This window comes from Athene cunicularia (genome assembly GCF_003259725.1).
Source record: "Athene cunicularia isolate RWA chromosome 3 unlocalized genomic scaffold, athCun1 chr3_part1, whole genome shotgun sequence".
Taxonomy (NCBI): Eukaryota; Metazoa; Chordata; class Aves; order Strigiformes; family Strigidae; genus Athene; species Athene cunicularia.
The window spans coordinates 118731680-118803768 of NW_020799097.1; positions in this window are offsets into that span (position 1 = coordinate 118731680).

Here is a 72089-nt window from a genome sequence, read left to right on the forward strand (position 1 = left end):
TGTACACAAGTTTGTGCATGGCTTGATTTTAAGTTATTTCAACCCATCCACACCAAGTGACAAAATGGAAAGCTGTCAGACCTGAGCTGGCAAAATAGAGCTGGCATTCTCAAAAGAGTATGTCCATACAGTGACTTCTGTTTTTCTACTCAAATGTGGTCTTTATTTTTGTGAATTCAAGTTGCAAAAAAAGTGAGGGGTTTGCTAAAAGAGAATTATCCCCAAGCCCAAGCTAGCTTTGCTAAGGGAAATTTGCTACTGGAGGATTTATGCGAAATTTTTTCCAAGGTGATGCCTTCCAAGTACAGAAGAAATTTACCTTTTTGACCTTCTTTGTTCTTGGTAGATAGATGGCCAGCAGATCTGAAATTCAATTAGCACCCTGCATCCAGTGGCTAACTGGGTGAGCTTGGTTGCCATAGGAGAAGATGCTGGGCTTGCAGAGTTTTGGGAGGAAGTTCACTGATGCCAGAAAGGTTGAAGAGACCACGATGAAAAGTATGGAGTAGACCAGCCCTAAAACAGTCTGGACTGAATAACTTCATACAGAGTATTTCAAAGTTACTAGAAAATCTCCCATTTTGTCCAGGAGTTTTTGTACCATCCCACTGTGTTTAGCTGGTCTCAGATATATGGAAAGTCATATTGGAATTGGATTTTTTTTAAGAACAACAAATCCCTGGGTGAAAGCCTTGTACAGAGATGAAGAGTGAAAGGCTGATTCCTGTGAGACAGCTTCCAGTATGATTATGATGGTTGTGCTTAGCACTGATAACTGGTATCAGAGATCAATTATATTAATCAAGAGACAATCCCTAGTCTATAAAACAGAGTTTAAGTAGTTGAGACAGAAAAGTGAATTAAAGTGCATAAGAAAGCCTGCTTAGGAATAAGCACTTAGCCCAGACCTTACCCAAAAACAACCCAGGAGGGAAATGAAATATATACTTTAACATGAAACTGAAGACGTCAATTGTCTGAGATTCTTTTGCTGAAATACCTTGCTGTGTGCCCCATGGATTGACTGCAGTCTTTCATTCTGATGTTGATAAACATAGCCTGAAAACTGATCTAAAAGGACCTGTGGGATTTTTATTTTACACATTTTTCATCACGACAGAGCTCTCTAAAACATGATTAAATATTTGATAACTTTGACCACAATTAGAACTGATTAGTCTATAATTCAAGGTTTTTAAAAAATAAATAAACAATCACCCGCAAACTTCCAGAAGCTCAAAAGCCTGTAAAGAAGATCCTTAAACATTAGAAACAGCTGGCTTTGCACAATTGTTAATATAGCTATTGCTTTTATTACAGTGTGGTTCCTTCACCCTATCTGTTATGCTTACATACATTAGCACAAGAATTGCATTCTTACTCAATATAGTCATTGACTTTTTGTCAGCAAAAAGCTATAATCAGAATAATTTTCATATAAGCAGCACTTTCACAATGAAAGTCCAGCATTCAAGAGATTTCTAACAACTCTGAGCTTGAAAGGGACTATTTTAAAAAAGGAAAACTCTATTAATATCACTATATTATAGAGAAGTCAGTTACATAAGAAGGAAAGCAATAGAGGAGCACAAACTCTCATACCAGATAAGATATCCAGTGCAATAACATTTGTGGGTGCTGGTCAGTACCAGACATAAAGAAATTAGAAAGCAATTAATTATTTGCCTAAAGGAAAAAAATATCCTGAGCCTTTAGCTAGTAGTTTGGGTGGTTCAGAATCACAGGGCTTTATAACCATGTAGTTGTATCTTGTCATAAATAACACTAATTCATTCTGAAAGGCCACATTTTTGGCTTCCCAGTTGTTCTTTTGGCAGAGTTCCATGGATTAATTATTCATACTGAGCCTTTTCTTGAATCACTTTTAAATATTATCATTCTACTTCATTGGCAGAACCTTTGTCTTTTGTTATGAGAGAAGCTGAAGAGGATATGGCTCTCTTTCTGTATGTTTAATCTGTTATGTAACTCTCAATTCATTTTTATTTCACAATTACAATCTTAGTGTTTTCAGCCTATTTTTTTTCCAGGTGTTTCTTTAAGCTTCTAGGCACTTCACTTGCCAGTCTCTGGACTACTCTTGTTTGTGCTCTCTTCTCTCCTTCCCATGGATTCAGTATTTCAGACAAGAAACTTATGTAGCAACACTATTGTAATAGGAAAATAATAGAATTTATACTAAATGTCCATCTGTTATAAACAACTGTCTAGACAAGATTTAACAACACTTATCTCATCCAAGGCTCTTATTTTTTAGGTTTTAGACTTATCAACAGAGAAGTGTAATGAATTCTGTTGCTAAGAAAACGATGGCTTGGCTGAGCCAGGTAGGCATGCTGTGCTGCCACTACATAATAATTACAGCTGAGTGAAAATAAAGGTATTATTTAAATTACAAGAGAGCTGCAGCACTGAGCATGACTTTTCGGCCTGAGCATGATCTTTCATATTGCTGCTGGAGGTAAATTGGTAGTGATTCATAGCATGGTGGTACTGAAAATCTGTTGGTTCAGGGTCTGTGGTCTTCTAAAGGATTATCATGTTACAATTTTATTGTTTCCTGCACATTTGGGTGTCTTTAATTCTAGAGTACGTGTTTCAGGAAGGCTCGCACTCTCCATATTTCAGAGTGTTTTGCTGCTGACACTAAGCATTAGGCAGTGTGAATGGCTTATTTCAAGTGATCTTGGTCTGTGGTGAAAAGAACAGGAACAAGTCCAGTACACACAGAACAACGGGCTTTTGCTTACTGAGTCAAAGCTGTAAAACCATAAAGGGAGCAAAAGCTGAAATCAAGGGAAATAGAATAATGGAGTGGGAAGGGGAAAGGCGAATCAATCTTTGAGGGTTCTTCTGTATGAGATCTGGGTTCCAGCAATGGGGAAAATGCATGAGTCATTTTTCCAAAACTTTGCTTGATGCAAGAACCCCTTTAATTAAGTTTGGGTTTGAGGTTCTTGGAGGAGAAGAGATTATTTATCAGCAAGAATTCACCAACACCTTCTCTCCCTCTCAACTTTCAGCCTGATTCATCAAAGCCAAAATGTTGCCTTACGTGATGATAAATATACTCATAGACTGTTGGCTGAAGTTAGGGTCCTCCCTCGTAACATGCAGAAAAAGCTTTCGTAGATTTTATTCTTAAAAAAAAACCCTGCTTTCAGTGTTTCTGGTGGAGACTTCCAGCTCACTGAAAGCTACTGCTTCTTTGAAAAATCTTTCGTCTTTTAGTGCATTTTCAGATAGTCTTAGGCAATGCTATTGCTTTGGGGCATCTGGCTTGTAATCAGTCAGTCCTTTCAGAGCCTAACTCTTCTGTCATGACACCAACCCAGAGCATGCCTAGTGTGGTTCTGGGAAGCCATGTGCCTTATATGTCCATTGCAACTTGCAGGAGGTCAAGTAGGGGGAAGCCAAAGGATTTGTGCAAATGGTGGAGCCAAGCAGAAGGTCAGGGATGGCATTTTGTGGCCATGGGAAAGAGACAGCTTTTTCTCCTGGGTTGGGATGAGTCTCCATCAGTGCTGAGTCTCAAAGGATCATGGGGCTTCCATGGCTGGCACCCAGTGTTCTTAATTTTGTGGTGAATAAGAGCCCTGAAAGCACATAATTTAATCCGCCTGAAGATAATTGTTGAAATAAATCATTCTCTTGTTTAAAGAATAAATCTTCAGCAAGTTTCAAGAGACCCTACAGCACTGCTGATTTTAATCATTACTCCACATAGGGAGGTGTCTATACTGCTTAGTGTTTCCAAACCAGTGGTGCTGCTATTAAAAAGTCAGGCCTGGATTTAGAAGCTGTCAGAAATCAAACAAAACTTTCTTGGGGATTCCTGAATTCATAGCTGAAAGAGGAGAGGCCTGGTGAGCAGAGACCTCACTGTCCTCTCCAGGTTTAACCAACTAGGAAGCCGCACTGCTCTTTGGTGCCTTGGTTTCCACCTCTGAACACTGGGTTCTGGGGCCAGTGATCTGTAGCCCGTTGCCATTCTGGAAGGGAGAAATGCTTCAGGAGCAACGGGTATTTTTGTTTCTTGGTGTTGAGGGGCTGTTGCTGGAATATGGGTTGCGTATGACAGGAAATGTGCTGTGGTGTGTCAGACTGTACCACAGAGAGCGATTTCAGTCAATGGTGGGTGATTTTCATCAGACTGCCCTGTGGTCATCCAGTGGACTCCCCAGGGCTCTGCTGGAGGGTTTCTTGTTCAATAGCATGTCCCACTTTGGTTGAAATTTTTCACGGTTTGGCTGCTCCACAAGGGATTTTTTTTGGGGTGTGAAAAGGATCGGTTTGGGTGAGATGCATTCTAGCAAAGTAGAAATTACACTGGTAAGATGAGGTCTGGAGAACCTTCCCTAAACCTCCCTGTCCTTCATCTGGGAGCTGCACTGTGGCAGAGAAGGTTTGTTACTGAGGTAGGATGTGGGCTGTAATGACTAGTTAAGGTGTTCTGTGAGCAGCCACGCGTCACATAGGGTTTGGATAGACTAGAGCTTCTTTTGAAGCTTGATTGTTCAATTAGCACTTGGCAATTCCATTGCTCCTATGACAGCACTCCTGATACCCTGGCTGGTTAGTTAAAAGACATTCTGCTGATTCATAATCCTTATGTTAAATTCAATAGCAGAAGTACTGGGCCCTTTTTACAGAAACTGTGAGTCCATCCATGATGAACTGCAGGCAGGTTCCTGCTACTGACACATTTTCTTCCTGGCCGCTGGTTGAACACTAGAGAAAGTTGGTGATCTTGATATTCTCACATGTTTTTGTTCATTTCTCCCTTTTCTTAGAGAGTACTTGGGGATCTTGTTTCTGGAGCTTTCTGGGAGGAATGGACACTGCTCTGGTCTTTTCCACTGCAAACAATCCCATTTCTCCCCATCCTTCTAACTGGGAAGTACTTACTGTACTACTGAAGCTGATCATAGTGTTAAAAAATAAATTCATACAGTTTTTTGGCACAGCACCATTTGAGTAATTCTAAGTGGTTGGGAACTAATTCACTGTGCCATTTAAGATACTTTGAAGAAGAAGAGATCTAGCTACATTTTATTTTGGTTGTATTTTGAAATGAAATGTGTGGAGTTATTGGAACCAGATATATTAACTTTGTGCTAGGCTGATGTACACCAGTTAAAAATTTGTCCCCTGGCATACGGAATAGAAAGCTGATGGTCTTCCCAGACACAGATGCCACCCAGCTCCCTTAATTCTAGGTGTCCTAGCCCCCTGGAATGTTACTATGACTAATAGATAGTAAAACACTGGGTTCTAGTGCTATTTCCATCAAATCATCCATTTAAAAAGGCTTAGAATTTGCTTTTGTCTGATGCACAATATTTGTCACATGTTATTAGAAAGGACTTTACTGTGGAGTAAATCAGGAGTAACGAGAAGGTTTTAAACCACTGTTAAATATCACAGAATACTAGAATGGTTTGGGTTGAAAGGAACCTTTAAAGATCATCAAGTTCCAACCCTCCTACAGTGAGCAGGGACGTCTTCACCTAGACCAGGTTGCTCGGAGCCCCGTCTAACCTGGTCTTGAATATTTCCAGGGATGGGACATCTACCACCTCTCTGGGTGACCTGTACCAGTGTTTTATCACCCTCATTGTAAAAAATTTCTTCCTTACATCTAGTCTAAATCTACCCTCTTTTAGTTTCTATGCAAGTGTGGGATATGTTTAGCTCCAAAAGTGGCATGGGTGTAAACAATATGTCATGAACAATTTGAGCGTGTCAGAGTTACAATAATATACATAAATCATAGGAGTATCGTATGTCATAAGCACAAGATTTCATAGACAATCATTCTTACAAATTTTCATTTGCAGAAAATCTTGGGAACTGTTGTCTTTGTTCAAAGTTTTTAAAAAAGTAATCTACTTACAATGTTTGTAAATCAGCCTTGAAAGAATAAATTGTGAAAGAAACAGCATCAAAACAGAAGTGTGACATTTCCAGCTATCTTTAGAGGGAGGTCTGCTCTACAATACATTTCAGGTGACAAAACACAAATATGATTCAAAGTGCCAAATGGAAAGAAAGAATAGACCCTATGCTACTGGGAATAAAAGAAGACTATAGTAATGTGATTATGGTAATGGTCAACAAGTCATAGTCTTGTGCTTTTGTTCACTGTAATTAACTTCTTGGAATGGCACAGTCGCTTTCTCTGTGCTCATCAGATGGCCCTGCTTTTGTGTCCGCAGTCTGTTATTTCTCCTGCAGGGACTGCAAGCCTCCAAGTGCATTACTAAATGAATTCATTGCTGGAACAAAGATTCAGTAGTAGAATAGAGATTGATATCTTTTGTTGTCAGACATTCAATACCATATAGCAATCCAATTACTTAAGCTGTTTCTATCAGTCTTATTACAGCTCACTATTGAGGCATGCTTTAAAGCTGGATAATTCTGTCTTGCAAGAATGTAGTGGAACAGATTAGAGCCTTAATGAGAAGGCTTTCTGTGGGCTAGGGCACTTCCATTGTATATGTTGGGATTGAGGAATCATACCTAGGCAGAGGCCCGGAGTCATTGTTGCAAAGACGGATCAAAGGGAAGCCTGAGATCTGTACAATGGCTTGAAAAAATTTTATGGGTTATAAAAATATAAAATAAAAACTGTCAAGGTTTCTGTCTGTCACTGCCTATCTGATCAGATTCTGTGGTACACTAGGAAAAGGAAATTGCTTATTGGAATTCAGATTGTGGAATGAATATCTCATTTTGTGTTTGAACTTTCCCTCTGCTGTGCTATAGGTCAAATTCTGTGCTTTGCTGTAGCATTTTAGGAATGCTGGCAGCATAAGTTCAACCCAAGACTTACTCTGCATACAACTACCCAGGATAGATGTTTGGAGAGGAGAGTTTGGTGCACAAATGCACATCAGGAAAGAAGGCTTTGATAATTGCATGTAGAGGAGGAAAGTTTAGACTAGCAAGTCAGCCTTCCCAGGTTTGCATCCTTGCTCGTGATCTCTGTAGCACAAAGCAGGTGTAGACTGAGTCCAAGCACAGCAGAAGGCTGGCATCAGTATGACCTCAGAACTGAGGCTCAAGTGTAGAAGTGGAAAATTGTTATTTTTCTGTGAGGAAAAAAAATCAATTACATAAATATAAACCAAATTATTCAGTCTGCAAATATTTTGGGGGGAGTTTGTATATGTAAAACACACCTAAGTTTCTTGTGGCAAACACAAGCAGTAGAGTCTTGGGAGATGCCAGATTAATTTCATATGTCCAGCAAGAGAGTTTGACTGCTTCTTGAATGTATGATTTCTGACGGACTTTTAAAACATGATAAAAGTCTCCAGCTCTCTTCTACACCTCAGCAGAAACATCTGTGCTTTAAGTCAAAACAGTGTGAACAGAAGTACTTAAGAACAGCAGCTCGGTTGAAGTAAATTGGAAACACAAATTAGAGTGCTTTTGCACAGAATGCATACAGTTTAGTGTCATTTGTGGAAATAAGTATATCTAAACTTGTCTGAAATTCCGCCTCTCTAGGTCACTATCCTTAAATAACTGAGGCATAGTTTATTTTTTGGTATAATGAATGTGCCAAAGCAAAGAGTCACTTGGCATGAGTGGCAAAGGTATGTAATTTCTGCAGGGCAACACTGATTTCCAACAGTTTGAGGATATAGCCTATTTTTCCTAGATGCAAAGAAACATGTATGATTTATAAATTCATTACAATAAACCTGATTTTCCATTTCTTATGGGTTTTTTTACACTATCAACAGCTAAATATTTCCTCATTAGGGACAAAGTTGCAAACGATTCCAATACACACATACTATCTGACTGCAATATTTTCAAAGCATTTTTTAAAAGGACAGCAATTATAAAGACATTTTCCAAAGGAAATTGTATTAAAATTAGGATAAGGATGTGGAGGTGTGAATTTAAGTCTGCGGAACACCTGAAAATTTATCTATGCATGTAGATTTGTTTTCAGAAAGTGTCTGTGTTCCTGTATGTGGACAACAAACACCGCTTTTCCTCAGCAGTAAAAATATGTCCCAGTTCTGGGAAGAAGCTAAACTTTATTTTGTAGGCTCAATTGCCTGACATGGATTGAAGTTAATGTTTCATGAGGCAAAGGACAGCACCTGTTTATTCCAGGAACAGTTACTGCTAAGATATTTGTTTTGGGTCAGAGTTAAGGTGATTTTGTGCTGAATTATCAGTTTCTTTCTTACTCAGGAGTGGAAGGGGCAGTTAAAGATTTAGGGTGGCCTGACCTTTCTTCTGTTCATTGTTGACTTGGAATGAGTGATGTCTACAGTAACTGCTTTCTTGTAATTTATTTACTCTATTTAGGAATGAGGGGATCTTCCAAGCTTATTATGTGCATTTTCATTTATTTTGTCTAAATACACTGAAACCTCCAGGACAGATACTCAGCTGGTGTAAATCAGCTTAGTTCCATTGACGTCAGTGGAGCGGCACTAGCAACAGATTTGACCCACTTCTTTAATCTGATCCCTTGTCCATCCCATTTATTTCAGATTGCGTCAGAGTGAGCAGAACCTTACCTCATTCACCATGAACTTGATACAGGTACAACCTTGCAAGTTTTTGGCAGAGGACTGTCATCACTGAGAAACAAGTAAAAAGCAAGAGCAGCATCCAGTCCTCTGCCATGCAGAAATTACTTGGAGCCAAGGTGTCTGACAGACTCATCATCGCTGTTGGGCTTCTAGAGGGCTTTCTGCAAGAGAATGGACATGTGAGCAATCCTTCGTGAGAACAAGACTGATAAGAGCCTCAGCCGAGCAAGAATGCGATAAGGATGTGACCCTGAATGAGGGGGGAGAAACTCGACGAGACAAACAGCCCCCGGAAGGGGTTGGGACGGAAGAGGAAGTTACCCAAGGCAGGAAGCCTGGCAAGGCTGATGTGGCACTTTTTATCCAATCATAAGAAGGTTTAAAATGTGTGCTAAGTTAACTGTCCAATCTTGAGGACTTGTACTGCATGTTACTCACGTGTGCGGGAGAACATTATAAAAGGGATTTCTTAGTTGTAATAAACGGGCATTGCTTGATCACATTGGTCGTCTGTGTGCTCAGCTCTCCCGCACTTCACTTAATATGAGACTGTGTGACATATGAAATTCCAACTTGCTCAATGAATTATGCAAATTATTCAATAAAGATAGTTTCCCACAAAGTATTATCCTAATACAGCATTTTGTGTGGCCTAAATATCTATTAATTAATTAATAATATTCATTCAGTGTTCAGGATGCTCCGTGCTACTACAGCAAGCTGTGAGTCTTCAACAACCTCAGCATCCTAGCTGTCAAGGCTGTGCTGGTACCCACCTTATAAATTTCCAAGGGAATTCAGATTCACCTTTGCAGTCACACTTTGGCTCTGACACCTCTAACTTGCTCCTTCAGTTTTTTCCTGGTTTTAACTGTGGTTTGCCCTTGGGTCTCTTCCCTGCCATCATTGTCTCAGATCATTATTGGATATTTAGACTGAGCATTATCTTCATGTCACACACCACTCTCCCCGTGGATCTCTGATCTCTTCCACTGCTTGAGTGAGCACATTTGAAGGTTCAGGGTTGTTTTTTGGTTGGTTTGTTTTTTGGTTGGGGTTTTGGGGTTTGGGGTTTTTTTGGGTTTTTTTTTTGTTTTTTTTGTTGGGGGAGAATGGAGGTGCCAATACACAGCTGAAGAACTCATTTTTTCCCCTTAATCTGAACTGATGATTGAACTGGCTCTTGGCTCTTCTGCTTATTTTCAAACAATAATCTTATTCAAAGTAGCTTCCAGGGACACTTTCCCAGGAGTGTAAAATATCATGTTTGGGCTCTCTGAGTTTTGTGTACTCAGAGAATTTGCTTGTCCCTGAAAGCTGACATCAAAGTCTTCATTTGTTTCTGTCCCATAACCTTGTAGTGAATGTACACTCTTAAGAAGACCCAGGAGCATGATTTTTACCACTGCAGATACTTTCTCTGCTACACAATATCTCTCTCTAGTTTATCTACCTCAATGCTTAGTTTATATTTTCTTAGTAGAGTTTTGAGGTTTTGTTGGCTGTTTTTAACACAGTTCATATTGACAAAGTAGCACAAATATTACTTTTTTCTGGGATCAAACTGTCTTGCACATTTGTGTCGAACTTGAATGAAGCAATCCATTTTCTCAGCAGTCGGTTGATCCTCTGCAGCATTATCTAATGTCCTACAACCTTTTCTTGAGCTAGTCATGCAGTGGCCATTGACTTTGTACTGGACTTTCTCCAGTACCTCCCTTCAAGAGTTTGCAAATGCCAAAATGATGTGAGCCTTTGCTGTTCTGGTATCTTTTTCCAAATACCAGACGTGGTCTTGGCTTCTCTTATTCACATACTGTGTCTTTTTTTTGCAGACTCCGACATTTTTGCCACAGGTCTCTCTTTCTGTATGTTGCCTCTCATATCTGTCAGAACGGTCCCTGCACACTAAGATTCAGTTTGGGTAGAGTGACTTCCTTTTCTTGGCAAGTTCTAGTTGGGTTATTCCTAAATCTTTTAACAATATTTCTCTTGTTTTTTTCCCCCTACACTATAATATCAGCTTGACTCTCATACCAGCTTGTGTTTTCAGCTATCAATTAGTAACAGAATATTTCCATCTTTTTTTCTGTACTGTTTCAGCATAGAACTCTTGCACATTTAACAGTCTGCCTTCTCTGCCTGTGTTAACTAAACTGTATAAATCATCTATGGCTTCAGAATCAACCAGCACCTGAAAGGAGATCATGTTCATGTTGACTAGGAAGGCAAGTTACTGCTGAAACTTCCTTTCTCTACTCTGTCTTTCTGAAGGACTTTGGTGGGATTTAAGTTCTCCTTTCTTCCACACAGAATATTATCTTTCTTCACTTTATCCCTATCATTATGCAGTTCTCAGAAAGTGCTCCAGATAAAGGGAGGTAGTAGTCTGACTAACCAAGAGCCTCCTTCACTCTTAATACCAACATCATTTAATGCTGGAGCCTGATATGACAGATGTCAGACCCTACTGAAGATACAGTTTCTATGAGCCTTAAATGTGCCATTTAGGCATTTAAATGCAGTATGCATACTCCATATGTTGTATGGCCACTGGGCTCCTTTTTGCTGTTTTCCTTAGAAATCAGGGTAGGTGACCCCTGCCTAAACCTGATGGACACAGAGTAGTATCTCAAACATTTTCTTCTGCCCCTCTATATCATTACTCTTTTCATTGCAGAAGAAACATAAATCCCCCTTCATCTCCCTTATTCTCTGTCCAACAAGCCTTTCTTTTCCCTGAATCCATCAGTTCAGTCTCTGCTGTGTCCAGAGAGAAGCCAAGCTGAAGGGCAGGTTTGCTCTTAGAGATAGTCTCATTGCTAGTGTAGAGGCAAAAATCTGTTTTAACAAGAACAACTAAATGCACTGGGAAACTTCAACGAGTGCACAGAAAGCAAGATGAAAAATCACCGTTGTGAAGGTCAGGTTCAAGGTGTTCTGTTCCTACAGAAGGCTGTACAATAGTTTGTGCAGTATATGCTTAGGAGCTTTGCTGTATGAGGACCTTATTAAGTTTGAGTAAACTAAATAAACCAAGCTAGCACAAAAATCAATTAATTTTTACAATATGCTTCAGAGAAAAACAAGCAGGCAGCTTTTCTCTTACTTTTTAGAAAAAAAAAAAAAAAAAGGAGACAAAACCAAAGCAAGTAACTTGGCTCTTGGGAGCAAGTAGCAAAACAGACCCAAAATTCAGAAGATTTTTGTTCTGGGCTTTGTCTACTCCACTGACATTTTACTTTTTAATGTTTTTCATAGGATGTTGTGCTTATTTTATTCATTTTTGTGATTACTTTCATAAACAGAAAGCAGTAAAATCACAGTGTCCAAAGTTGGGACAATATTGAGTTCAAGAGGTACAGCAGAAATTTAGTGAAGATGCAGCTATATCTGCATCTCGTCAAAAGTTACTCCTTCATTTACCAAGGAAACATGACTAAATTAATGTATTTTAGATGAGAAGGAAACTCAAGACTATCTAATATGACCATATGTATTTTGCATGCCATAGAATTCCACCCAGTTATCTCTGCAAAACTATTTCCTGCCAGATAGTGGGCCAAATCACACCTCTTCTCAATTTAACTACTTCAGTTTCAAAGCAATAGCATTCTCCAAAGATGTAGTCTCTCTTGACTGTTGTAGGTTTACTGTATAAAGACCTAATGATTCCGAAGTCCATGAAACCCGAAATGAGTGATATATGTATGTACTCTTTTTGTAATCCCACAATCTGAGAGATTGCTCAAGACAGGAATGAGAGGAGGCAAAGGAAAATCAATGTTTAACTTGGAAATATGTGTCAGTTAACATGCCACAAGGAAGTGAGTACCTTTAACAACAAAGATAGATGAAGTAGGAATTAAATTTATACTTTTTTAAAGTATTATTTATTTCTGGGGGGAGTATTTAAAAAACAAGTGAGCCCAGACAAAAAAAATCCTCCTCAAAAGTCCCTTTGAACTTTGTTACTGTTGCATTTCCTAAATTCAGGAATATTCTCTAAATGTATTTGAACACATTTATTTTATAGAAGGCTGCCAATCCAACTCTGACAACACTTAAACATTAGTGAAATCCATCCTTCTTATGGACAACATGTGACTGTGTGCATAAACACCTCTTCTGAATAAGGATGCTTTCCTGAACTGGAGATACAGCTTGTGTGCTTCAACTATTTTAAGGGAGTTCTGTTTTCTGGCGTCTTCTGCTTTTCTTCTTTTTTTCCCTTCAAAAGCACATCTGCTTTAACATCCTGTTGAATTTAAAAGTATATTCTCACAAGCTCTTAGTTTTCAAGACCTGTAATTTCTTATACAAAGAAATCTGCTGGAATTCTGTAAGAGCTTGGCCTACAATAAATAGGGTATCTATTTCACCCCCTAGTTCTGTACCTCAGGTCTTTGTTATGCTGAAAAAGTGTAAACATCTTAATCCCTCCGAGGGAGGAGTCTCTCAGGTATTTCCTTATTGATCAGTACTGTAAAGGGGTAATCTCTAAGAGGCTCATCGACCTCTCTTGTCTAGAGTAGCTGAAAGGACTTTATGTATTGAATTTTCTCAGTAGTGCTATAAAATAACACATCTTGGCATGTGAAGCCAGCCTGTTAATATATGGATTTTCTGCCTTGAGTGATTTTCTAAAATCAATAACTCATTAAAAAGAAAAAAGCCCAATTCTCACAGTTCCCCATGCAAATAACAGACTGACTTCAGCAACAGTGCGCAACTGAGTTATAACACTGGGTTTGGAGGACGGTGTGTTGTTTGTTCAGATGTCCCGAATGCAGTTTCGGTTTTGCTTGGTCCTTCTTGAAAAACACTATTTTAACAAATTCTAAAGAGTAATGTTCTGTCGGCAGAATGGTTAAACAGTTACTAAAAATAAGGTCTGCTGGTGAATCCTTAAAAAATATGACTACATCCCCTGCAACATGCCCCACTTTCATCAAAGAATGCAAGCATAAACCTTTTTCAAAATCCCAATCTCTAGAAATCCTTTTTGAGTACTCTAATTCCTCAAAAGAAGTGTCAGATAACTTGGAAGGGGAGGAAACGTTCCATCCCAAGTGTGTAAAACACTGCAGTCTTTAATTTATTGACTGAATTGACTGAATTTTAAGAGACTCCCCAACTTGGCATCCAAATTCTGTTTATCTCAAATGCAATGAATCTGTCCTTCTTCCCTGTGTGTGAGTACTTAACAGTTGTTAACCTAGAGGACAGGCCTTGCTGGATCCGTAAGTATTGTACTTCAAGGTACATTTGGATTAAAGCTTTTTTTTTCTTTTGCTCAGTTCTCAAGTTGCTGCACTATCTGCTCTGTTTGACTTTATTAGTGGATTGGAAACCATGTCAGATGTTTTTCAGAGTGTTAGTTCTTTTTTTCAGGGTGATTTTTCTTGCACCCAGATGTACTAATTTAACTTTTTTTTTTTTTTTTTTACAGGTGCAGTGACAGGATTTAGAATGCTCCCCGGGATGCTGAAGTCAGCCACTTTCACAAAACTTTTCCATATGATACATGTCAGCAGTACAGCTTCAAGGAGTGTCTTCTCATTTTGCTTTCCACTTAGCATGAGTTTAACAGGTGTCTCAGAATGCCTCTGAATATGACAGTATTAGTGTGTGTGAAGTGGGAATAAAAAGAGAAGGCGGGGAGCAGGGGAAGGAAGATATTGTGGAAGATGAACTGGTTCCAAAGGACACCCTCGAGCAAAGGGTGATGAAAGTTTAAAATTAGGGAGATTTAACTTCAGTGTGAGAAACAGCAAACCTTGCATGTCAGTAGGGACTCATATGGTTTAATAAATTACTGGAAGGTTAGGAGAATGGGACATGCCCTCTCTAGAAGAGTCACTGAAAGGTCTGAGGGAATCCTGAGCCCAGTAATAAATTTCTCGATCTCAAATGAAAAATGCAGCCAGTAGTATGACCAAGCATTCTTGAATGACCATGCACTGGATTCCTATCCTTTGAGGCCAGTGGAAGAACTGACAGAGCAGAAATAGTCTAACTAAGGGATTAAAATCAGAAACTATCCTGTTTGTTTTGTGAAAAAGAATATAAGGAGCAGTTCCAGGAGCAGCAGGAGCTCGGTTTCCTTTGGAACCACACCCTCTGTCTCCCACACACCTTAGAGACCTTCATGAGACCCCCAGATCCCTCCCAGAACCACTTCGTGACCAGAAGGGCAAAAGGCAGCTTCTGCGGCATCTGCCATGGAGCTACGCATGTACTGATTCAAAGGCTAGAAATAAGCTGATTTGTACTGATTGGACAAGTAACCATTGATCCCACACTGTCCTGGTTACACACACCTTCAAGGAGATTTTCCTCAGCTGGGGGCCCTGATTTAGGTCTCCTCTGTGCAATGACAAGACCTGTAGGAACATAATTATCTCCAACTCTTTTGCTTCTCCCCTGACAACTTGCATTGAAAGTTGTTGGGGGCGACATGAACAGACAGACAGCATGACTGCATAAGCCTCATTTCCTTAGGAAATCAAGTGGAAATGTATAGTTTATATAGAACACAATATGGTTTGTGTCTGTCATATTACCTTGAAGGTTGTTGTGGTAATTCTATGTTCCATTGTTGTGCTTCATCTAACCTAAGTTTCTAAAAATACTGCTTTGGACCTCTGTGATTTGTTTTCATGCATCTCATAGGAACCTGGGACTGGAAGGGGCGTTCTGGGTCATTGTGCCCAGGCTCCTGCTGAGGTATATGAACTGTAAAAGTTGAAAGAGAAAAGTACTGTATAATAAACTGGTTGGGACAGTGGGAAAGTTAATGAGACAAATGAAAGCTTCCGTGTGGCCTTTACAAGGCTGGAAGTCGCAGCATGGGGCAGTCCCCTTGCAAATCTTGGGTCATTAGCTTATCTTCTGCAGGAACAGCAAAGGATGAATGTCAGAGGATGAATGAATTTTCCCTTTACAGCACAGGAATATGAAGTATTCATGTTTTCTTCAGAAAATCCTGGGGAAAAGATTGACAGATTTTTTTTCTTGTGTGAAAGGAGTTTTAAAATGTTAAACATGTATACATGGAGGAAATTGTTTGATCCAGGGAGAGGAGAGACATAGTTTTTAAATGTGCTTGAATGACAGTAATGTGTGTTCAGCATTCTGTAGGATTTTCCTAAACAGAACAAGAACCTAGAAGTCCCTCCTTGGAATAAGACAGTAGGTAAAAGAAGGATAACAGTTTGTTATATACAGGGCACATGGGAACAACAGTATCAAGTAATTTCTGAAGCTGTATTATAATGCTAGAAAGAGAACCTGATGATACAAAATTAAAAATCATAAATGTCTGTGTTTCAGAATTTTTGTTGTTTGCCTTAGGACTTCAGCTGTGCACAGATTGTCAGTATTAAATGCACTTCTTTAGTATATGTAGATACTAGCCAATTGTTAAAGACACTTCTAGAATATTTATATTCCAGAATATCTAAATCGTTTCAAATCTTGGTGATAAAATGCCCTCGATATAGGCCTATAAAAGGTGCAGCCATTCAGAAAAAGTCTGATAGGAGTAGAAGGACAATAGTTTATTTTTTATATAGAATAGCTTATAGTTTATCTAGAAAATAAACAGAAAACAAAATAACACTTCGAAAATCTCAGTTTTGCAATATTTAAAATATGTTCAAATTGAGAAAGATCCTTTTTGAATTACTTTGAATACTTTCCCCTTTTGAAAGTAGAGTCAATACACAATTAAAGCACTGACATTTTGAATGTTTTGTATGGAGTAGCTTTAGCATGAACTGGGAAGACCACTGACATACTTCAGTGCTGCCTTTGACTTGAGTTGGCCGTGTTGCAGTTTTGCACCTCTTTGCCCTTACATCAGAGCTTGATCCAGCAGGATAGGGAGTGCTTCAGGCTCAACTACCGAATGCTTGAGGTTGTGAGTGGTTTTAAGCAGTCGAACAGACTCTTTGACTTTGGTTTCATTGTTTGTATCCTAAAAAATGAAGTGTATGCTTAAATACTCCATTGGGTTGTCCTGTGCTCCAAACCTGTGCTCTGAGCACAGGTAGGACTGACAGTGATGAACTGAGCTCCATCAGCCTCGTGCTGTGTTCACTTACACCCAGAACTATACCTATAGCAGTAAATTACATTCTGTGGGCAGTCTGTGAAATCATAGTAAGAAAGATGGAAGTTGCAGCTTTATTTCAGAAAAGTCCATTTGCTATAAAAAATTGCATGCTTTAGTAGAATTAAGCAGTTTTAAAAGTCATTTCAGGGTCTGAATCATTAAACTTTGGACCTTTAAAGGTATTTAACTGTTAAACTCTTGACTGAATGAAAACTTATTTCTGGAATGTTGTAGTAACTTTTGGTTCTAAACCAAAGTTCTAAAGTGTTCGGAATGAGCCTAGTCTTTTAAACACTATGTTAATGCTTTCAGTGTGTTAATTTTTAACAAAGAGGTTTTCTTCATGAAAAGCACATTTTCTGCCCAACAGAATTTACTAGTGTTTTCCATTAAAACTTTGAGGACTGCTAAGTTTGCTCAGTCAGGTTCAGCCTTTAGAAAAAAGTCTTCTAACTAGAGGGGCAAAAAAGGTTATCAAAAATCTGTCACCCAGTGGAGGGATCCACACTGCTTTCCATTACCAGGTTGCCCTTCATCGTGCTCTGTTACAATGGCTTTAAGCAAATGTGACTCATTTATATGATTCTGGCTCTCATGCTGCTTTGGGAAACCAGTGCACCAGCTGGCTTTGGGCTTAGTGGTCTGCCGTAAACCTCACCGGGACCCATTTCTAAGCCCACCTTATTCTTTACTCATCTAATATTACATCTAATCTTAAATTGCAAATATTATACCATGGTCAACATTCAATGATTGATGAATCTGGCCTGTCACTGCTCTTCTTTGTCCAGCCACCAGCAGTTAAATCCCTTTCCCCAGGCACCCATGTGGTACCAGGGTTTTGTCATTGTAGCTCAGCAGTCACATTGAGATTTTTTCCCCCAGTTTTTCTTTGGGTAAGTACATTATCTCACATACTTCTGCCAGATCAAGCTCAACGGTGTCTTTGATAAAATATGGTCCAGTCTTGCTTGCTTTGTTCACCTCACTGTTGTATTTAGTTGACTCGGGTGGGACTAGTAAAAAGACCGAAGCCAGAAGACCAAATCTTGTTTTCAGTTACCATTACATGAAGTACACTGACTACTTAAGTGAACAGAGAAACCCCAGAATTAATACATTATATCGACTAGGTGCAAAAGCAATTGAAATTTCATAAGGTATCACAATACCATCTAAAGCCACTTACTTTTGAAGAAACTGAGTCCCAGAAGTATGCCCATGGCCCCATAGCATGTCAGAGCTATGGCTGAAATTTCTGGTTTTCATGAAAGGTTCCTTTACCTACTGGATTCTATTGCTTTTTGAGGGAAATACTTACATGAAGAAGGAACTGAAAAAGTAGTTGTGTATATACCTCACATCTTGGAGGGGGGCAATCTGTGTTTAAGACACTTAAAAATGATTATAAATAGCAAGAGATCATCACCTTAAGTTTTATCCTTATGTTATATAAGCACAATAATTGATAGCCTTATCCCTCAAATGCTGTTTAATATAGGCAATACATTGAGGGGAAAAAAAGTATATTTGCTTGAAGTTCATTACTGTATTTACAATACTGCTTTCCCATGCTTATTTTAGGATCATTTGGGAAAAAGCCTTAACTCCAAAAAAATGAATGCAGTGCTATTCTGGGAGTTAGATTGTCACTTAATAAATATATTTCTGATAATAAAAATCAGTGTCATTTTCCTTGCAGGGACTTATTCGGAAGAAAGTTAATAAAAACTTCATGGAAAAACTAGCATCACAGCTATTTTTATTTTTTTTTAAATTTTTCTTTTTGTGTTGTTTAAAATTCCTACAGGAAAGTTAGCTGAATGCAAGAAGTATCAAGAAACAGAGAAACTTTCTATGGTCATTAAAACCCAAAGGTAAGATTCTCTTAGTATAGATACTATTAAGCAAGGTAGCTCTGATGAACCTCCTAAATATCTTTTAAGAACAAAGACTTAACTGGCCCTGCTGATGGGAAAGTCATAATGTGTCTTTTTTTCCTGATCACTTTCTATTCTTTGTATGTGACAGATGTCAATGAAGTTGAAATGTGTCCATTTCCCAGCAGGATGCTGGCTGTTTCCCAAAATGCCTGGGCAGTTTACAGAGGCCCTAATATCTCCTGATTGTGACTGAAGGATTTGTAGAGAAAGCATCCTGCAGGGTAGAGGCCTGCTGCCTTTGAATAGAGGGCAGCCAGCAGCTCTACGGGCCCCAGCAAGAGATGCCACTGTACCATCAGGAAACTTTGATTTATTATCTGAGAAATTCACCATCCATCTGCATGAAGAGGTCACAGAAGCAACTTTCCTAATGTGAATCTGAGACCCCCATTATTTCCCACTTATTGCTACAAGCATGAAAAATTGTTCCAACTGAGAAAGTTGGACTTTCAGGACTTGTTGCCATGGTTGAATTTATAGGAATATTTAGGAGCAATGCTTAGTGGGTTTTTCTGAACCTATAAACTCCAACAATTTTCACAGGTTTTTGCTAATTAATGCCACCACTGTAGAAATGGAAGCAGTTCTGCAAACAAGCTGCGACAAATGGGATTTTTATTGCCAGTGGAAAAGCCTAGGGAATAATTAGCAAATCCATAGAGATCTCTTGATTACAGACATCTGCATTGGTAATGTCCAGACGAAAAGATCGCTAAGGGAAATGTTTAGGGATTTTCACCTTAGGGCACATTTATGTTGTCAGCTACACCCTTCAAACTGCAGTTGGAAAAATGTGGGAAAATATTTTGTGAAATGTTAGACCAATGAACATGATGTTGACTACTCTGGACTAGGGAAACTGACTTTGCTTTCCAAAGTACTGTCCAGCAGCCAAGACTTGCAGATGTAATATTTTGATATCTCATTAAACTTGATTTCACAGAGATATTTCTCAGTGCTGCATTTGAGTTGCTGTGTGTTGCCTGAGATGTTTTTTTTTCAGTTACCGCTAATGTTGAATAGGATGAAGAGGAAAAAACAAGACTGATTATTAAAAAACCACATGACTCCTTGAAAATGAAGCACTGAAAAAAGAATTCATGTCAGCACAGGATTTATTAGTGCAGGTTGAAGAGTAAATTGATTTGGGATTTTCCTACTCTTGCCAAAGTGATTCACAATATAAATCATGAATCTGCTTATAGAAGCAGTTGGGATTTTGTCTTTTTTAAACAGCATGCTTTTAAACTGGGTAATAAAATATTAATTTCAGGCCTTTGAAGCAGAATTTTAAGCTAAGGGTTTTTAAAAAAACAAAATTATATTAACTTGTATAGCATTACAATGCAGTTGCCCAGTCCTAGACTGGTTCCTGCTGTATTAAATGCCATATAAATCCCAAACAAAACTCATTCCTTTCCTGAAGAACTGATAGGGTAAAGGTTTGGTTGCTTTTACCAGTTGTGTCTACATATAGAATATAAAGTACATTAAATTTATAATGTCTTTGATTTTAAAATATCTATAACACAATGTAGGTCTGTCTTGGTTAGAATCTCTCTGTGACAGGATCTTCACTCCCACAAGCCTTGCAGCAGAAAATGCCCTTAAATTTATATTTAAACCCAGTCTTCCCCAGGAAAACCATTAAGCAAATGATTAATTTGAAGATATATTTCAGTCCCAGTGGCATAATTTATCCTACTCACTGGTCAGGCAGTGACTTGCAACAAAGTTAGGTACTGTCCAGACCTAATTCTGAATCCAGGCTGCCCTTCAAGATGTCAGTAGAAGAAAGACTAATTCTTCTGGCTTTTAAGCCCCTATGGACACGGCATATATGTAGAGCTGCACTCAGTTAATGCACCCGTATATGAGGCAGGGGCTAATCTCTGGCATCAGGCTGTTGGCTCCTGAAGTCCTCAATCAATGGGATGTGTCAAGTGCTGGCACTTTGAGAATGTGGATTTGAACTAGCAATTGTGCCCACGAATAAACATTTCTTTTTCCCATACCTTTCTGCAGAGTAGAAAATTGGGTCAGTTATTTCCAAAGAAATTTCTCTTCGCTCGGCTTTCCTGGTCTCTCTGAGATGAGGGGTGGGGGTGCAAGGAATGAAGCGTTAGGAAAGAAGGAGAATTCAGAGTTGAGGAGGATACTGTTGATTTCAAATAACTGGAACCTGTATGAAAAGTACATATATATTCATAGGCACCGAGTACTAGAACCCATGCTTTGCTACGGTCTGACCCAGGATATTTACAGAGATAACCTCAGAATGGGGTTTTTAATAACCTGACTCCTTATGAAGTCTTTCCAGAAGTTGTCAGAGATGTCTGTGATCACATATATCTTATTGTCACTGCCTTGGACAGATGGGAAAGTCCCCAGAGAAATTGCTTCAGAGTGGTGCTTACTGGTCAGGATGTGGGCTGCAGTAACGCTGGTTTTGTGGAACATGGGCGCCTTTTTTTGGGTGCAGGTGAAAGGACACTATAGCTTGCAGTGTGCTGCAGGCAGGACTTTCATTTATCACTGGGTAGTCTTTCAAACTATAGACTATTTACATGTATAATTCAGGTGACTTGGAGCTCAAATTTGGTGCATTTTTTTCAGCTTTATTTAAGGAAATGCTTTACAGTGGTTAAAGGTATGAGTGTGTGGCATGTATATCTGCTGTTCAGAAATATGATATGAATTCCTGTAAATAAGGTATACAAATTTAAATGTGTTTGACTGTTTTCTAATGAGCCTTGTTCACAGGCCCTGTAGGGTTAATTAGGTTCCTAGATCTTATCTTTAGTCTATTACCCCAATGGCAAAAACCTCTACAGGAACTGAATCCATTCAGAAAGAGCAAATAAACTGGCTCTAAATGATCACAAACTGACCGAGCTTTTCTGCTTCAGCTCCCTGTATGCCTTCAGGCAATTGGGATTTAAAAGCACTGAGATTACAGCACCATAAAAATACACATTTACATTTACATGTGGTCACATGCAAAATTTAAGATTTAGAGAAAGCCACAAACGGAATGTTTAACATAAGTAGCCAGGCACAAGCTGAATTAATGACACAGCAGCCCCAGCAGAAACACAAGAAAAACATGTAAACCTTCATCTATTATTAGTTGCTGTAGCCCACACTCCAGAGCACAAGGACGCATGGTCATTAAAGTCTGTTCTTTTCCACCAGATCTTTTAGCTGCCACATGGATGGGAGCTGGGCAAGTGCTGAAGTGTAGTGAATTCACATGTGAGAGTCCTTGTTTTGAGTTTTGTTGCTTTGTTGGATGACTAAATAACTAATAACACTAAAAGAGCAGCCAGAACCCTCTCCTGACTGCTGACCATGTGGGGAGACTCTGTAGGACTCCCCAGCATGTCTGTGTCAGACACCTTGGCCCACTGGCAAGGGCTGGCAGAAGGCTGCAGACAGGGCTCTCCGGTTGTGCATCACCTCCTTCTAGCACTGATGTGAAGGATTTTCACTCCTGCACTCCCCCTTTTGCACCAAGCCTTGCACATTTGCTACAGGCAATCCCTTAAAGTCACCCGTTGTGATGCAGCACTGAGGTGCTTCTGATGGAAAGCTTCAGGAGACGGCTGTCTGTTTTTTCACATGCTGGTTACAGCACCCAGCATACTGGCTTTCAGGCCTGACGTGTTAGCTTCTTGATGCAAGTGCAGCACAAGTAAATGCTAGATGTGGAAAGAAACAAATTTTCTTTTTAGTATTTTTTTTCTTGCCTTGACTCTGTTGTTCTAGCGGGGAATAGGTGTTGTTTTGTTTTTTTTTTCCCAGGAGTGTCCTGTCAGGAACTAAGCACTAGAATGTTTCATTTTCAGAAAATCTGAGTTCTGGTTGTGCAATTATGGATCTGCTCACATGCACATGCACAAAAAGAGAGTGGAGGAGTCCCCAAAGGGAAAGTAATGAAGTCTGTCTTGCAAAAGCTATGTTGTATTATAATACAGCAAATGATAGAACAAGAATTTCTCATGCAGGAATTAATTTCAACTGACAGATGAGTTTCAGAAAGCAGTTGTCCAGTTGCAAATTTATTCCCCTCAGAAGTATGTTTGTTTAGTTTCTTTGCATATTTCAGAATGGTCACCATTTTAGGCAGGGTCTGATCCTCAGCTGGTCTAGCTCAGCACAGTAGCGGAGATCAGTAGTGGTGCTACTTTATACCAGCCCTGTATTTAGAATGTTAATTGTTTAACCTTGCAAAGTGGAACGTGTTGTATTATTTATATCACAGTGGTAGGAAGTTCAAGCTATGGAGAGGCACTCTACCACGTTAGGTGCTGCATAAGCAAAAGGAAAAAAAATGCATTCTCTTAAGCGTGCACTTTTTTTTTTTTTTCACCTAATTAGACTAGTTGAAACCTGGGGCCTACTGATGTGCTGAAAGTTAAGCATATGCAGAAATCCTGACTGGATGGGAGAATAAAGACATGGATTGTAAGACTGAGAATAGAAGAAACATCAGAAGGTCATGTTATTTTATCTCTCGCTGGAGTTTTCTCCTAGGATTTGTTATGATTTACTGTCATTACATATTATGTAAACAGTCACTGTTTCCATGAAGTGGGAGGTCCTGTTAATCTTCCCAGTAGCTATTCAGCATTGTTTGTGAGTTTAACTAGAAATATACATCCTACTGTAATGGAATGATCAAGAATCTGAATACCCTATAGCCTCGGGTTATGGCTCTGACCCTGTTAAATGTGTAGGTGGGGTCTCCCTATTAAATCACTAAATCCAAGGAAAGTCTGAGATTATTTCCATAATTCCTGCTGTTGTTTCCTCTGTAGTGGATGCTCTTGACTCATCCAGATTAGTTTGCTTGGCCCCAGGGCTCATGAAAATACTCTGGAAGGATACTCTCCTTTTTGAGCTTTAGGAAGGGACTGAATGGCAGGTGTTTTAACAAATAGTAAATATAGAACAAAGCCTCCATTTTTTCCTTGCTTCCTTCTAAATCCTTTACAAAACTGCATCTTTACTTCATCCCCTTCTAGCAGAACCTGTATCACTTAGTCATACAGGCTGTCCACACTTTCTTCAACAGCAAAGGCAAACCAATTCAAGCAAATGCGTTCCTCATAGCCTCGTGTCCACACGAACTGTTAGCTTTTTTAGGGCCTAGTTTCTGCTTAAAAGGAAAATAAATATATGGAGCAATGCCTATGTCCCCAAACTGTTCTGCCAGCTTATGTGGTCCTGAATACTCTGGAGATGCTATTTCCTTTCCAACTGGATGTAGATTTTCTATGGTAGTATTGAGGCACGTTACCATAATACAATCCTCCCCTCCATTTACTGAGGGCTATGTAACTAGAAATCATCTGACATTTCTGGTATGACCTGAGACACTTGACAATGATATCTTTGGGAACGTCATAAGGGCAGTAGAGTTCGTCAAAGCAAAAGACTTTAAAATTTTTAACGGAAAGTTGAAAATAACAAATGCATGGCATAATCCCTATCTGCTACATAAAGGTGATTTACAAGGGCATGTTTCCATATTTTACTCAGTTTTGTGAGTCTGCATTAGCTTGGGAAAGCTCAGCTGAAACTAAATGCTGTATCACATATAAAATTACTGATTTAGACACAAAGAGTACTATGTGTATTTTCTTCTTGTTGAAAAGCCCAGCCTTTTCAGGTTTGTTCCCTCACTTATGCCCATAGTGTCACTGACATCAGTGGGAGACTTCCTAGGATGTCTGAGCATAATTTATTAGTTCTTCTTTCCAGGAGTGATTCCTTCACTGCTGCCATTCCAGTGGAGATTGCAGTAGGGTCTCCTTCCATACATATTGTTACAGGGGAGCAGATGCTCTGGTCGTGTTTCCTGTCATTAGGAGTCACCCCAGCTAGATGTCTGCAAGGAGACAGTAAAAAATCCACAAGAGTCCTCTGCTCACCTACTTAGCTGCCAAACATACATGTATCACTGGTTTCTTGAACTTTCCTGTTGTGGAAATGTGATTCTTCTGACTAGGTAGGCCAACAGCTGTGTGATTGTCCATCTGCTGGCCTAGCAGATTAAATATTAGCCCTTATTCTCATTTAAAGCAATGAATTTTCTCCAAATATGGTTCTCAAAGAAGGACTTTTCTTCCTTCTCTTCTGCGCCAGATACACTGTCAGACAAGTGGTACAGGTGAGCAGGGTGGAAATTTAAGCACACAACAGTCAAAAAGTAGAACCTATTACTTGGTTTGATTTTTGAAATGCAATTGCTCTTCACTGGTAAATGAAACAAGGTGCACAATTACGGCGAGATGACTACACGGTGTTAGGGAGGGAATCCAGTGTGCATCTGCAGGGTGAAGGCATCTTGGCTGTTAGCTGGTGAAATCTGCTCAGGAGAAAAATACTTTACAAAGAACTTCCATGAGAAATCTTTCAGATTCTTATGGCTTTTCTTGCTAGTTCTGCTCTGCACTGAGCATATACATTTGTTTATAGATGTTGCTACAATTTTTATTTTCTATAGATGGGTAAGTTTGAGTTGAGTGTGGGTTTCTTTCCAGCTGACATAGAGAGAATTATTTGAAATAGATTTAAGAAGTAGACAGAGTCATTCTTAATTTGTTTCTTTAGGGTTTCATTTTCCTCATGCAAGTTATTCGTACTTCAGTTATTCCCACTGAAGCCAGTAAATTCCTAGTCCTTCACGGCAGGAAAGTCACTGAAGTCATTGGGAATTATTTGTATCCTGCAGTGGTGGAATAAGCCTCCTGGGAAACTGTGAATCTCCTGTTTGCCATAAGCAATCCATTACTGCACTGTCAGTAGTAAATCATTCCAGGATTTGTAGGAATCCCTATTATTTTTTAAGTGTACCTATGCTTTCATTCTCCCTCCTTTCTAATATAAAATTGACTGATGTGAGTTATGAAATGATGTTAATATATAGATTTCTGCTGATGCTTGGTTTATGCCTTATCCTTCATTGCCTATGTTATAGCACTTGTTGCCCTGAGATTCAGTGTTACGTCCCTGCCTGCTGCAGATCTCCTCGGAATTTTACCCATTGCTCGTGAGAATTTCAGCTTCTGGATAAATAAATATTTTGGGTCAGGTCTTAAAAACACAGAAGTCCTTATTCACGTGTTATTTTTGGAACATGCCCATGTCTTAGTGGAACTTTCATACCACAATAGCTGATGGAAGAAATAGAGAAATGTAACTTCGTGTCTTGGCTTTGAGGGTCAGAGGAGAGGGGAGGAGAAATGGGAGAAGACGGGAGAAGGAGTAGACAGATCCAGTGACAGAGCTTTCCCTTTGCAAAGGAATAAAAAGCATTTCATAGTGACAGTAAGTAGAACAAGCACAGTGTCAAATGCACGCCTCTTCCAAAGAGAGCTGAAAATCGTATCAGGCTAAAACAAATGTAGCAACTCGGGTAGGGGCTGCAACAAGCTGAGCTTCCCCGTCCTGTCCCTCTTGGCCTTTCGTTCTGGGAACAGATATCTCTTCTCCCCCAACTGTCTTCTAGTTTTAGAATGAAGAACTTTGGCTCTGAACTGTTAATTCATGTCTGCCTTTGTAGGCTTCTCTATTCCTAGGCTGTGAGAGTAACTGCATTGTTATTCTTCTAATTATCAGACTCTTCCTGTATTGCCTGTGTGAAAAAAAAAAGAACCAACCAACTGAGCTTTGCTGACTTGGTGGGCTTATGTAGGACAATCCCCACTGCCCAGATATTTAACCCTTTCCAATTGCCAACAGCACACAAGCAGAAGAGGTTTCTGGAGCGGAATAGTTCCTGTCTTCAAACTAATAAATTCTGTGGTAGTTTACAAAGAGAAATGGTTTGAAGCCATCTTTACATACCAGAATTGGAAACTGATCTGGAAAAAAAAAAAAAAAAGAGCTGAGAAAACCTTTGGGATAAAGTGCTTAGTTTTTCATACCATCAAGAGAGATAAGGTTTGTTAAATGTATTCATTTTAACAGGTGGTTTTGACAGTGCCAAAGATCTTTTCCACGCTCATGTTAGTGAACTATGTCTCATGTTACAACATTCTCTATTCTCTTCCAGGCCTCTTAAAAAAAAAGAAGGTAAAGACTAACTGATCAGATACCCAGAACAGTTTCTGGGATTTCAAAAAAATCATGAATGGGAAAAAACATGTGTGATTGGTGGGCAAGCAGAGGGTGTCTATATAGATCTGTGTTCACTGTGGGCTCAAGTTTGGTACTTTCACCCCATGAATGGGTGTTTTGGTGAAGTCCCAGCAAAGAGAGAAACACAGGTTTGTAATCACAGATGGAACAGGCTGTTCAAGGTCAGGTCTCTCTAGTTAACCAGCAGAGGTTCACAGATTTTTAATGAAGGCAGGTAGAAAGACTTGAATGAGAAGAATGCTTGAAAAACTTTCTAGAAGTATGTGTAGACAATTAGGGAAGCATTGCCTGTTGATTTTCTTGGCAACTGAATAAAAAAAAATACAAAAGATAGCCAGGTATAGGTCACATAGTAAGCTTATGGTTTGTGAAGGGAACCTACATCTAGAAACCACCCTGCAATGACTTTATTCATGCCATTTATGTAACATTAATTCTTTAAAAAATACCAAATGAGTCAGGCATACAATCAAGTCCTTATGCAATATCAACAGCCATAAGCTAATTGACTTCTTAAATAAGAGTATTCATTAGAGTTCTTTGCTTCTCTATCTTCCAAACAGCAAGAACCCATGTGATTAAATGCTACATTTCATAGAACAGTGAGATTCTTTTGCATATGTTTTGTGCAATTACTATTATTTTGCTTCAGGCAGCCTTTCAAATGCTTGCAGTACAGGATTGTAGCAGTGTGAAATCTGGCAGGGCCCTAGTGATTTGACACTTGTTGCTTCCACTGCATTATCTTCCGTGAAACACTAACTTGTTCATGTGGAGACTGTAGAATATTGATCAAAGCACAGAATCATTAACACAAAGTAGTTTTCCACATCCTGCCACATGGCTGCTCACGCAGTTGATGTTCAACTTTGGCAGTGTAGCATTTGGGATGTGGAAGTCTGTTTCAATCAAATATTACGAAACAAGGGCCAAATCCCCAGCTCCCTCAAATGCCCTGGCATTTGCTAGTTTCCGTTCAGCTGTATTGATTTTTCACTCTCTGAAGCACCTTGTCCCTGAAGCTTATAAATTGAGATAAATACTTCATCTTACTACAGAGCTTTCCAGTGATCAGTTGGAAGCCTGATGTCCCCTGGCTCCATCTGGGTAATAAACTGCAGATGCTGGATGCCTCTCCACCTGATGAGCTGTCAATGTGGTGGATAGATGAGCTGTTGGGAAATTAAAGAGGTTTCAGGTTGAAACGTTTCTTGATTTCTTTTTTCCTTCATTTAAAAAAAAAAAAAAAAAGAGTTAAAATGATTCTGTGGAATGTCTTGATTTTACCAAATCAGTTTTTTTTTTTCCAACCAATATTGGTTCTAAGAGAAGTCAGAAGCCCTGTTGAGTTCAGTTGAATTTCAGAACAGTGCTACCGTACTGCTTTTGAGTGAGGAGGGTTGTGGGGCTCAGCAGCTAGAGATCGCTTGGTTGCTTTGCACACACAGCATGGTTCAGTGGTGAGTCATGAGGCAGCAAGAAAATAGGGGGAGAGTTCAGTGGGTAGGGTAAAGGCCTGAAAGATGGAAAAGTTAATGCTAGCAGGGACTCATTTCAGGATCCCTGACACACTTGGCACTGCAAGATTTTAAGGTATATGGTTACAAGGTGGGTGTTACATGGAAATCAGTGAATGAAGTGGTTGGTTTAAGTACGGAATGCTAATATAACAGACAGTGGATATGGTTTTCGGAGTTTCCGTTGAGGGACTGATAGTGGAAAATGTGGCACAGATTAATCATTGTGCTAGAGATAATAGTTTCAAACACTTTGCTCTACTTCAATTTCTATCTGCTACTGTCTTGATCACAGTTAGGAAGCATTTGTGTGAAGAACCCTAAGTAGATGGAACTGGATCCTGCCTCTCTAGAACCCAATGAGAGCTATGCTGTTTATTTCATTAAGAGTTAGACTGGGCCTCTCAGAATAGAGAGTTTAATTACTACTGAAATGGAACGGATCCAGCCCACATATTATTTTCTCAGCTTTGAAAATCTCTTCAGTAAAAGCAAAGATGTTTTTAAACAGGACAAAACATCCACAAAAAGCTTAAAAAGTTCCATGTCTAAATCTCTCCTTCAAGCACGAAGGTGGCCCTAGCAGATATGTTTAATAGCTAGCAGTCAGGATATGGTAAGTCTCACAGCCATGCTTTTGGGCCAGTTGACAGCAGAAGAGAGTTCCCGTGTGAATGCTGAGTGTTCCAGCTAGCTCTGTCGAGCCAATCCATTTCTTCAAAGACTAGACAGTGCTGAACTTAGTAACATGAAAAATGTGACTTTTTAAAATTCTATTTTAAGTCCACAGCTGGATTTTCAGTCAATTAGGATGTTTCTTTTTTTTTGTGCTTTCTGGTTAAAATATTACCTTAAGTCAACCAACTTATGTTTTAGTCTGCTCTTAAAATATGGAAAGTCATGCTTGCATTTTTATTAATTTTCAAGACCAAACTTTTCTTTCTGATTTTTTTACATGATTTCTGCAAAAGGTTATTAATCAGGATCCGAGGTTTCTCTTCTAAATATTTGCTGATTCCTGCTAGGTTGGAATACTTAGCCAAACTATCAATTTTAATGTCAGTGAGCTATTGCAAGTCCTCTGAATAACTGCAAATTGCAGATCAGATTGATTGTACCTCCATCTAAAGTGATCCTGACTTAGAAAAAATGTTATTAGCATTATAAGAGAGCTCAAAAAAAAGCTTTTGGGGTCAGAATTAGCTTCTAGAAATATATTTTGATTTTCTGCTACAGGGCACGTATTGTTGGTCTGGTTTTCCCAGGGTTTCAGTTAAACTGTTTGCCAACAGGCAGTTTGAGTTAGACTGCACATCAGTGCATTTCCTTATAAAGCACTGAGTAACATTTTGTATCTTCTGCTACAGACTAATATGTCCCTTACAGAATTCATTTTCTTACAGCATTTCCTTTTCCTCAGAGAAAAAATTAAGAGTGAAAAAAGGAAGATGCCTAAGTAACACTGTGTTCATATTCCAGTGAGATTGTCAAAGTTTCTTAGGTAGTCCATGCTCCTAGCATGTCTCACCTGAACAACTGTAGGACTATGTGTAAGAATCCACCTCATAACACTTCTGAAGTAAATGCTACTTACCCCTCTGTCACTGCCTTCTTTCTTTATTGTCGGCTGGGAATTTTTCTGTAATATATCTATGGTGTCAGCTCCACGTCTAGGACTTCTTGATTTGGCTGACATCAGTTTTTTCTTTCATTAATCAGAGGTTGTTGTCTACACTGAGACTTTGGTGCCACAGATTACTGCATTTTGACAATTTGTTTACACATCCTGTCTAGGACAGTTCTTTTACTGATATCTGAGTAGCAGATGGAAGGGTTGTGCAGCCTTGGACTTGGACTATTTTGGGTCTGGTCTACAGAGACTTGACACATTTTATTGCAGGGTTAAAGAAAGGGAACTGTATTTTGCAGCACTCTGAAATGATAGTTTTGAGTATTAGGACTGACACTTGCTAGGTAACTTCGTTTAATCTTTTTCTGTACATGCCTAGAAATCACACAGTACCGTGTTTTACCAGAAGCATAAAAACTAATAGATATGTATTTCTATATCCAGTTACTCCCATAGAAATAAAGAATGGAAGAGAGTAAGGGAAAAAGAGAGAAAGTAGGGGATGGAGGAAGGGGAGAGGGGGAGAGTCAAAGGAACCAACCTGTTTTGTGTTAATTTGGGCACCAGAATATTTGATTACTAGTAATGCTCATTGTCCCAGGTACATACACCATCTTTTGCAAGAGAAATATCTTTGAAGTTAAGTCCAGCTCAGAGATATGTGTGTGTGTAATGGAAGCATTCTAAGTGACCTTTAACACAAGGTTAATAGCTACCTATACTTGGTTATTTCCTCAGCTATGCAGTGGAGACATTATAAAATATGTAGATATTATTATCCCAGATAAATGATGGAGATAGAAAAGGTGAGTATGGATCTTATATCCTATAACACCACTGTGGACAGGGTACACCACAGTAGCAAGCAGCAAGAGTAGCTGAGTACATCACATTTCCTGTTACGTTTCAGAGAATTGATATCAAAATTTACCATATTTTCCACTTTCTGTAAGACTGAGGAGATTTGCAATAAGGCTGTAGCTTTTAGTCCAGAAAACAGAATGGCCCACAGGACCTGTTTCTACTCAGGACTACTCTGTAATGCCAGTTACGGTCTCTGTTTCTGGCCACATGAGCAATAGCCATTGACTAAGACTAGGAGATCTCTGAGGCATCGTCTATCCAGTCTGGCTGCAGAGCCCCCTCAATTCTTCCTGGAATAGAGCTGGGCTATGCCCAGCCCTTGTCTGAACGGAGAGGTTGAGGGAAACAGCCGTGTACCTGCATGTTATGTGACGACAAATAAACATGCCACATGAGCTGGCATTAATAGCAAGGGGGAGGTTGACTGTAAGCCCCTAAGTGGCTCCCTCCTTCCACCCATAAATCAAAGCACGGATGCCTGAACCTTATTATTTTGGAGAAGAGGAGTAACATATTGCAAGACTCTGGAGTAGTAAAAGCGAGTCCATAGTTCCTTAGCATAATCATTGGGAGAGCATGTAGCGTGGACCTTTCTACCACTCTTTCTCGGCAGTTTTGTTGCTCTTTCTGTCTCTTTTCTGTATTGGTAAGATAGATCAGAAATGTGGAAAAATTAACAACAGTGCTCAAAGTGTCCTCATATTTAACACTTTGTTATGGTGAAACCAAGGCATGGGAAGGTAGATAATTTAATACTGAAAACCAGTTACATTCTTAAGGGAAAAAAGGCACTAATGGCCCTTATTGGGCCTGCCTGCCTCTCCTGGGGCTTCTGCTCACATTCCTGCGCATGGCTCACGGCTCCAGTTCAGCCCAGCTGGGGCTGTTACTCATTGCCCCAGTGATGCCATGGGATGCCGCTCTCCAGCTGGGTCACAGCCCTGCCCTGCCTGGCCACTGGCCCTGCTGCACCAGGCCCAACCTGCAGTCTGATAGCCCAGGCTGGCCTCAGCTCGCTGTGAACTTGGCTGGTGGTCCGGGCACCGGGCTGCCCCTGGCCTATCACCTGAGAGCTGCCCTGCTCACCTCACTGGCTGGTCCCCTGCCTGTGTCATCATGCTCAGCCTCTGGTCCCTTAGGGAGTGACTGGCCCTTGCTGCACCCTGATGTGGCACTTTCCTTCCCTTGTTCTCAGGGCTGGGCTGAATTGATCATTCACAGTCTGCAGGTCCAGTGCTCCAAAACATTTAAACTGTTAGGTGCCTCCTTTTGGGGTAAGAGGCATTGCTTCTTTTGCTGAAGGTGGTGTGGTGTCTTCATAGTTTGTGTGTGCAATTCATGACAGGTACCTCACCTCCTCCTCTCTGAGTCAACTTCCAGGAAAACAGTGCATCAGGAATTCCAGGTGGCATGTGGATACAATTCAAGGGAAGGTGTATTTGTTACCTCTTCAGTGTATTCACCAGAAAACTTCTCAGAAAATGTTTCTGCTCTTCCAGCTTTGTTAATTTTTCCTGATTATTAAATCATCAGTGTTTGTAATACTGTGAGTTGCCAAACAGTGAACAAGCTTTTGGCGTGGTCTCATGTCGTTTTTTACTTTACACTGGCAAGCATTTAATTGTTCGGGAGTTAGTCCAACGTACGCTGCCCTTCCCATTATTGATTGCTAGAGCAGCCAACGTGTTTTGTAACTGCCTGTTTTAAAGACCGACAACTGCATTTGAAGTGTATAGTCTGTATTTTGTCAGCTGCAGCAGGGAAACATCTTTGGAACCGGATCACATAATGCACAGACCTGATAGATGGACTCAATTAAATCAACAATAATATAGCAGTTGGCACACTCAGTGTAGCTACTCTGATCCTACTCTAAAGTTTTTCCAAATCCTTTTTATTCTCCAAGCCTCTGATCAAAACTTTAGGCCCTTTATAACCCTAATTCAAACATCACTTCAGAGGTTAACACATTTGAACTCCCAAAGCAATGCTTTTAACTTCTATCCTGTGGTCAATAAGAGGCTAACTCTATCTATAAACAGTGTCAGATGGTGTCTCACACGTTGCACTTAAGAAACCTTATTCCTGATAGTTCCTTGACCTTGGTGGCCTTGCAGACTGGCCAGCTTAAATGACACTGAACAGGGTACCAACAGAGAGATCACACGCTTGATACTGTAAAGCTGACAGGGAACTGACAGCACTCGAGGTGTAAGGAGGGAGGCAGGAGAGCATCTGAGGGAAGTGACAAATGAAGTCTGTCCCAAAGCAGCAGGTTAAGATAATTATAGATATTTTTATGGCCATATCCCTATACTTTTTCTGTTGACAATATAATAGCTACATGCACATATTCTAGAGAATCAGAAAAGATTTGTTCATGGTGGTTGCTCTTTCCCTTTTGTGCCTGGTAGTGTTGTAAATTAAAATAACGTTAGGAATTACTTGGACCAGAAACAGTATTACTGTGGAACAACACCCTCATTGGCAAACAAAAGCTGGATCTTCAGCTGGTATAAATATGGGGAGATTTCGTGACATCTGTGGGTGTTAAGTTAGTTTGTATTAGCTGAGGATCTGGTCCAAAGAAGCATAAAGAGCAATTCAGCATTCAGTTCCTGTTGCAAATCCTCTAAAAGAAAAGTGACTACAGGCGCGATAAAGCCGAAATTGTTTGAGAGGATTCAGGTTTGTTATTTCAAGGCACTTGGTTACTGAAGAAAGCTGTTCACAAAACAGTGTGAAATGTACCAGTATCCAAGACTGAAGAGGGAAGGTTTTTCATCTTGGTTGCTTTGATGAGGATGACAGCACAAAATTTGGGGCAAGGTAGCGTCAAGCCCTTTTCATTCTTCAGAGAGCCCTGTCTTAGAAAGTGCTGGATATAATCGCTCCACATACAACTTCTATTCATAGATCTCATGCCAGATTTGTACTGGGTGATTTGTATCAGTTGCAAATATCATGTGTTCTACAGCTGATATGCTCCTACTGTGGATGCAGCCCCATTAGCAAAGCTCTGTTACATATCCTTTTGTCAAGAGCTGAACTAGACCATGGATAGTTTTGCTGCTATAAATAAGGCTGTAGAAGCAGCTTCTGAAACCCAGCTGTGTCCATCAGGATCATTTCTTTTCATGCACCTGATGGTTCTAGCTTTGTTGACACAAGTCTGTAATACACATGTAGCCTACAATCTATTTCTAGGCTCTTGAGCACACAAAGTATTTATTATACATGCCTCTGTTCCGCAACAGCATACATTTTTCTGTTATATATTGTGGGAACAACTTGAACACGCAGTACCTAAAAGTTTACATATGCTGAGCTAGTGGGAAGGGTGAGAGTAGAGGGAGAGACATTTCTGCCATGCTGACATATTTCAAACCCTCCCATTTCTTAGTGTTCACAACTGCAGATTGTTTGATCACTGAGTTGTTGTAGTTCAAGTTTGCAGAGAACGATACTGTGAAAATGATTGATTTTTTTCTCTTCTCTTTCTTGGACCGTGTGAGGCCTCTTCACATTTAGTTCATTGAAATTAAGCAGAGTATCCGGAGGGACAACATGACAGAAAAATAGGGGTTTGTTTCCAAGCTGCAAAATGCTTTCAAATTACATACAGTGACTGTCTATTTGTGAGTGAAGGGAATTAATGTCGAAAATCAGACACCAAAGTTTCAGAAATGACTGAACTGAGTTTAGCTGGTTGAAGACAGTTAGATTTTGAATCTGACAATTACGGGACAAGCTTAAAGTGACAAGCAGGAGAAGAGTATAGGGATTGTCACCTTTTCAAGTATAATATTTGAAGATGCTTAGTCAAGATGATGAAGTTTTTAGGTATTTTCCCCTCCTACTTGCTTTTTCATATTTATTATGCATCAGGTTACAATGGTTACCATGACTTGGGTTATTCCTTCTTTGAATATAGTTGCCCAGAAATTCTCTCTAGTCAATGCTGTCAGAGGCAGGTAAACTGTTTATACAGCTGATTCCTGTTTAGTGGGTATAATGTTACTGTTATTTATTTTGTAGGAAAACAGTGAAGTTTTTGTTTAACTCCAAGTTTATTTTCTTAGGGAGCAGCTGAAAAGCTTAAATAATAGTAAATCTCTGGTTTTGTTTTTTTCCAGATATTTTACCTTTGGAAAATCTAATTTCTGAGTATCTTCAGAGATGTTTGCCTGTGGGAAATTTTCAAAGATATAGTATTTGACTTTGCTGATGCGCGTGTCCCCAAAGTTCTGACAAAATCTTTTGAAAGATCTTCAATTTATTCCCCAAACGGAGAAATGGCAATATTTTCATCACCTGATTAATTTTTTCCATGTTACTCATGACTAAATGACAGGTTCATTGATCAATTCTTTTGTCTATAAACATAGTTTAAACATCACTTTTAAATGGAAAAGATAGACCAAACAATCTGATAAGGATTCCTGACTGTGTACACTGCATGTCTCCTTGTAATTGCATAGCTCTGGACTCACTGGTTGCAGTACCTTTATTATTAATAACATAAATAGACCCTCCATTCTGTGTTTCTGTAATTTTTCTGCTGGGTTGAATTCAGCATGCGGTTTTGTAGGTCTTTGGCTATGACCTGTACCTAGATCATCCACGTCTCCACCTCCGAATTCACTCCTTTTTGCTGATAGGATACATGTTGTATAGAGGTGCATTGCATTCCTTGTCATCTGGGTGTGTTCTGGAGTGCACAAATAGAAGGTGTATCACAACACAGAGATCTCTCAGAAGATGAGAGGGCTTGTTGTGCAAGCTACTTTCTGATCAAGTAAAAAATATCTGCCTCTAAACACTGACAAACAAAACAAAGAATTGGAGGAAAGTGTTATTATCTCTCATTTATTCTTAAAATGGCATGGTGAAGAGAGCCCATAGCTCCATCTGCCCACTGATACAAAGCAATCTTATGTTAGTGTTTGAAATTAAACCCTGGTCAGGCTAATCACATAATTACAGGACCCCTTTTCCCCTTTTGAGTGTATTTTTCTTGATTCTTCCATTTCGAAATGTCCTAGTTCAGGACTGAAAACCGCATGGCAGGAGCTAGAGAGATGCAGAACTTTGCGAAGGATTTGGGTCTTTTTCTAGTACTTTTCTTTTCTTTGCAGTGAGCTTATGAGTTTTGAGCTCATCTCTAATGAGCACTATGACCTAGCTAGAGAGGAAAGCTCTATTTTACCTTACCCTTTTGAAGGTTAGAGCCTGATCTAGGATAAGTGACTTCAGTGCCTCTCCGTGATGTGTGTTCAGTGGGGAAGGGTCAAGCCAAGTTACAGCAGCTGTGTACGAACAGCAGAGATAGCCTGACTTCCCCAGGAGGGGAGGAAGGTTTCACCCATACAGGATAAGTGTAAAATGTTTTCCTCACCAGGGAACTCAAAATAAACACCCTGACAGTCCTTGTCCCATGTTACCTTGCTGCTTGAGAAAATGTAAAGTAACAGCTATGAACCGGTCTGGAATTCCCCACTTGATGCTTTAAGCATTTCCTTGATGAGTGGAGGAGAGATTTGATTGTCTCTATCTTTGAAAGGTGACAGAAATACTCCAGAAAAGCATGTGCCAATTACATGCATTAATGTCTCCAGGAAAAACCAATTCTCAGCTGAGGACATTGTGCAGACGACATCTCCCATCAAAGCACAGAGCACAAAGCAGACTAACAGGGTCTGACACGGACAAGTGATAACTAAAGGGAGATAGATACCTGCAGTGTCTTGTGAACTTCTCACAGGGCCTGTCACTGAGAGGCAAAAGCTGTTTAGTGGATGAAGCTGGTGTCTCTGAATCCCTGACCTCAACAGATTTTGTCTTCGTTACATAAGAGTGAGAGTGCTGCCTCTAAAATAAGAAAGGGGAAGTTATTGTGATCACTTTTGACAGCTACATGCAGGAGTTACACAGGAACGTTTGACCTCTTAATTGTTTTGAGCAGCGGTGACTCTGTTTTACATCTTGGGCCTTTGGAGAGGACCCAAAATTTGCATTTAATTATGAAAATTGGGGTTTATGTACCTGTGAAAAAAAATATAGTTATGTTCTGTATTGACATCTAAAGTGACTAGTACTTTTTATCTCATCTGGCCTTTTATAGAATAGTAAGAATGAGCACAAATATATACAGAAGATGCAGCTATCCTACTCCTTTCTCTCTAGTCACTTAGAGGCTTGCACTGGAGATTAATTAGCCAAAAGGAAAAATCCTGGGATCTAGCCCTTTGCTGCCATAATTCAATATAGACGTGAATGTACATCAGGTCAGCATCTGATCCCTTTTGCCAGGAGAAGGGTTTTATGTCCACCAAGGGTCTATAACCCTTCAAAATAGGGGGAAAAGCCAACAGATTACAGTTAGGGGATTGAAAACTATGAAGCACAGAAGCAGTCACAAGTGTGTGCAGCTTTAGAGATAAAATTCTTCCCTTTTTTCATATAACATCTCTTGGTCAGTGTTGGAAGAAAGCAAAGAAGTTGGAAGTTCTGAGACACTTTGCTCTTATCCTGTATTACATTCCAGAGGGGTGGGTGTTTAGTCCAGGATGTTGGCATGGCGTGTTGGGACAGGCTCATAGTTCCTGGTATTTACATCTGGTTTTCCCCATGGAGGGTTTCTGGAGAAGAGTAATGGCTGTAAGAGGCATCCAGCCAGCCCGTTCTACCTGTTACATCCCTGGGTATAGCTCCAGTTGTGGGCAGTGCTTCATTCTCCCTTCGAGATGCAGAGATTGGGTCAGTCTTAAGAGATTCTGTGGGCAGTGAAACAAATACTTCTGCCCTTGGCTTGCGTGACTTGACAAAGCTGAATTGCCTTCAGTGAAGCTGTGTGGTTTTGTAGCAGCTGAAGAACTGGCCCAATAGGACATGAAGAGCTTCCTACTGCAGATGAAGCAATTCACCACCCACTTCTATTATTAGCAGTTGAAGGCTTTTTGAATCAGGAAGAATGGCAAAACTGACTTCCTTTTTGTTGTGCTCTGAAGTAAAAAATGGGCTGTTATCATGACCAATGTTGAAAAACACCTCCTGATTCTGAGAAAATATACAGCTGTTGACTTGTATTAATTATTTACCAGCATATTAAGCAGTTGTTACCAATGATGGGGATATGTGGAATGATAATGCATGTTAGGATGAGAGATTAATTTAGGGAAATCACAACATATTTCTGAAAATTGTGGTAAAGCTTTGGGGTGCTCTGCATTAAAGCATGACACAAATGGGGACCGAGAGCTCAGGAATCTGAATTCAATTTGCGGCTCTGTCACTGACACCCTGTGTGACCTCAGGGAACTTATATAAGGTCTGTGTGCCCTGTTTCCCTTTTGTTAAAGGAGAAGAAAAGAAAAACTTTCTGTTTCTCATGTTTGCCTGCTTAGAGTTGGGGCCACTCGTTTTTTTTTTCTGTACTGCACCAAAAAGAATGAGGCCCAAGTCTCTGTGAGGGGCCCAGGGCTTTACCATAGAAGTTGTTTTAAAAAAGGACAAATTCTGTCATATCTGGAATGTTGAATCCCAAAACAAAATTAGAACAAGGCAACTCTGGGCTTGTACACACAATGCTGTTTTTTTAATTACTACTTCAATCATTCATTATTTTTAAAACTAAATACAATGATGTTTACAAAATAAATAACTACATATTTTAGTGTCACCAGCAAAGTGCTAAAAGGAGAAGAAAGGAAATCATGTAGAGACCTTCTCCAGTGGGAGATCTCTTCGAGAGGGAGCTTCAGAATTGGGTCCAGGGCTTACCCAGTACTGATCAGTTTAAAGCACAAATGTTGTAAGTTCTCACGGTTGTGGGGACCGAGTGCTGCCTTGCTCTGAAACCACAAGGGTGCAGTTCTTCTGCACTTACACAAAGTGTTGGAAGTTCTCTCTCATGATTTCTTTGGTCTGTGAGCCACAGGCCCAACCTCCCCTCTAGGCTTGGAAGTCACAGCTCCATGCCACTTGGAACTGCATTGCCTGTGATCCAGCAACTTGTATATGTTCCCTTGGGGCCTGGGTGTTTAAGAAACATGCCTTCTTTCCCTTCAGAGATGCAAAATAGCGGCATAGGGCAACCTAAGACAGTATATCATGAGATTCCCTTGGATTCACAATCAGCCGTCTGCCCTGGATACAGATGGTAAGGGATGAGGGTAAATCCCTGAGGGTAAAGACCCATATGCCCGTGTGTGTTTGCCAGTTGTACAGAGGGTCACCCGCTGCAGCACCTCTTTAAAAACTTATCATTAAGCCCGTCTCCTTTGTGAACTTTCTCATTATCATTTCATTGTGCTGTGCGGTTCTGGCCTGGCGCAATGAATATTGACTTCATGCTTGCTTTTCTAATTGAATTACAGGGGAGCAGGCTGAGCCACTGAAGTTTCCTGCCTGCAGTCCTGCTTCCCTGGCAGCCAACTGAATAGAAGCTGAAAGAAAAGCTGTTTGCTTGGGCATTATGGATAACAGAGACCTGTCACAAAGCTGCTACAAAGATTTATTAAAAGACAGAAGAAAATGAGAGAGTCTTGCTCACTTTCAGCACCAGCTGCTTGCTTTGCTTCCTTTCTTTATTTTTTCGTTCTTTTTCTTGCTCCTGTCTTTCTCTTTAGCACTTTCTTTCTTTCTTTTTTGTCCTCTGTTTTTCTTCCTCTCCCTCCTCTTCTCTCTCTCTCTCTCTCTCTCTCTCTCTCTTTCCCCTTCCTGGTCTTGCCTTGCCTTATTAAAAATAGAAAGAGTCAGGGAAAAACACATCATTTGAGCAAATGCTTCAAGCAAAAGGCATGATTCTCCAATCCTTAAATAACATTCCCTGCCTAACACAGATGTGTTTATCATTATGGTCAATTCATAACAAAGAACACAAGCATGTCACTGCAACTGCTTCAACAAACAACATCCCATAAATGTCTATACTGTGTTAGCAAGTCTTATTTAGGAGAGCATACTGGAAAAAAAAACCCTGGACTCTGTAGTTTACCTTTCCTTCCATTGATTTTAATTGTCAGACTCTTACTGATGTAAACAGGAGCCAAGTAAAGCCAAGTCTCAGTGGCTTTGCACATTTTGTAGTTAGCCCACAATTCAGTTTACAGCAATGCAGCACAATGGAGAAGCTCTAAGGGTTGCTCATGGAACTGCTTTTACCAAAAAGGCCCAGAGCTCAGCTCATGGTTCTTGATAAACATGGGGACCACACATTTGTGTTGGGTCATTTTTCCCTTTTTATTTAGTTTGCACTTGCTCATTTCGGTTTTTCTTGTTGTTTGGTTGGGGTTTTTTAACTTTAAAAAAGTTTGATTCTTCTTAAGTAATAAGATCAAGAAGCATAATTCTATTGAGTTACTTAAGTAACTTAAGTTTAGCCCAAGGCTGTTGGACTAGGGCAACAGTTCTTTTTGTTTTTCATTAAAATCTGTGCTGGTTTATAGTCCTTATGGTTTATTAAAGGTGGCATTTCTGATGTTTGGCTGGGGAGAGAAAAGAACTTCATACCCAGCTCAGGTTAGGGCAAGGCCAGGTCAAAATATTTCCCTCCAGGCTGTTGCCTAATGAGAAATTAGGCTTTCCCATGAGAATTTGGGAAGAAGGCCTTTCTTCTTTCAACGTCCACTTCCTTGGATACATTTTCATTCCCTCAAAACAGAAGATTTTAGCCTGGAGAAGGCTGTGTGCCCTCCCACCTCCAGCTGGACTCCATCCTCCTTTCTCCATAATGCAGCGACTCAAGTATCTGCTGAGCATCCTTCCTTGCTCACTTGCCTCTGTGGCATTGTGGGTCAGCCTGTGCTGCCCCCTTGTCTCCAGAGAGAAGCTGTGGCACAGAGCTCATCTTCCTGCTCTCCTCTCTCTGCAGGCACAAGAAGGAGGATTTGACCTTCCACCAGCCTCAGTCTAACTTGTTGGTTATTTATTACAGTGTAGATGGCAAAGGGTTCGTTATGTAGTGCTCATCTTGGATTTCTCTGAGACACATGTTAGAAGGACCTTCGGTGAAGCCACTGTGCTGCACAGCTATAGAAGATTATTACTGTCTCCATTGTGAGACTGTTTGCAGGCAGAATTTAAGAGTAAGAAACACTTAGCAACTGTTTATTTTAGTGTATGGATTTGTAAATCCTTGGAAAATTGTGTAGGACAAAGGAAAAATAAATGGGTTTATCATTGTTGATAAATTTGTTTTACTTTAAATTTGATACACTGTTAATTAAAAAAAAGCCAAAAAAACACACCCCAAACCAGGATAATGTTCAGCTCTCTTCAAATTATTCAGAGCTGACTTTTCATAGGGCTGAATTTTATTCCTTTCTCCCATTATCAGGTTATTACCTAAATGTATACTTTGTTTGGTCATATCGTTATTGTTATCTTTCCTGATTCCCTGACTATCTTGTTCTGTATTATTTACTTTCTCAGTTTTTACAGCCTTTCACTTTACTTTTCAGATTTTTAAAAAAAATCTGCTTTTGTCCAATTCTAGTTAGCCTCAGCATGGAAGGTCGTAATAAATTACCACAGAAAAATCTCACTTTTCAGTAGCTGGCGTTTTCCTTAATGCTGATTTAACCCTTCTCAGTGATTAATCGGGAATTAATCTTTGTTTGGAATAAGTTTATTAGAGACTGCTCTTTGATAGCCACTAAGCTGTTTGCAAATAAAAGGGAGGGTTTTTTAGTGACCTCACTGAAGAAAGGGCAACAGGTGGATTTATTCTCAGGTTTACATGACTTGAAAGGGTAAACATGAAGCTTCAGCCAACATTTTGCATTTTAAAGGGGGCTTATGTGTGTTTGTTTGGTAGGTACACTCCAGGTTGAAATGGAATGGCTATTGATTGAGGCTGAAGGGCCTTGTAACTTAATCAGTGACTTTCTGGCATTTAAATGACTAATAATTATTGGGAAATAGTAGATGGTTAAGTTAAATCTCTGATCTGTCTTGTCCAGTTCCTGATTTTTGCAGCTATCTGCTGTGTGACCATCAGTAAATCAATTCCTCTTCCTCAGTCTTCTACTACTTGTTTCCTTGCTTGTCCAGTTTTGGTTTAAGTCTTATGGGGTACTGCCCATCAAGCACTTGCCAGGCACATACTTGTATCGTGAGGTCCCTGTTTCAGTTGGTGGTACTAAAATAGGAGCCGTTAATGTCTTTGTAGCAGTAGTCTGTTTTATGTAGTGTAACATAATGTATTTTACACCTCATATTACATTGTAACAACAACAAATAGCAGTGTGAGTAGTTCTGTTACTGGACACAGGCACATGCCCATACACAGCAACAAGCAGGTCCCTTGAACTGTACTGAGATGCAGACTTATGTAGCCTCCCCTACACAAAAATAGACACATTTCAAATATTGTATTTGCCAGGGAGTTATGGACATTTAACAGAAAACTTCCTTATGCAAGTAAAAGGATCATTTCCTCACCTCAGTGAGTGCTGGAACTGGCACCTCAGCTGGTACTGGAATTGGTACTATTCTCACGGGGGCTCGACTGCCCTGCTGGTTACAGACTCTGACAAAATTCCTTTGAACTTTACTGGGACCAGGATTTCATCTACTAGTTTTGGAATTTCTGTAAAGAAAGGCTGTGTATGCATCTGGGAACAAAATGTAGTTATTAGCACCTAGGTTTTAAAAACTGTGGCATGAGAACCGTAAGCAATTAATGCACTGAACAATGGTATTACAATTTCTCTCAGTAGAGAAAGAATTTGAGTAAACAATAACAATCTTTCACCATGTTTATCTTAGCTATGCCATATATTGAAGAATTGAATATAGTTTTTTTCATGGCTAACTTGTTGGCCTCAGTAACAACTGAGCCTTTGAAGCAACACAAATTATTCTGACTTTTTGCTTAGATTTGGGGTCATTGTAGAAAGGAAGTTTTATAAGCCACCTACATGCTATTTCCGCCTGGAATTGGAGAGAGAATCTTACTGGATTGCAGGCATTTCAAACCCATGAACCAGCTTAACTTTGCAGTTCTTTGCATGAAGCTCAAGACAGGAACTGCTTTGTGTGGCATTCTCACATCAAGACTGGTGCCCATAAATCAAGATGAATGTCTTTCTGAATGACTTGCTACAGTTCAGCCACAAGATCTGGGCTTGAGGCAGTGACCACTAAGTGAAGTGCTTTGGCCTATGTTATTCAGAAGGTCAGATCTGAAGATCATGATGCTTCCTCAAAAGTCTGTGAATCTTTACACTGTATATTATTCTGTGTAATGTAAGTGTGCAAGAAACAGATTTTTAATTCCTAGTAATTTGTTTTCAGCAACAGAGATCATCGTGACATCCCAAAGTTTGCTGCATCTTCTGAGGGAGACAGAAAGAAAAAAAAAAATCCTTAAAATTTGAAAAGCACAATGCTTTGACCAGTTCTTCTTTATGTTGTCGGGGATCCTATGTTAGAGTGGGTCCCCTGAAAGGCGACCAAATTGCCCACCAACTATGATGAATAACATTCCCTGTCTTTGCAAAAAGCATTGCTTACAGTACCCCATACAATTCCAGCATCCTGCAACATGTGGTGCATTTGGTTTTTATTTGATTTTTACAAGATATTATTGCCATTCAGCAAAATTAATCCTTGAGAACAAGGAATATTTTGTCAAGTCAAGAATTCAGCTGCCTGAGTATGAGTCTGCTTTGCTCATTCTAGCAGTAATTGTGAGTGACACCTTGGATAAACCACTCCTGTGAACAGAATGGGGAACCAGGCCAGCAGGGGCTGGTCTGAGCTCTATTACTGTCCTGTTGGCAGATCTTAGACATGTAACCTCATTTATTAGTTGCTACCTATTCCTTCCTTTTGTCCTCTTTGCTCATGCTGTCCTGTCCCTGAAGCAGACTTCTTTTTCTGTATATTTGTACTGTACTTAACAGAAGAGCCCTTATCTGTTTTGCAGGTTTAGAATAGCTCCAAACAATCCTCAAGATGTGCTGCCCAAACCAATAGCCTGCAGAGCATGCACAAGCCTGTACGCAGGTGCACGTGGTGTGGGTTAGCATGTGGCCCCACAGCCTGGAGCTCTTTGCACAGCAGGCTGGTGGGAGGAGGGACGTGTGAGATGGGCACCCTCTGCTCGTTGCTGCACTGAAGGCTATATGCTACTGCAAATTGGAAAACAACTCTTTCTGGGTTTCATGGTTGTTATTTCTGGTGGTAGCCAAGCTGGTGCAGCACTTCTGAAGTTGTTTGCTGCCTTCTCCTAAAATACAGTAGCAGGTAAATCCTTGTGTTTCTTCCAGAAGACAAGAGGCCCAACTTTGACAGACCTCTGGCAAGCAGAACTCCCTGGAGGTTTATTGGTCTGACATCATTTTGTGGGAAACATCTTAAGAGGCTCTGAATCACCAAATCAGCGCCTCAGTTTTTAAAAATTAAAATTATATACAGTGCCTTCTGAATACAAGTATATGAATGTTTATCAATCCATTTAATTAAATATGTCTTTCTTAATTTAACAAGCTTTGCTCAACAGGGTAGTGATAAATGCACACAATTTCACACTCCCAACAGGCATGTTTAAAAAGAAGGAAGGGAGGGAAGAAAAAAAAAAAAAAAAAGCAACAGAGCTCCCTAAATGGTAATTAAACTTAATTTTTTAACAAGACTGTCTCAGAGTGATTCCATGACCTACAGGAATGATCAAAGTGATGCTGTAGTGGTGAGTCTCATATAGCTAGAGTACTATTGTGAGTGCTGCGGCAGGCTCTGCAATGTTTAAACAATCTAGCAACCAGGTACTTCATTTTACTCTGTATCAGTACTGCTGGACTTACTGGATGCTCAGGTCCTTTAGCACAGTAGCCCACATCTTAATCAGGATCATAGGAGGTACAGACAAGGGGTGACAGAATAGAAAGATAAGGGTGTTAAGTGTTTGAAATTATGCCTAGATTTACCTTTTTGGGCCATCAGATATTTGTAGCTGTCCTGGGTGTTTTCATATTGTTTAGATATTTTTTGCTCTAATGGACTTGGGTTAATACTCAAAGACAATGATGTAATCAGAAGAGCTATTCCATATCACACGAAAAGGAAGAGCTGGCTCTACACACTTTGCATCTGTTAGATTAAAGCAACGAGCTGGAGCACAACCCGTGCCACCACTATCTTGGTATGTATTGTATGAGTCCCCACAGTGGTGCTTTTGTAATATACTCCATAACCTTTGCAAGCATTTCTCAGGGGAGTGTTTCAAGACGCAAAGACTGGAGAATTTTAGAGAAGCTGGTATGTTTTTCAGTATACATGAAAACTAGTTCGATACTGGCATAGAATTGCTCCATGCTTAGACCATTTATTAAAGTCTAGACGCAACATAAAAGCATGTAAATTGGTTCCAGTTGTCTCTAGTAAAAACTTCAGCTCGAGCTGGGAATTGATTGGTGAATCTCTTAGTGTAATTAAAATTGACTGTTAAAGTTTCTCCCACTTAATTGGTAACACTTTGGAAGTCAGTGAGTTAAGATTCTTGTTGGATCATTTAAAGGAGTTCCTGTGTATATGATCAGAACTCAAATGTAATTTTATGGAGAGGTTTACAGTTAAGTTCCACCCTGGTGGTCTTTCATCCTGTATCTTTCCTATGTAAGATTTATGCTGTCATTCACCACAGCCTAATTGTGTTTTGATAAAAATGAAACGATTGCTGACGCATTTCAGACTGAAAGCTGGTGATATTTTGAAGCTTTCAGTAAGCTGATCTGAAATACTGTGCTGCTCAAAGCCCCTGTCTCCCTGCAAGTCTTCATTTTTAATTCTAGCATTTGTTGGGTGGTTTTGTGCGGATTTTGATAGGCACCTATAACTACTCACTGATTGTCCTGCCAGAGGTGTGTTATTCAGTGTGCCTAACAGCTGTCTCATGCAAACTTCATCGTGTTTCATGTTTCTTCACGTTCATGTTTCTTCATCTTTCTGTAGGAGGAGAAATGTGTGCAGTGTAGTCTACTGGTTTAGATTTTTAAACATTTTACAGGTTTAAAATTACACAGGTTGCTACATTTTATGATAAAGCCAGTTCAAAAAAAGCACTTCTTATCCTCTGACTACCAGACAGCTAAGGCTGTAGTGGCTTTTAGCTCCTTAAGGATATCCTTCCACAGCCTTGGTACAGATCTGATTCTGGAGGCTGGTGTTATTCAGGATGGCACTACCGGACATACTTAGCCCTCTATAAACATAAGCTGTCTTGTCCTGACTAGCCATGGACTTAATCACAGCATTAACTGCTCTCCTGAATCAGGCACTAGAGAAACACTTAATTCTCCCCACAGTCATGGTATTTTTAGTGCATCACAGCCAGTGCTTATCATTAGTAAAATGTAAATGTGTCAGGGGATCACATTACATCTACTGTTCTGTGTACTGCAGAAGTATTGTCACCAGCTAGACCTGAGATGGGGAGCTTTCATAACAGTGATTAATGTCATACAGAAAAGGCAGGAAGACACTCAGGTTACTTGGCTGGAGGGTGATGCACTCATACAATTGGAAATTGTACTGTTAGGTACTCGTCAGCATTTGTTGATGCTTGCAGAATCCATCACAGTGGGATGGAATTTACTGAACCTTGGTAGCTCACCATCATAACCATGAAAACTGAGGCCGGTCAAACTTTTACATGCCTCGGTATGCCTGCTAATGTATGTACGTGTACATGTATCTTAAACCTTTCCTGTGCCACCATGATGGGTTCAGCAGTGTTTGGTGAACAGGAGATCAAGCTCAGTCCTCCATGTTGCTATTTGAAAGAAAACACAGTGTCACCTGGACTGGTTCTAGGGCATCCTGAGGTCAAGCCTTCAAAGTTTAAGATCTGTTCAAGAATATCATGTGGGTCTGAAGCCAAGCCATTGAAATCACTAGTGATATTTTGTATCAGTGAATTGCAGACAGGCTGTGTGTGTTGGTCAGGATTGGTAAATCTGTGTCCTTCATTTCAGCTGATTCTAACAAAAGCACTTCAGAGTGGGGTAAGGTGTAATTTAGTGTTATGTGAGTGCTTAAATACTCTCGCGGGTCATTCTGCCACCCTGAACCAAGGGCCTCTGGTAACAGAATTCCAGAGCTGTGCAAATTAGATCTGGACTTCAGAAATTATTTTTGTTATGCTAAGGTTAAGCTGCCTAAATAGTCCTTGCTAAAGCAGCTACATACCGCAGCGCTTGTATTCTGTAAGAGTTATGTGCATTATACCATACTGTATTCCTTTCAAAGTCAGAGATGTCCTAGCCTCAGCTTCAAGCCACTGAACTGCAAACAAGTGATAACTCACAAAAATATATAAGCATTACGTTTTGAGATGTATGTGCCATTTATACAGATGCAATTGCCTTTCATTACTTCCATCAACTTAAAAAAAAAAATTCTTTAACGTTACAATACCATCTTTATACCTCTCAGTTAAAGTAATGGTAAGAGAGGGAACCCAGGTATTACCATGGACAGAATCTAGGCCTGTGATTTTAACAGTCTGAAGAAATGTATTGAGAGGTATTTCAGAATGAGATTTGTTTCTTCTGTTGCCTGTACCATTGCAGGGTCATTCCTAGGGGCTGCCTTATGGCTGTCCTTTTCTATATAGACTTATATATATATTCATATATAGAATCATAGAATGTGTTGTGTTGGAAGGGTCTTATAAAGATCATCTAGTCGAATGCCCAACGTCATCTAGTCCTATCCATACATGCACACACACACACTCAAAGACATGCTTACACACTTATGTATTTACAGTATTGAGCTGTTAAATTTTATTCAGAATGAAGAATTATTTCAGCTCTGCAGAGAGAGTAACACAAAGGTTGTGTGACAAGATATAGGCCCTGCCATCCTTGACAATGACCCTCAGTTACTCAATGTATGAGTGAAATCTTTTTGGCTTGAAAATCTATCCTTCATATATGAAAAGATGAGTTCTCCTTGATTTGGCCATTTTCTCCGCTTTTGACGGAGGATCAGTGGGAGAAAGTAGTGATGAGCATGCCCAAAGAGATTGCTTTAAGCATATTTGATTTTCTTTTCATGTGTGCAACATGATCCAATCCCTTTTAAGCAGCAAGGCCATTTAGGTGTGCCGTGCCCGAGGTCTGCCATTTTCCCCTCATTCAGTTTCTTAAAACTTATTGTCAGCCGTGTTCCCTTTGACTAGCAGAGCAGCTGCTTGGAGTCTGCTTGTGTGGTTATAATCTCATTAAAAAGCTCTCCATTATGTTGCTAATATATTTATAAAGAAACTAGTCACCTGGGATTAATGGTTGATTCTTCTCCCTGGACGTACTGTAATGAAACAGAATTATTCCCAATCCCCCGTCTTGTTAGATACAACCAGTTGCATTTGTCATGGTGCCAAATTGGCTGAAATAGTTTAGCAATTAATGCAGAACATGCTTTCCTGTGTTTGTAAAGTACTTGTAATCATCACTGACAATCATATTCTCATCAGCTCTTTCCTGATAGCGCTGAGATGGCAGATATGCTGGGGTTTTGGGAGCTTATGGTCTTTCATGGAAAATATGAAAGGCATTAAAAAAACATCCTGACAGAGCAGGTGAGGAATCTGACAAAAAAGAGCCCTTAAAAGCCATTTCAAAAGATGCAGTTTTTTTTCTCAGCCATTTCCAAGCATGCAAAACTAAGGAAGACAAAATAACTGTTGGGGGGGATTTGCAAAATCACTGGAAACTTCTGTGCTGTGATTTATAGATGTGGCTGAAGCCACAGGGACACTTCTGAGGTCACCTTGGACTGGTCAGAGTGGTATACTGATCACAACAGAGCGGAGGCCATGCAGATTCAGCCAAGGCTGCAAAACCCACCTGGGATGGCTGAGTAAGTGCTCAGACATTTATCCCATTGTGAGGTTTGTGCAGCTACCGCCTTTACGTGGCTATCAGTACTTTATTGGGCTACTCCCAGAAGAGTTGCATCGATTCTGCTGGATTGTGTTGGCTCTCTGCACAGCCTGAGTTTAGAGGCAGGGTCTTTTTAATTTTCAACATCCTCTCAGAGCTCACCAGCAGTCTGTCTCTCCATAAGAGAAGTCTCTGACCTGCTGCAAAGAGGTTTTTTTCTGGGACCTTAATGAAGCCTAATTATCACCCCAAACTTTCTTTTTCCAGTATGGCCAATTTCGGAGCAAGAGGCTTCTTACAACTCCAGCCATCTGGAAAGACTTTCCTTTATCTGTTCATCAGCTCTCCATCTCAGTTTAAATCATATATCTCTTTCCTTGCCTCTGTTTCATAAATTCATTCTGCTCCTGCTCTTGGCTTTTCTCTGTATTTATAGCATTTATGTTGTAGAGGATTTTCAAATCCAGGATCTGGGGATTTTATTTTGTTTTAAGTGATGATGTAGGATGAGCTCAACTTGCATTGAACTGTGTTCTGAACAGGAGGCAGAATGACCTTCTGCAGAAGGCAGTGGGCTAGCTGTTAATAGGTCTGGGTGTAATACACCCCTTTGAGATGGTCCTTAACCCTGGGCAAGTCACAGAATTGCTGTGTGCTTCACTTGTCCATATACAAGAGAGGCAATACAGTGGTATTACCTATTAAAATTTTACCTACATTAAATAGTGTAATTTTTCTGGTTGTTGGGGCAGATACTATTCTATTTGTGTTTTACTAGTGCCTAGCACAATGGCATGGGCTCCTGACCTAACCACTGTGGGTTGTGGCTGTCTATTCTGAAGGCAAGAGGGACCAGGGAGTATCTAGCCCTGCTCTGGGTGGCAGAGCAGCGCAGTCTAAGGAATGATCAACCCGAGATAGGATACCTCCAGTGGCTGAGGGCTGAATACGGTGCTCGCAAAAGAGACTCCACTGTAAGAGGATCTGAGTTATGTAGACCCCAGTACAGGCCTGTCATATGGAAGTTCATCTCTCTTGAATCTCTATTTTTGACTCCTGCTAACCATGCATTTCTCCATGCACGTCATTGCTATATCATTCTTATAACTGGGCTGTGTCTGTCTGAAATGCAGTGACTGAGACAGCTAGTCTACAGGTATAGAATAGCACTTAAATACTGTACTGTATTTTAAGTGCTGTTGTGATGTGGAAATCTGTGATAGAAAAGTACCATTTTGAAGGACTGATCTAAAAGCATTGTCTGTAACTGGTGCAATGAATTGTAGGGGTATGATGCATGCAGAAGAGCAAAACTTTCTGCAAAATGTAGTCATTCCAAAGTGCAGTCTAGCTGCTTTTAACCAACATGTCTAATGTATGGCTTGCCAGTGGCTTCAGTCTCTCTTTTCATTTCCTCTTAGGGGAAACAGTTCCTTGGAACTGTTCTGGTCTGCTTGCACTGCTATGTTGGCAGCAAAACTCGCAGAGCCAGCTTCAGGAGCCTCCTGCCAAAGGTGTTGGGAAAGAGCTGTTCGTGTCAGCAAGCTGGGGTAACTCCCAGGTCCCCGAGTACGGCACAGCGTGTAGCTGTCAGGAGGTCTGCAGGAGGTCCTGAGTCAGGGACACAATTCTGAGTAGGTTTGAGGCTGTTCTTAATTGCACTGGGAGGTCAAACCACTCTTGCTGGCCACCAGGACTCAAGGTCACAAAAAATTGTCTTTTACCCAAGCCAGACACTCTTCAGTCATGGGCTGAAAGCAGCTTGGTGGAAGCAGGGGATCCAGCCCAAAGGTCTGTTCAAATGTTTCCATTTCATGTGGCTTGGTATTGTAACATTCTCCCGTGGTTCTAACAAGTTGTGTAGAATTGTGAAGCCAAAGCAACATTCTTCCTTTAAAGTTTCAAAATTAAGAAAAATGGTTGTGGGGTTGGAAACTTGGGAGAGATGTGCTGTGGTTATCTACTGGTCCAAGAATAAAATTCCTATGGCTTTGTACAAAAGCATAGAGTAGTTGTCTGTTAAAAAATAAAATTTAAAAATGAACTCAAGTCAGGGCACCTTTTTAGTGGCAGCTGGACAATGTTTAGAGGATTTGAGAGGCCACACTTTTCCTTCTCATGTGCCTCTCTGCGTTTCCAGTAAATGCAAGAAGTGCAAGTCAGAATTTTTGCCTGAGGAACTGGACAGACAAGAGGAGCAGCATGCATATAGCTCATATAGCCTGCAGCTGGGCTTTGAAAGGAAATACACCTTTGGCATGGGAAGAGTTGGTACACAGCTGTACAGACTGGAGTGTCAACCATGCAGGGCCTCTTGGGCCAGGACAAGTAAGATGATTATCTTCGCATCCAGAGTATGTTGCAGCATCCTTGAGGGCAACTTAACTGCCTTGAAGGCCTGGAGTTGGACTGGTTGTGACCTTAGTGATGGGTCTGGCAGGACATATTGTAGAGGTGGTTATGTTTTGCGCAGGAAAGATTCAGTGGCTTCTGTAATAGCTGCTTTACCCAGAAGGAAGGGGCCAGACTCTTGTCTTTGTCGGATAAAGGAGGTGACACATTAGCTACGCATGAACAGGGCGATCCATTTATATAGGGGCAATCCAGGCTCTCTATGGGATTGATAAATTACTCTGAGAATGAGTAAAAATAGTTGGAAAAGCTTTTAAGTTTTGTTTAAATTTAACCATCAAAAGTCAAAACATTAGAGTGTGTTTAGAGAAGTGCCTGAAACTTGGAGACCCTGAGAAGAACCAGAAAGGGAATCAAAGAGTCTCAAAAAAAAAAAAAAAAAAAAAAAAAAAAGGTGAAAGAGAGAGATTAAGATTAAACAAACCCATCTGAATAAAGCTAATCAGCTGAGATCCTGCTCCATTGAGATCGACTGGATGAGTATTAGGGCCTCAAGATGTTTCTGGAAGGGAGCCAAAAAAGAGAAAATCTGTTTGTTTTGGGTTGGCTGGAGAAGTATAAACCAAGCCAGATTGGATGATATCAGTGGAGTGTGCTGTATAGGAAGAGGTAAAGTGGTGGTTCCAGGGTGCAGCATGTAGAGGAAGGGAGAAATTACAAAGACCCCAACCAGCTACATATGGTAAAACTGAATAATGGAGTGGCCAAAGGGAAAGGAGTTCCTGGCAAAGTCTGGAGTATTTATGGGAATCCAAGTAGGAGTTTGGAGTATTAATATTTATTGCAGTGCTGTCAGCTGTCAGTGCTAAGAAATCTTCAGTTATATCATGACAACCTGTTTTTGTTCCAGTGGCCGTAACTCAACCTGCTGTGTGGCTCCCCTGCCTCCCCTGGTTCTCAGGTCATACATGCTGGCTGATTAACGTGTTCAGTACCAGCTGCTCAGCTTCAGTCTTACAGATCAATGGTGATTTGGGTGAAGAACAGATTTGGCTGCTACAGAGCCTCTTGCTGAGCCAGATTTTCTCCTTACTCTTAGCTCCCTCTAAGATATTCCCACTGGTGCCAAAGAAAATAGTGATAATGTTAAGAAATGAAGACTGTTTGGCTGTTAAGATATTTATTGCACTCATTTTCTTTTTGTGTAAAATGATAAAAAATGAAAGTGAATTTGTTTTGTTTAGACTTTGTTTATAATTATTGGTTTGATTATTTCTGTTATCACTGCTAACGTTGACCACTGGAACCTCTGGGCAGGGGTTGCTTCTTGCACTTAGAGTGCTGAACTAGATTTTGTTGACTCCAGGATCAAACCCTCAGGCTGAGCACTAAGGAATTCCTGCAAAGATTTGCATGTGCTTCATTTTACATGCTGGGCCCAGCTGTTGAGCCTGGTGATGGCAAGGAGCCCTCTTTCCCCCCTGCATGGGATTTTCAGACTGCCAGACCCTGCACAAGGGAAGAGCAGATGTGACTGGCCTGTTTCTCCTCTTCCCTTGTACAGAGCAGGGAGTGAATGGTGCTGCAGCTCCACCCTCCATAGCATGCCAGCACAGCTGAGCCAGTGAAGGGAGCGGGAAGTTGTCTGCTAAGAAATCACCACTAACCCAATAAATATCGTCCCACAAAGGACTTGCCCCTTTCCTCTCTTCTCTTCTTGCCTTGCCCATGGCTTGGTACAGCTACGCCGTCCGTGCCCTGTGCGTGGACTTGGTCGCAGAGCACCCGCATTACCCACTGTCTGTGGCCCTGTTGAATCTGAAAGGGCTACTAGTGGTGTGTAACGCTAAAGATGTGTGTCAGTCTTTACAGAGTCAGGAGCTGCGTCTGTTCAGGCGTGTTACACATTGTAGGTCCCCGTTGTGTTATATTTTACAAATACAATTTATTCTGGAGAACTCAAGAGTCAACGACGCCAAGAAAATATCAGATAATCTGAAACGTATCTACCTTTATGAGAAGGCCATTGCAGAATGCGTAGAGGAGAGAACTCCAGAAGTAATTCCTCATTTCTCATCTAATGGCTTTAATTAACCTGAACAGTTATGCTCTTGAATTGTGTGTTCTTCAGGGATCAGCTCGATGGCACTCTTCCTGCTGCTAGGAGAGTAGGAGCATGACAGTTCAGTTATTGCTGTGCATTGTTAATATGGTTGATCTTGGTCCTGCTCCATCAGAACCACTAGGCAATCATGGAAAATGAAGGGTAACACATTTTTAGAAGGATTCTGGATAATTTTGGCTATAAAACAGGCTGCATAATCTTGGCAAAAAGTGGATGAATTCATTATCTGCAAATAGTGGAAAATATTATAAATGGCAGTAAATGAAATAAATGGGTGTTTCCACTGTAATATGCTATTCTCTGAGCCACCCAGAAAGAATACAGCTTGGTTTACTGGGTGGGTAGTCCTAGATGAAGTGAAAGATCATGTTCATATGCTCAAATACTTGTTTGGGAGTGAGATATTTTATGCCTTTGTTGCAGAGGGAAATCCATACATTTTACATTTAAGAAGCTATATTTTATGGCCACATATGGATGTTAGAGTGAAGCTAAAGGTCTGTATGTGCTGTATATCTGTTTGCATTCCTCAGCTAGCCTCATTTTCATTTGCTCTACTACACCTTAAGGGTTTGGAGAACTCAGTGACTCACTCTAATGGAAACTCACTGACCCTCCTTATTCCAAGAAATTGATCTTCTGTATATTTTGGATTTGTTTATGGGCCAGCACACTTGCTGTGAACACATAGAATTAAAGTCCTGGCAGTTTTTAACAGAAAAAAATGTTGCCCACTAATGAACAGGATTTGTCTGGATGCTCTTCAGTCCCACTTCTTTGGCCTTGGGATAGATCGTCCTTTTTGAGATTCCCTTCATAACAAAGTGCCTAAACCCATGTGTATCTCTGAGCAAGTGAGTAGTCCCAGCAGCATTTGTAGGCCTAAGGTTACTGACATTGGGAAGTGTGTTCCTGGATAAGAATGGCAGAATCGTCTCAGTTGGAAAAGAACTTGAAGATCATCCAGTCCAACCATTAACCTCACACTGACAGTTCCCAACTACACCAGATCCCTCAGTGCTAAGTTGACCCAACTCCTAAACCCTTCTAGGGATGGGGACTCCACCACCTCCCTGGGAAGCCCATTCCAATGTCTAACAACCCGTTCTGGAAAGAAATGCTTCCTAATATCTAATCTAAACCTTCCCTGACACAACTTGAGCCATTCCCTCTTGTCCTATCGCTTGTTACTTGGTTCAAGAGACTGACCCCCAGCTCTCTGCACCCTCCTTTCAGGGAGCTGTAGAGGGCGATGAGGTCTCCCCTCAGCCTCCTCTTCTCCAGACTAAACCCCCCCAGTTCCCTCAGCCGCTCCCCATCAGACCTGTGCTCCAGACCCTGCACCAGCTCCGTTGCCCATCTCTGGACACGCTCGAGTCATTCAATGTCCTTTTTGTAGTGAGGGGCCCAAAACTGAACACAGTAATCAAGGTGCGGCCTCACCAGTGCCGAGTACAGGGGTCAGATCCCTTCCCTGTCCCTGCTGGCCACGCTAGTGCTGACACAAGCCAGGATGCCATTGGCCTTCTTGGCCGCCTGGGCACACTGCTGGTTCATGTTCATCTGGCTGTCAATCAGCACCCCCAGGTCCCTCTCTGACTGGCAGCTCTCCAGCCACTCCTCCCCAAGCCTGTAGCGCTGCTGGAGGGGGGTGGTTGTTGTGGCCAAAGTGCAGCACCCAGCATTTGGCCTTATTGAAACTCGCTCCAGCCTGTCCAGGTCTCTCTGCAGAGCCTCCCTACCCTCGAGCAGATCAACACTCCCACCCAGCTTGGTGTCATCTGCAAACTGACTGAGGGTGCACTTGATCCTCTCATCTACATCATCAATAAAGATGTTAAACAGGAGTGGCCCCAAAGAAGCAGCTAATACTTGTCTCATTTAGACACAACAGACTTTGCCATTTGCAGTAATTGTGAAGACACTGGCCTTTGAGGGAGGCCGCAATCATGCCAATGAAAACTCTGGGCTGTGTTCAGGGAGGGCAATTGTAGGCTCTGCATTTTGTCATTCACATCAGTAGGGTCAAGGTTTAACTGCTCATGTCAGAGTGCCCCTGGGTAACTCCAATGGCTTTAGTGGGAGCCAGCACCAAGGATGAATTGGATGGCTGTGTCATATTTTTGTTATTAACACCTTTATCAAAAAGACCTGTTGTTTTTGTCCTTTTGCACTGCAGTCAAGTACAAAGACATGATGTCAGGTTTTGTTGATTGGAGGGTTGTCTTTTTATAGTAGTTGTAAATTGTTATTTTCACCTCTTTAATTCATGAGATGGTTCCTGTTCTAGGTGATACTTCTGCTACAGTGCTTCCTTCTATATTGCTTAAATAAAGTTACCTCCATACTGCCTGTATTATATACCTGCTATTTCCTCATATACTTTGATAAGATCATGGACATTACCGTGGCAGCTTAGCTGCCCCTTTTCCCAGTAGCAAATACTATTACAATTTACTGTTTTGCAAGGAAAAAAATGCATAGAGAACTAAACAACTGTACACTCATGTTCACATCTGGCATTTTATATTCGTGCATATACTTTTATACATGCATATGTATATATATATTTATATATATTATAAGTTTGTGCACATGTATATTTGAGTGTGTATATCTAATTGATTTTAATTAGGTAAACTTAAGAAGCTCTTACTGACTTCAGAGATATTACTAACTCTACTGGTATTTTTACTTTAATGATAGTTTAAATGTATGGCCACTGCTTGTATACATTTATGTACTATGCTATGCGTGGACAAATCTCTGTTCTCATGCCATGTCTGCTTTTGCAGCCATGCTTCTGCATTTATAAACAGCTGCACTCATAATCCTGTGAGTACAAATAATTGCAACTGAAGAGGTGAGCATTTATAGCTGGCCTTTTCAAAGGAGGCTAAGGGAGTTAAGTACCCAAATCTCATTGAATTTGGTTACCTAATTCCTGTGGCTTCTTTGAAAATTCCAGCCTTAATTAACTATTTATCTTAATTAACTAATTCAATCAACGATCTGTGAACCACACAGTGTAGTAGAGACATGACATGCTAAACCCAGTCAGTTTTGGTTGCACAGTAGCTACCTGAAAACTTTTCAAGTGATACTTTAATGGCTTTATTATTGGCAAGCATGAAGTACTTTCAGCACATCAAACTACAACATGTAACGTAAGCAGTGCTATCCATCCTAATTTTTAGTGTGGCTTTCAGGGTCTTTGAGTTGACTAATTTATGTGTTTAGACTTGCTAACAAGGATGGATGGTAAACTTCACAGGCTTCCTTTAGGCATCATCTCTACCTTTAGATGCTCCTGGGAACTCCTTATTGAGACTACAGAAGGGATGTGTCCTGTGAAGGTTCCCATGTTGGACAAACACAGCCACATCAGTGCCACTTTGCAGTCGGTACTTTGGTACCCACCTTAATCCATGGAGGGACGTCTGCGTTTGAGGAGGTTGATGTTCAAGGAAAAAATAAACAGCAAACAAAGGGAAAAACATAGAGTGAAAAGCTTCTGAGTCTTTACATTACCCTGCCCAATATTTATTTCTATTCCATAATAGCTTTGCCTTCTTGCATATTTTTTTTTTTGAAATCCGTGTTTCAAAAAACTTTGATGTGGGTTTTTTTAATTTTCTTCTTTGAAAGCCTATTCTGCTAAGTATGGAAAGCCACAGTTTTAACAGTTCCCCTGTTTGTTCAGAAATAGTATCATTCATATTTGGCATTAGAAGGAAGACTATACTGAAGCCCAAATTTACTCCTATTAAATTAAACCTAATTGAAAAAAGGCAAAAGCATTCATTAACTAGTTAAACAAATGGTATTACATTTATTTTTTTATTTAAAAGAAGAAAGAAAAGAGCTTTAACTAAAGGAACGTAAGTGGAGGAGTAGCTATTAAAACATGTGATGGAAGAAGTACACGTTGTTGAAAACTTAAGAAGAAACCACAAACATGTATAACAATAAAAGAAATGTACCTTCCTGGCCGTTTCTCTTCCCTGTTATTGTGTCAGATGTTTCTGATTTGAATAAGAGCTTTCCTTCATGTTCCTGAGCTTCTCCTTCCATTTGACTTTACATTGAAGTCATAAACCTGTTGTCATGGAAACAACCGTGACATCACAGATGTAGCATTAACTTCACCACAGGGCAAAATAAATGAATGTGATGGCCTGTGAGGAGAGAGAACCTTTGTTTGAACCAAAAGCCAAGCTTATCTGAATCTTGGCCTAGAGCCCAGTACCCCTAGAGCCTTTAGTGGGATCTCAGCCTTGTGTTGTAGGCACAGAACAAACACCTCCTTGTAGCAGAGCCCCTCTCTTGAAGCTGATGGTCTCTATAGACAGGACATAACACAGAAGAAAGGAAGCATTATCAGCTGTGTTTTAAGATTGGAAAACTGAGGAAGAGAGAGAATAAGCAACTTTACCCCAGGTCACAGGGAGGATTTGAGGCAGAGCCCAGAACTGTGCTCAGATAACTCAGCAGGAGCTGCTGGAGATGCCGAAATGCAGAAGTCAGAGCCTGTTTTTACATATCAGTTCCTGGAAGTCTTTCCCAAGCTGTCTTCAAAACTGAGAAAATATGCAAAAGGCAATAGAGCTTGGGACAAGTTGAAACATTGCTGCAAGCCTTTTTAAAAAGTTCAAAATGCCTTCGCCCTCTAGGAAAGTTTGTTTTAGGAAGGTATATGACTCCAGAACCGCATGTGGGGTGAAGTCTCTCATGGCAATGTTCCCATATTCTTCCATGGGCCCAGGATTCCGTCCGTGGCTTTTAAAAAAGCAACAACCAACACCTTGAGTTGCATTCAAATGTAAAGAAGAAGATCTTTCATAGAGCATAAACATAATAGCTGTTATGCCCAATCTGACAAACTAAATGGTCTCGGCAATTTATGAGTTTTGCCTGCATTATATTAACGGCCTTGAGAGTTGAGAGGTTCATCTGAATCTCTGATTGCTGCTGCCATCAAGGGGTAGCATTGACAGCTTTCAGTCTGTGCCTTTGTGACCAGCGGATTGACTACAGCAATGAGCCCGATGTGAGACCGCCCTTTAAAATCACTCACAAGTTATAGCTGGCACAGTGTGTCACAGGTGGCCTGGCTTTGAGAACAACCACAAGAAGTGGATTACTCCAAAGCAGCATAAACTCCACTTGCTCCATACTTTCAAAGGGAAATCACCATTGGGATGTTGGCCCACCAAGTTGTCTACCTGCTGGGTTGTAACTACCCAAGGTATCAAGTCTGATTCCCCACTGAAGTCAGCATAATGGCAGTGACTCCCACTAGATAAGGTGGTTTTGCCCACCATCTTACCCCCACAGACACACAAAGCTTCCAGCTTTATGAGTTACGTGGAAGGGTGCCATACCACACCCATGGATTTGAACTTCTGTTGACTTTAACAAGAGCTGTGTGGCTAAATCCCACGCAGCTCTGAAAGTGGAGGGGTTAAATCCATTTTGATTTTGCCTGTTAGTCTGTGGTTGGGAAAAGAAAAAATCCCATGTGTTTTAAATCGTTTTAACTGATAAGTCTGGCCAGCAATTGGAGTAAATCATAGTATCGGTGCATACCCACTATCTTGATATACGTCTACATTTTAAAGTGACACGAGTCACAAGAGCAGAGTTTCAATTAAAAGGTTGGATGTGTCAGAATTTTCTGAAATCCTTTACTCAGAAGACTTACCCCTCCACCACATTTTTGTGGGGCAATTAACAACTATGATTTGTATAATGGAATTGCAAGGAGAGTTTGGCTTTTGCCAGGTAATTTTGTACTTTGAATGCTGAAGTTTTATTAAGATATTCAAAATGTAAAGCTGGTACTTTTATCCCAGTAATTGTTTTATCATCTTAAGTTATCAATCTTTGTGACTTAAATAACCATTATATTAGAAAAGCCTTGTGTAACACATGACAGAAAAATAAATACGTGTCAAAAAAACACAGTTAGAGTATCACAGTACTTCAGGCCAAACCATGTGTTCAGTAATCAAGAAAAAGTCTTTACGAAGGTGTGTACAGCAATGAATTGGTGAAAGCTGAGGAGTCATGTTAATTCGTGATTTAATAAAATGGTGGCTGGAACAGAACCCTGTTGTTTAAAGTCTAAATTCTCAGTGGAGCTACCTTGTCAAATATACAATAGTCTGATTTGCAATGAAGTGTCAAACAGTGAAAGATCACAAAGCCAAATAAATACAATAAAATGCTATTAGACAATCTGTAAAAAAAAAATAATTAAAAACTAGTTTACATGTGCAAAACTGAGTTTCAACTGAGTGGTACCCACAATTCATCTGTATTTGGTTTCTGACAATCTTTAGTGCCCAAGGTTTACCAGAGAAAATATTTATCAAGAGCAAATGCTAAACTAAAAAATTTGGACAGAAGTCCAACCAATATGCCCATTTGATTTTAATATTCACATTTAGAGTGTTCAGCTTAAATGCAGATTGCTTATTTATATGGACAAAAGGAATCTCTAACATTAGAATCGATCATGACAACATTAGAGGGAGAATACTGAGCTTCCAGGCTTAAGGCAATACCTGACTGTTAAGACAAGGACGAATCCTCTGTGGGCATTAAATTACTGCACGTTGCAGCAACTGAGACCTTATCAATTCTTCAGGAAGATCTGATGCTGACCACTCTAAGAAACACTACGTGATGCCAAGCAGACTGGCTCAAATCCTGTGGGGCAGCTGAGCTGTTCTTAAATTATTCAGTCTGGAAACAAACACTATCCCAGGTAATTTTGGTCATTACCAGCTACTGAATGTTAAAGTACTGTAAAGAAGCGTTTGTCAGAGAAACTTAGAACTTTCAAAATCCTAATGAGAAAGATGTATTAAAAATTTGAAGTAAATAAAACGTGAAAGTTTAACTGGAGAGACACTATTACAAGTTTATCTGCTCACCTATAATTAAGGCTTATTTTTTCCTGCAGCAATGATTCTTTCTTTAGCATGCATGATCATTGTACTGTGTAATGCATTTTATAGGGTGTGGTGATATTCCTTGTCAGCTAGAAGAGCAGTGCCAACATGAACAGCCACCTAACAGTGTTGGAACTAGCAAAGAGTTGCATATTCCCAACTGCTTGTATGACCTGCAAAACTGTGTGAAAGATCAGTATGGAAAAGTACTGAACCAGTTCAAAGTGAGAATCTGTTTTGATTGTGTTGACTTTTGGGAAATGCAGCTTTTTTTCTGGAAAGCTGGGCTGATTATATACCCAGAGCTCGGTAGCCAGCCCTTCAGACCAAATATTGTCTCTACATGCCTGTCTTTGAAGGCCCCCAAACTATATTAATATTATTACTAAAGTTAAACAGATGTGTCTCAATTTAAGAGACTTTGCCATCAGTTCCTATAGAAGCATCTGTGTGGCTTGGACAAAGATGAAAACATTGCCAGTTGGACAGAGAAAAGGAGATTGTGGAAATATTTCTACTTGGTTAAGAGCAGTTCTTCCCTTCTCACTTTCTCTCCTAGTCTTTACACAGGGACTAGAGGAGTGCCTATATTTCATCATTACTGAGTATTAGGAAAAGGGATTCTCTGGAAATTGAACATTTTTGCTCGGGGCACCTAATCAGAGAGCTGAATCATGGGGAAGGACAAAACAAAGACCTGTCAGAAGCAGGAAACAGACTTCTTGTGTACTAGTGTCTGTTCCATGAAGTGCACCCCAAAATTTTTAATTTTTATAGGAAAAGCAATGTATTTATACTATGTCTATCACTGTGTTCTCTAAGTATCTTAACATGTGGAACTGTGTCAGTTACAGCAACTGGCACTTGGCAGTTATTAGGTATAACTTCAAATCTCAGATTTGCATATAGCCATGAGAAAGCCCTTTTTGTTTTTGCTTGCCATTTTCTGAATTGGAAGCAACTATTGCATTCCTAACTTCTTCTTACTAGAGCTAGAGATTTATCTTAGTTCATCCTGGGGTTATAAGGCCCCACCTAGAAGTCTGGCTTGTAGCCAACACTAGAGGGGAGCTGTAGAGCAAACCTCAAGAGCATTCTTGAGGTGTTTATTTTCCTTTGCAGGCAGAGGGTGAAATAAAAAAAGACATGGGAACCTAAAAGAACACGTTGAAGGCTGGTTTGGGGCACCAAAAATTACCTGATGGCTCAAAGGCAACAATTTTCAAAGTAAAGGTCCTGAGAGGAAATTGTGGGGTTAAGGAAAGGGCTCTCTAAGCCAAGCAGAAAGATAATCTGGTAGAAGACACTTGCAGGGAACAGAGAAAGAATACTTAGGAGAAGAGCATTTAAAAAGGCTTTACTGCAAGTTTTGGATTTCAGGAGGAAACTTTAGGTCCTGTGAATAAACCTAGTTAACTGTTTTGCTAAATAACAGAAGTAAACAGAGGGACTAAAATGGTTCTCAGGCTTATGGGTTGGCATATCATTTTAAAGAGTACTTTGGCTTTGTCTTGTTTTATAACCAGAAGAGTGTCCGTTATCACATTCAGATGTAATTTTTTAGAAAGATGGGATAACTCAATTTCTCTCCCTTTCATACGCTTTTTTAGTAGAGCAAGTTTCATATGGCTTCTGTAAGGAATGAGCTGGAGCAAATCAGTAAAGGTGACGGTGTTTTGCCTACTGTGAAATGTGTATTAAGATATGGAGAGCTTGGTCATTTGGGGTTTAAAGACTTTTGAAAATTTTCAAGATAGTAATTTGGAAGCAGAAGTACTGCTTCTGACTGACAATCACTTCAGACATTCTTGATATAAAATCAAAGAATCTGCATATGGTTTCGTTCACCTGTAAAGCTATTCTATTTTAAATTCTCTCTCTGCCTTTTCTCTGAAATAGCTTTTGTGTGTAGAAGGTCTCTAAAAGTATGCGAGTCCCCCCCAAAAAAAAAAGCAACCCAGATTTGTTTCCTAGTTTGATACCATACAGAAGAAAGGAATTCACTAAATACATAATGAAAAAATTAGAAATAAAACCCATAACACTCAAGCTTCATCCCCCAAATAGCAACATAAACAATGAAGTCCACATAAGGACTCAACAGTTATTATCTTTCTGTTAGTCTTTTGACAAATGTGCACAGATTTCAGTGATGGACAATGTCTGTTGCTCCTGAAACAATTACCTGTGCAGGCAGTGGGAAACCTCTCTTCTTGGAAGTCAGAGTATAATTTTGGCCTTCCCACGAAGAGGAAGGCTTTGTTACAGATTCTCAGAGCTGAGATAGAGAGATCAGGTGATGGTTCGCTCTGTTGACACAGATCCTTGGTCATATCATTTAAGGGCTTGTCTGTAACCTGATTTACATGAATGTAAATTGCCTCCAATGAAACACAGAAAGCAAGTGGTGTATAACCAGCCAGCATTTTTTTTTTCCCCTCCTACATCAGTTTTCTCTCTGTAAAGTTGGGGGTATTCATGATTTTTTTTCTTCAGTGGATTCCTGATTGCTTGTGCAGAAGGGAAATGCTATGGTGATAATCTTCAAAACAAAGCCTACAGTCATTTCCCACTTTTTTTGTTATCATGATAATGGACTTATTTCATTACTTTATGTAATGAGAAGTTCCCCTGGTTGTTTTATCCATAATTAATCGCAGTGTTTCTGGCTTAGAAAACACTTCCTTTATATGTTTAGCTGTTCATTATTGCCCTTTAGTTCATTCCATACAATGTTTTAAATTCTGGATAAGTCAATGGTTTTTTTTGTTTAGCAAAAGGTATGCTTAGACCAACGCCCTGAACTCCACAGAGACACCATCCCAAATTAATTCTCCAGGTTGCAGCTGCATGATCTTGCTAAAGAAGTGAGTAATATTTTGACATTTAATATTAAATGAGTTATCTTTGAAAAATGCTTCCCTGCCCCTGGTGTACCTCAGGCAAATGGAAACATGCTTAACATGCATAATGAAACCTTGGTAATGGAAAAAATGGGGAACTGAGACGACCTATCAGCATCTAGAATCTGCAGGACATAAAAACTGATGGTAACATGATGGTTAGGTTAAGACATAAACTAATCAAATTGATTGCATTTAATGACAACCCTCTTAACAATACAGCTGTGATTATTCTTAATCCCCTGTGAGTCTATAGAAAGATTTTTGGCAAATGGTTGATTTTTCAATGTTGAAAATTAGGTTGTGAGATTTACAGTAGCACTGGGCCCACTAGGTTTTCCAGCAACTGACTTCAGGGAGAATCTGTGTTCTTCAATTCATTTTCATCCAAAGAGCACTTGCTGTTCGTGGAATTACCTCTTCTTATTTTGGCCACCAAATTGTATCAGTATTTCTAAAATTTACTTCTAATTTTTTAAAAAATAAACAATCTGCTGATGTTGCTTGAGGAGTTTTCAGGAATCATGATTGTTCAGGAACAAGCCCTGAGATTATGGTAGGAAGAGATTGAACTTCATTGCTTACCTGTCAAGCATCCACTCATCCAAAAGACAGAGGTTAAGAAAAAAGTAGAGGTCTGAAGTAAGTGTATAACAATTTTTCTGAAATATATAGCATCATCACTCCTCGAGGACATTTTGCATAATTCACTAATTGTGAGCAATTCAGCTTTCTCAAACGTTTGCCAATGAAGCCTTTATCCCATCACATGCCATCATTTGTCTGCAGCTATATCTAGCTTTATCTGCATACATCAATGCTATGTTTCCGGTAAAGAACATTATTGCATATGCATATGCATGACTCAGAAACTTGTGGTCTTTATGTTATTAGCAACTCTCTCAACAGAAGAACTGACTCATCTTTCAAAAAAATGTCTGTATCATAATATCTGAAATTGTCACAGGGATTTTAAAGACCTTAAAGGCCGGCCCAGTTCTGTAAGAGGTTGAGTGCTGAATAGGCTTCAGCAGACTGTGCAGGTCTGATTCCTATTGTTTTCCTGAGTAGTTGTGATTGTTGACTACTATAGCATTTCAGGCCATTAGGGAGTTCAGTTCTTCCTCTTTGGCTACTCTATGCTAGATAATTTTCCCTCAAGTTAATTGATTGCCAATCAATTTGAGATCATTTAGACAGCCATAATGGCTACTCCCCAGATGCTTGTTCAAAGCTGCAAATATTTACTGTTTACCCTAATTGCCTAATGGGCAAGCAGCTAGTTTAAGATAGAAAAAGCACCGTATAGACAAATCTTACGATTCTTGCCTGCATATGCACAGTCTTGCAAGTAAAGGATGATTTCAGCAGGCAGGAAGAATTGATAGCAGAAAGTACTATAGATCATGAAAAGAATTGTCAACACTGAAAAGGAAACTGGTTAGTCTGTTTCATTTTAATTAGTTAATGTTGCCAAAAGAAAAAAAAAAAGTTTCTCAACTTCATAATAGTAAGAGAAAATTGCCTTGCTGAGACACACTTTTATCCAGAATATTTGAAGTAAAGCAAAGGTCCCATCACTGTTTGTTATGTAAAATTTACGTCTGCAATATAAGTCTAAACAAGGAAAAAATATTGAGTGCAAAATTAACAAATTGTGGCCCTTATGGATTATATTAGTCAGGAATTAAAAGAATTACATGGTATAGTGAGTAAACAGCTTGGCTTTCAGGCCTGGAACTGTTCATTTTTAGTCACAACAAAAAAAAATTAGAAATGTTTTGGGGGGACAGACCATTGGTCCTCATGGAGAATAACTTAGAGCACGCTGGTGCCCATGTTCTGGCCCACTGGCATGCACGTAACATTGGTGGGGAAAGCTGGAGTCTCTCAGTGAGCAGAGGAGAAAATATTGCGTAGGGAAAAGTGCTTGCACTGCTACTGCCTGCCCTGTCCCTCGCAGCGGACGCTCAGGGATCGACTGCTGCCAGTGCCTCAAACTTTGAGAGCCATTTGGGAATTTCAGATGAATGTGGGAGAGTGGAAATATTCTGGCAGACCCGCTGAGAACATTGAAAGCAAACTGGGTCACTCGGGGTCTCAATTTAAAATGTAATTGGCAATGAATGTGAACGTGAGCCCAAGTCTAGAGTCCACAGCTGCTGAATCCTGTTCAAGTACCAGTTCCTTGGTGTTCCCTGTGAGAAACGAATGAGCTAACAGAAACAAAGTGGATGCTAGATAAGCCTAGCAGTGGGGAATGTACATTCTCATGTTACACAGTACCCAACACACTTCTATTACTATCGCCAAAGAACTAACATATCTCCAAGTTACGCTGTTCAAAGTAAAAACAGAATAGTAGAGGATGTTGTCAATATGTAAAGAATTTCCATTTTCTTTTCTGATTATGTTTCTGTGGTCAAGGATTAAGCAGGATTTAAGGATTTAATTTTATGATAACTGGAGTCCTTATTCTGTTTGTCTTCGTTTGTTACAGAATCCCTTTTTACTTATTATGGTGGAAGATAGGGTTAGTAGGACAGCAACAATGTGCAGAAAAATAAGTATGCTTTTACCTACAGAATTTACTGCCTAAAGGGAATGGAGTTCTTAGCAGGGCATAATTTAGAAACAAAGAGCTCATTAGAATCCCTAAATCGCAGACCTGTGAAGCAGTGCAGTACCACTGGGAAATGCATCTTACAACAAAAATCTGGGCTGATTCAATAGATGGGAATGGAAAGATGCAGTATATAGCTCTGCAACAGATTTCCTTCAGCCAGTTTTTCTTCTGATTTAGTTTGAAAACTCTTGTAGGAAAGCTAGTGATTCCCACAGGCAGAAATAAATACAGCGGGTCTTGGGTTTGGCCTGTAGGTTCAAACTTAATAATAATTCTAATAGTAATAGCCTGATGCCAAACCTTGGATCCACTAGAAAAATGCATAATCCTTTTTTTTGTGAAAATAGCGTAACTGACCTCTGGGCCTGCTTTGTAATTATCATGGCCAGTTCAAATTTTGCATTGCATTAAGCTTCACCCTGCCGCAGCAGCACAGTCCAGGGGTCATTTTCAAGAAACCCTTGTGTTTTCATAGTTGAAACTCAGCTGTATTAGAGACAATATGTTTCCTTCCCACCCTAACTGGAAAATTTTGCCCCCCATCCAATACTATTTCAAATGCCAGTGTGCTAATTGTATGTAGCCCATTGCTGACTTTTTAATGGCTTCACTTCCACATTGTGTCTTGCATCAACAGGGTCTCCAGACAGTGTGCTGACTGAAGCCTCAGTCCCTTATTCGTATGAGTAATCTGCATTCATACAAGTAGTCACATTGACGTAAGTCACAGAATCCGGTGACGCTGATTAGATGTTTGCGTTACAGGGAAAGTTGTCTGTGGCATGGTCGAGACATGTTATGGTATGTATATCATCAAGTCAAGAAAATTCTGTGAGGACTGGCAGTGTTTCAGACTCACCTTTTCAATGATAAATTCCTTCCTCTTGTCTTCACTAAGCCTCTGATGCAATGTTATTATTGGGTGAGTGAGTAATAGCAGCAGTTGATTCAGAATACCAAATCAGAAGTACAACATTTTCATTCACCAATTGCTTTGTATGTTACCAGTACAGCTAAGCACCGTGTGCTTTGCTTTTTGTCATGCAAAGAGTGACATATATCTGGAAGGAGCAGGACTCAAATGTTGACGTATAAAAGCTTGTGTAAGAACTTTTTCATTAAGATAAATTTCACCTAAAATTGCAGAGAATTCTAAAATTGCAAGCATGAGTTGTTATCAAGAAATATTTCTTGGACATTTTATTTTTCTATTCCTAATGAAAACCCTCATGAGTTTTGCACTCCTGAAGAATCATCAAGAAAACTTCAAAATATAACAATTGAGGGTTTTGCATTCCGAGGGCAATTTTTTTCCCTGATTTTTAGGACATCATTTTGAGGACTTTAAAGGGTTTTGTTAAGTATTTTGGTATGAAATGGATTGTGGTTTTTTTTTTCAGTCCAATAAAATAACAAAGAGAGAAAATTCTCCACCCGTAAGGGTATCTTCATTTAAAAAAATGGGCGTATGGTCAATGCTTTAGATGGCATTGGTGATATAAAACAAGCGTTGACTGTTATTAATAGAAACAACTAATAATTCACTTTTATCACCTCCACATAAGAATACCCTATAAGTGTGTGCTGTCAGAACTTGTCTATTGTGTGCAATACTCTCACTGCACCCACAGAAGGTTCACAACTATCAGTAAACTGTGTTGCTTACTACTTTTCTGAAGTGGCCGAGGAGACTGTATCACGCATGATGCTTCTGTGATTTGATTTCCTTTCTGAGATTTCCATACAAAAAGATCCATGCATATGGCGACCGTGTAGTCTTGCAAAGAAAAAATGTTAAAGACTATGCAAAGAGGTAGGATCCTGCATAACTTCTCCTCAGCAAAGTTGCCTACTCCATTTCTGTAAATTAGGGTGGATTTGCTTCCCTTTGTTACATCATGCAGGGTGGAACCAAAGTCCCTCTTTAGCTCTTGAAATCATAAAGTTGCTACTCTTGTGTCATCACTTTCTGGGGATATGACATCTTGTAGTCATGATGCATCACAAGAAATATTTTTTGTAGAGATGGAGTAATTGATGTGTTTCTTCTTCGTATTTTTCTAACCGAATCAAACTATTAGAAAATAATTTGATTAAACAGGAACTGAGGCAGACACTTTCTGTCTTTCAAGAAAATGCAAACCTCCCAAATTACATCCATATTTTGGCATGACATGAAATATATATTTTGGATTACAGTATGACTTTACCCTGCACTTCATTTTTGTTCTCAGGATATTTTGAAACAAAAGGTTGTGTTTTGAAATGAAAGTATATTGAAATTTCATTACTTTATTTTTCCATTAGTATGGCTAAATGAAATATTTTGGTATTTCTGGACTGGATCTTGTAATTTTGAAAATATTTTCCTCTAGTGAATCTGATAAATATTCTGGGGAAAAAAAATGTGGATAGTTATTCCTTCAATTCATCTCTGCTCAAAATCATACAGTTGAAATTCTAAATATTTGCAAAATATTGTGAGTTACTGAGGTATGACAATTGAGTGGTAGATTCTCATAATCCTTTGAAAGAAAAATGATGTGTGTTTATTGGCATATCATTTTTTTTAATGAAGGAGTTAAGATCTTAAAAAATAAGTAATAGGAAAAATTAAATGGAAGAAAATAATAGAAAATTAAAAGTGTTTGAGAAAAGAGGAGATTTTCAGTGCAAACTTATTCTTCTTCCAGGAGGAAAATTTTAGCAAATGTAGCAAAATTTGAGCTGACTTTAATTTCAGATATGAAGAGCAGTGAGGGGCAGTGTCCCAAGCTGGAGTTTTGCTTGCCTACTACTGCTCTAGGTTACATTATTCCAAATATGACCAAGAGCTGCTTGTGCTGCTGGCTAGCTGCTATTAGCTCTGAAAGGTATACCTCTGAATGTTGCCTGATCCTTGTGCAGCATACCCACGGTCAAAGAAAAGTTGTTTGGGTACTGCTGAACAAAAATCAGAGAAACATAGTCACAAGAAATATTGGTGAACGCACTGGACAGAGTGTTACAATGGATATAGCACTGTAGCACCTGAGACTTGGGGTTTATTTTTAACTTTCTCCCTCTCATCTGTTGGATGAACTTCAGCCCACCTGCACTCTTCTCCAAGTTTTATGGGGAACTACATGCATCTGCCTACTCTGTGCGTGCCTGTTTTTTTGGACCGTGACATCTGTTGGGAGTTTCCAGGAGCTACAGTCATTTCAATACTAATTAAAACCTTTATTATTACTCATTTGTCATACCTCACCTCTTCATACTTAAGAAGCCCTTCATCGGTTTCTCTTGGTAACTTACGGCCCTGACCCAATGCCAGAAGGTAAAAGTCAAATAAACATCGCTGAATCTTCAGGCTCCATTGCAAAGAAGTCTGGACAATAACAACAATATTTTATGCTTTATAGGCTCTGGGTATATCTTATTTGAAATCCGTAGTTTCCCCTTGGCCTTTGCATTTATACTGATATGTCAGATGAATGAAAATTGGCCTATCTTCTTTTGAAGGATTTGATTCTCAACCCTGGCCAAGGACTGGCATAATTTCAGAAAGTTCTCAGTTAGACTCTTTTGCATTTTAGCTGTGTTTCAGGTGCTTGTGCAGACCTGAGATTTGGTCATCACCATCTCTTTAATAAATTTTCTCTCATAATTCTTCTGCAGGGTAAATCTCTGTTGTTAATTTCCATTCTGCAAAAGCTGAGGGGCAAAGAAGTGGCAGGGGATTGTGGAGGATCTGGGTTTTGCACCCAGTCTTTGATAGCTCTATAGATTCCAGGCCTTTATGCCGTGGGTCCAGTAGTCCTTCCTTGGACAAAGCACCCATTTGTGTTATTAATAGTGTTGAGAGATCTTGGGCTGAGACAGGACTCGAGGAACTGGCACAATAACACTAAATCCTGCCTGAGCAAACTGAGAAATGTCATTGTGGGAAAAATGTTATGAAAGCAATTACTCTACCTGCTCATTAAGTGCATGTGTGTGGGAAGCTGGGGCGGGCAGCAGGGCTGGCTGTGACAGGAAGCCGCCAGAAGAGACATGCATGGCCAATGGCAGCAGAGAGGGGAAAAGCAGGTGCAGCCCTAAAGGCTGAGCGATGGGACTCTGGCACACCTGAGAGGTAGGCAACCTTGAAAGGAGTGAGAGAGGAGTTAAGAGCAAGCAACATTGGCAGGCGATTCACCCTGAGGGCCAAGCACATAGCAAAGGAGATGGGGGTGGCACAGACATGTTTCTCTCTTATCTCTCTGCCCCCTACTTTCCACCCCCACCCCATACACTTACTGCATAATACAAAGTGTAAATAAGACTATTTACGCTGGAAAATAGACCTTTTTTTTTTTTTTTTTTTTTTTTTTTTTTGCAAGGAAGAAATCATCATGTTCAGAAACATTTGGCACACTTTTTTTTTTTTTTTTTTAACTTTTTTAACTCGTGTAAAGCTCCTCCAAACTAATAAAAGCCATGACCTCCTCAGGAGACTTTCATTAACACCCTTTACCTTTACTGTACCACTTTATAATATCCTCTCCCCAGAATTTTCAGAATAATCTAGGGCCCTGACCCAAAGCCAGTGGGAAGAGTCATATCAGCTTGAGTGAATTAGGTCCTTAGAGTCCTTTGCGCAGCTGCCAACTCACTAAAAAGGGTGTAATATGCAGGTTAATAAGCTACTTAAAAAACATAATGTGAGCATAATTCTCCACTTCATTACATTGGTTTTACATGCCACTAAGGCCAATAGAGTTACACTGGTGGAAAACCAGAGTCACACAATGGAGGCTCACCTTCTATATTAGCCCTTTAAAACTGGTTTCAAAGATCAGAGGCAGTTAGTCTGTATCATATAGTAATGTTGGGCCTGATCCAAAGCTCACTGTACCCAACTGGAGTTGTTCCATCAGGCCCTAGGGATATATATGTCTATGCGCACAGATCTGTATATGTCTCTGTGTCAATCTATCTGTGCAATTTATCTATTTTTACCATGCTCTTCACTGAAGTGACTAAGAGCCTGGGTGACTGAGGTTAAGCAATATGTAAAGTCCCCAAAGCCTTGATCTAATATATACTTGCTGATCCTGTAATACAGAAATAAATGTAGGTTAGCGTATGATCTGTGGGACATATACAGTCAAGCATGCAGAACACACAGAAAGAGCAGGGCTGTTTCCCATCCAGTTGGACAGGTTATGCCATTGGCAGGACATAGCAAGCTGTTGCCAAACAGGCATCACCCATTTTTTAATTCTCAGACTCTGTTTTTATATGCTGCTGATGGATATCGGATGAATTGCTCATTGTAAATCAATAATACTTCATCTTCAGATTAATGAGGATCTAAAAGTGTTTCTAATAAATGTTTAAATGCTTAACATTCTTTAGAAACCAAGCCTTTTATGAGGAATCCTTTTTCTCTGTTAGGCAAGAATGGTATAAAATCATTTGGGATAACCTTGTGAATTGATGAATAGTAAAAAAGTAAATGGACAGGCATGTATTCTAGCTCTTTGCTATATAATTTCAGCTGCACAGGACCATATTGTGCAGACAACAGAATTGTAACAGTCAGTAAGTTAGATGCAGTATCTATTTTGATGAAAATGAATACCCTTCAGAATAGCAATTTTACTATTAAGTAATAGTGCTGTACAATAGCTGTGGTGTTATTACTTTGCTTCAGACTGTTTCCTACCGAAAAAAATCTTGGGAAATGGCAAGGGTAAGAGAAGTTTTCATAGTGTGCCTGTTGGTAGACTCTGAGCCTGAAGTTTTGCTCACAGGGAAAAAAAAAAAAGGTGTCAATTTATGGGGTTTTTTTCCTAGTTTGGTATTTAAGAATTCTTTCTGTGAAGTAATAAAAGATGAGGGTGAGAGATGGACTTAAAATCAATGGGGCAGACACAAATGATTTTTATAAAGAACAAATGTTTTATCCTCTAGAGGATCTATGTGAAGTGAAATTGTATGTCAAAACTAGCAAAGAAATACAGTGGTCAGTAAACTGCAAACCTTTGCTGTTCATCAAACAAAGAAAAGCAATGAAATGTTCTTAGAATTTCCTCTTTACTGTGTGAGGAATGAAAATAGCCCAAAATAATGTGGTGGGCGAACTGTATACACCAGGCAATAAACTAAACTTCCTGTCTCTAACAAAAGGCTTCTCTTTATAAAGTGCCAGCACTTTTAACTGCAAAACATTGGTATCCAATTCTACTTTAGCTCTTTAAGAATGCCTTTTGAGAAGTTTGCAGTTTGGCATTTAAATTTTCAGATATTTTTTTAAGAAATATAAGCTGCTGATAGACGAAGAGAATAAGCTGTACTGTTTGGAGTCCTGGATTCCAAACGTTTGGGAGAGCAAACCTCTGTCAACCTTTGATCCACCTTGCAGACCCCATGCACAACTGCATAGAAATTAATT